Below are 72,089 nucleotides of genomic sequence, written 5' to 3' on the forward strand. Positions count from 1 at the left end.
TCATGGTATTACTTTCAATAGCAAAATAATATACATCTTAAGGAAGAACGAACAAAAGAAAGTCTCACTTCTATCACTCTTTAAAGTTTTGGTTTGGGTCATTGTAAATGCTCAGTCTCGTTATGAGCTGATCTTCATTTCTCTGTGTTGGTGGAATAAAGCAGGCGAATCAGCCGCACCAATTTATGAGCAGACAGAGCAGGATTCTCATGATGACCACCGGCGCAATTCCGCTCTTTGTTATGAGCCGTAGTTTCAGTGTAAACTTAGTAAAGGTGAGTTTCTTTGGCGATGATGTGTACAGTGTTAGATTTTATATTTAGCGGACATTTGCGCTGAACACGCGGTGAATGCAACGCATCGAGATTCAGGCACCTTCTCCGAAAACACTCGATTGATCTCAGCTGGTGGATCAACATTTACCTCATGTCATGATCGCTGTCATCTGCGCCATTATTATTATTATAACTTTAGGTGAGGTTTGCAAACCTGTGCACTTTTCACTCTTCAGCCGTTTGCATTTCCTGCAGTAACAAAAGCTCCCTGTTATCTGACAGCGGGAAGCGTTGAGTGACTGACAGCTAATATGAACCAATACAGCAGCAGGGTAGAGCGATTCAGCAAGTTTTTAGAGAAAATCAAATCAGATTGCACTACAACCATTATATTCAGACACACAAATGCTCCCAAATATATTATGAGGGCGCATAGATTACATTTCGGGCGCTCATGCGACCAAAATGGTTGCAATTTCGAGCCCTGTAGTATAAGGACATGTATTCAGACCACAACTGAACGTTTGAAGAAAATTGAATGCCTTATTATTTAGAATTAGCTATTATTGATGTCAATGCAGCCGTTCAAGGCGCATAATTGATTTATTACGGTATTGACGGTATTAGAAAATCCATGTCGTGGCGCAATGTCACACCGGTGATGACTATGACACCGGTGTACCGCCCACCCCTAATTCGGATCCAAACTGTTTTATTTCAGACATATTGAGTTAAAGGTGTCATAAAGTGCATTCATTCAATATGCTATTTTGTGTTTGCTTCTCATCTTTCAGTTTCTACTGTACACCCTAAACACTCTTGGGAGAGGGAATAGGGTATTTAGAGGGAAGTATGCTAAAGGACTTTTAATTTGTCAGTTACCTGGGTTAAGTGTTTCCGGTGAACTGTATGCCATTGCAAGATCGGCACGTTTAAGGTCTGTTTTCTTTAAAAAAAACAGCGATCTCCACTGGCTGAGTGATATCTGATATAAAGTAGGTCTCAGATTGTACGTGTCTGAATGATGTGTTTAAAATATGAGCATTTATTTTACCCCAGTATATTCAATGGAGCTTCTACACTAGCCTTGCCGATTCTGACGGGCGCGTTCGAGTAAACGGATTTTTGTCTCGTTTTACTCCTGAGCAACTAAATGAATGCCAAAGTCTGTTTAACTGATTGTATTTTAATTACATTACAACATCGATGCTGTAAAAGGAACTATATAAAATGGAAAAAAGCCACGTTAAACATTCACCGGAAGTTAATCAGTATGGAGGAGGGATTGAGTCGGATTCACTCTTACTCTATAAATGTAAGACTACAGCTCATACAATTTAAAGTTATGCATAGATTACACCAGTGTTTCCCAACCCTGCTCCTGGAGGCACACCAACAGTTCATGTTTTGGATGTCTCCCTCATCTGACCCATTAACTTCAGGTTTTGGAGTCTCTTCTAATGTTCTGATGAGTTGTTTCAGGTGTGTTCAATTAGGGAGAGGCTGAAAATGTGTACAGTTGGCGTGCCTTCAGGAACAGGGTTGGGAAACTCTGCATTAGAAGAGACTCCAAAACTTGAAGTTAATAAACCAATCGGACAACCTGGGGTGTGCATATTAATGCAACAGTTGTTTTTTGGCCTGTTCTTCATAGAGATTTTACATTCACAGGATTTACATTAGAACGGGGAATGGTGTTTGAGACTCACAGTATATAATTTCCATGTACTGTAATATTATTAATCAGCTATGCCAAGATTTTCATCCTATGCCACCTTTAAATGTATCTGAGCTCAATGCAATTCACTATAAAACAATTAAAAAATGAAGAGTTTAGACAAAAACCTCTAAATGCCGTTTGATTTAATTGTATTTGTTCAAAATTTATCATTTTTCTCTGACTCTTGTGTGTATGCTCAGACATTTTACTTTTATAGTGACGAATAAGTTCTTTTCATTGCCTTTAAATCGAAATACTCGAACATAAATCTTGGAGGCTGATAAAAATGCTAATTTTAGGAGAACATTTCAGATGGCATTTAGTGGTTTTTGCATCTCAACTCTTCAAATACACTCTGAATGTACAGGGTTTCATATACAAAAACACACCAATAACCAATATGTATTGTATAAATAAACACACAGCCAGTTGCATTTGCACATGCATCAATTTATCAAAATGTGAATGTTGCTGTGTGTTATATAAGGTGTTTGATACATCAAGAAGCTGTGAAGACCCTCTGAAGGAAGGAAATCATTTGTGTTGAAGATTCAAGCTGCATTGATAAGAATTTGCATCTGTCAAAGTAAGTCAACACATGCTTTTGGGAATTATTTCTGATAATTATAAACAGATTATGTTCATAATTATAATCACAAATAGATTATGAATACATTCATAAACATAACAAATATGACATGTTGGCATCGCCTTTTGACCCATGCGTTCTTTGACCTATGATGTACTAACAACAAACATGAAAACAATTAACTTCAGTGTAGTTAATCAAACAACTTTAATTACTCATACTGTTTGACCATCTAGTGCACTTGGAAAGAGTTACTCAGCAAGTCAGACATCCAAAATATGTTGCTTCATGAATACATTATAGGGAAGTGTTCACATTTGGACATAGTCAATAATTTAATTTGTTTTTCCCATCCTCATTTTAGATTTGCATTCGATGAGATCAACGAGATCTGACATGACTGAGCCCTATTTCAACAACTGATAATGGAAAGGGGCGGCGGATCGCCACAGCGGAATGAAATCAGGGTTTGCCACAGCGGAATGAACCGCCAACTAATCCAGCATATGTTTTACGCTTGGTATGCCCTTCTAGCTCCAACCTGTTACTGGGAAACACCCATACACTCTTGACTTCACACACATACACCACCTATAGCGTGTGTGTTTGAACTGTAGGGGAAACCGGAGCACCCGGAGGAAACCCACGTGAACACGGAGAGAACATGCAAACTCCACACAGAAATGCCAACACAATCTCACGGCAATTCGTAACTTTTTTATTTAGTGGCTAATTCGTACGATCTAATTTGTACAATTTAGTACGATTTGCTCATCCGCCAATGACGGTTGGGTTTAGGGGTGGGGTTAGGTGCCACACCTCCTTTTTAAAATCGTACAATTTCGTACGACTGAACTCGTACGAAATCGTACGAATTAGCCACTAAACTGTCAAAACGTAAAATACTTACGTTTTCTCGTGAGATCAGGCTGGAAATGCAGGGGCGTAGCAACCGGGGGGGACGGGGGGATCCGCCCCCCTCACTTTTAGAGACAGACCATTTAGAAACAGGTGATTAATAATTATATGAACATATGATCTCATACAGCCACCCCCCCCCCCACTTTTAAAATGTCCGCTATGCCCCTGCAGAAATGCCAATTGCCCAGTCGGGACTCGAACCAGTGACCTTCTTGCTGTAAGCCGATCATACAACCCACTATGCCACAGTGATGCCCAGAGTTCAATATTATTATCATTTACTTTATCGTTTTTTTTCTGTTCCTCTGCTGTAAAAATTATTCTCGAACACACACGCACATGTGCTTGTACTTTATGGGGACTTCCAATAGATATACTGATGTTTCTACTGTAGACCCTGTTGAAAAATCCAGCTTAAACCAGCCTAGGCTTGTTGGCTGGTTTTTGCCTGTTGACCAGCCTGGTTTTAGAAGGGTTTTGGCCATTTCCAGGCTGGTTTCCAGCCATTTCCAGCCTGGTCCTAGCTGGTCAGGCTGGAAAATGACCAGCTAAATCCAGCTAAAACCAGCTTGACCAGCCTGGTTTAAGCTGGACATAGCTGGTTATGGCTGGGCTCCCAGCCTGGCTAGGTGATCAAGCTGGATTTAGCTGGTCATTTTCCAGCCTGACCAGCTAAGACCAGGCTGAAAATGGCTGGAAACCAGCCTGGAAGTGGCCAAAACCCCTCTAAAACCAGGCTGGTCAACCAGCTAAAACCAGCCAACCAGCCTAGGCTGGTTTAAGCTGTTTTTTTTCAGTAGGGGAGTGTTTATTCTGTCCTCTCAACCTTCACAGAAACCACTCTGCATTTTTACATTTCCAAAGTAAGTCATTCTGTTTCATTTTATGAACTGTTTTCCTCATGGGCACCAAGAAAACCAAATAAAAACATTCGTACAATGTTAAAATTTACTGGAAGCTCCATACTTTTGACATTTGGTCCCCATAGTGTGATGAAAACTAGACACGCACACACACAACCATCAGCACATCATTTGCAGAAGAGAAAGAACTTTAACTATGTACACGTGAAATAGTCTCAGCACTATTATATGTTTATATTAGCATATATAGAGGCAGGATATAATCATACTGCTATAAACTGTGTTGATGTCATAACCATAAAAGAATCAGTTATTTGGCCTATATGGCGATGGTGTTGAACCGCTGTACTTCCGCATGACATGGAGCCTGAAGTGACAGCGCTTTGGTATGTAGTGACTGTCAGGTCATTGACTCCATTAAATGTTTGTAAAGGGTGTAACTCCCTCCCAGCCATGTGGCTCGTACCAGAACCAGCAGGAAGTCAGGCATCACCTGAGCAGGAAGGGGGTGTGGCTCCACAAAAAGGTGGCCAATGTTTTGTTTACATTCTCTCAGCGTAAGTGTAGGAGAGGTGTGTTGGGACAGGCCCATTGCCGGCCTCCAGCATTGCTTACATAGCCGGCGTGATGAGCGCTGTGTTGGGAAAGTGAGTGGTGTGGTGTGTAGGTGTTATCGCTGGCTCTGTTTCAATGCATGAATGGCATTTGGAATGTGTGTTGAAGGAAAGGTGGAGAGCTCAGTGTCTCTTTCTTCAGGTAGCCTCAATGCGACACAATAAAAAGCGGACTTTAATCTTAACATAACGAGAGGTCAGGTTAATGGTTTGATTGACGCGTTCACCTTTGATACGTTCGCCAGAGTTCATTTGCGTTATTTCCAAGCAACTGGTCTGTTGCGTTGGAAATCCCCCTGTGTTTCTTGAGATGTTGTTTCCTGATGCTTTGCTTTGGAATGTTTCAGCAGGTCTGGACTTGCCCAGTTGTCAACTTTTTTTTTGCAGTATTTCTGGCAATAGGTCTGTCCACAGCAAAACACACACACAAGCACATGCTTACACAAAACTCACATTCTTGAAAATTATTAGCATACCGAAACCAGCATAATATGCCTCAGTCATGCAATGACCAGATTTTTGGGATTCTTTTGGTTCATTATTTTATTTTTTCTCCTGCAGCATTTATTAAAATATTTGTTTTATTTGTGGAAAATCTGCAGTTTGATATTCAGTGTGATGTGACTCTGGTGCAAGACTTACAAATTCAAAAATAATTATGAGAAACGGTCATACACTCAATTAAACCTGTAATCTTGCAGTAGAAACACTAAGGGCTCTATTTTAACGATCTAGGCGCAAAGTCTAAAGCGAATGGCGCAAAAACATTTAGGGCGTGTCCGAATCCACTTTTGTTATTTTAAGGACGGAAAAATACGCTCTGCACCCTGGCGCATGATCTAACAGTGTTATGTTTAAGCTATGGTCACACCGGGCTTTGTGTGTGCGAAATTCTGTCGTATGGCGCTGCGAAAAGGGGCGGGATTAAACAAGATAATTAGACATTTAAAAAAGCCAACGATTGCTCAATATTTTAAGTTTCTGTCCAGAGAGGTCGTGTTTTAAACCTCAATTGGTCTCACGCAATCAAGTGATGCGATTTCGCAGGTCAGAGTTCACCAAGCTTGAACTTTGCACCGCAGCGAACTGCGAAACGTAACGCATGACCCTGCGTTTCCGGTCTGACGCATTCGCGTGCGTATGAATGGAAGTCTATGGGAGGAAAAGCCCAGTGTGACCGCAGCTTCATTCTCTTAAAGAGTTCTGGGAGTGTTTTGAGCATAACGTGCATTAAACCAATCAGAGTCTCATCTCTGATTCCCTTTAAGAATCAGTTGCGTCACACCATGGCGCATTTGCTATTTACATGGCGGACTTTGTAAGTGGAAAACTGAACGCTTCACTAGTGAGAAAACAGTTAAACAGAGCAACTGCAGCGCGAGGATAAAGAACGAGCCTCCTCCATTCGGCCTCTTTACTTTACTTTTACTCTTTACTCCTTTACTTTTGTGGATAAGGAAATGATGTTGTACGCACTCCTCTGAAGACCCTACGTGGAGTTTATTTATAAACTAATTTCTAGAGAATCATGTGCTTATGATTGAACTCTGCTGGTCATGCATTAGCCAATTCATGAATCACCAATCAGACGATTCCTAAGCCACTATAAACACCCTAAGTTCCATATAACAGACATCTTCAATTTGAAGAATCCCCCCGTTCCACCACTACTCCTCCTTCTTTCCTAGATGGGTGGCCCAGTGGCTAGCACTGTCCCCTCACAGTAAGAACGTCACTGGTACTAGTCCTTACTAAGCCAGCTGATGTTTCTGTGTGGAGTTTACACGTTCTCTAAGTGAAGTTTAGTTATAAACAAATTTCGAGAGGATCACATGCTTATGATTGCTAGCGGCTGGATCCGCATTATCCAATTCTCAATGCACCAATCAGACGACTCCTAAGCTACTACAAATACCCTGGGTTACGTACCACCGCTATCTTCGTTTTGAGGAATCCCCCCATCCACCCCTACTCCTCCTTCTTCCTAGATGGGTGACACGGTGGCCCAGTGCTTAGCACTGTTGCCTCACAGCAAGAATGTCTCTGGTTCTAGGCTTTACCAAACCAGCAGACATTTCTGTGCAGAGTTTGCATTTTCTCCCCGTGCTCACGTGGGTTTCCCCCGGGTTTCCCGGTTTCCTCCCACCGTCCAAAAAACATGCAACATAAGTTAATTGACTAATCCAAACCGGCACTATAGACATGCTCCTAGTAAATGGTTATCTCTCAAGAGCAATCACTGGCTGTTCATTGGTTATTACAGCGGGGGAGTTCTCGAGATCTACCTGAGCTCAAATTCCCTTCTCACCTTGCAACGGGAGGGAGCCCCGGGCTCGAGGATCTTATGAGCTCAGGGCTCTCTCCCGGGACAGCATGCCAAACAAGCTTATAATTAAACATCAGCTAAGTGTGAACTCTTGAAATGCTCATGTGGGTTTCCACCGGGCCCCCTGGTTTCCTCCCACCATCCAAAAACACACAACTTAAGTCAATTGACTAATCCAAATTATATCATCTATAAAACCTCTCATAAGCTATGAACACTGTACCTGGCACGCGAGCGTTATGTGGGCACTTGACTTATCTTAATGAAGAATTCACACCCTTGACATCTGAGCATGGGAATGTGATCCTAACCTGTAGTAAAGGTCAGTCATGTCGAGAGCTGGACGAGTGTAGAGCTCTCATGTGAAGAGCACTAAAACATACCTTCCCGTAGTAAAATTGGGATCCCAGTGGATTATCAGCAAATTTATGGGGCTAAACAGTGCCGAGGTTTACACAGAGATTCTGTCCAGAGTAACAGCTGCTCTCTGCTGAATTACAGAGGCTCATGCTGGGATCTCCTTCTCACCCTCTGGTTCATATATCACTGCGAGACGAAGTCCCTCCGCACTTTTATTACATGTGCTACTAAACTTTTTTTCTAAGACTCTCAGGGGCATGCTGGGTAAGTGATAAAGTGGTAGAGAGCTTTATAACTCCTAGGTGTCCAACCAATGGCTGTATAAAATATATAATGTCCAACTCAGCATGGAAACCACTTTCAGCTTTTTAGAAAGGAAGAAGGTTCTGTGGCGAACGTTATAAATGGCATACGTCTATCTTATTTTGTTTTATTTGTTTATCTCCTTCAGTGATTAATTAATCGTTTTTTTTTTTTAAATGCCAAGACATTTCTTATGTAAAAATATGATATGGCTCCATTTATAGAACTGAAAATGTGGAAAATATGGAAAATCAGTCATTCATTCATTTTCCTTTGGCTTAATCCCTAACATATGCATTCCTGCATATGTTTTACACAGCAGATGCCCTTCTAGCCGCAACTCAGGTATTTATATATATATATATATATATATATATATATATATATATATATATATATATATATATACCCACTGGCCACTTTAATAGGTACACCTCACAAGTTCCGGGTTGGACCCCCTTCTGCCTTGAGAATTGCCTTAATCCTTTGTGGCATAGATTCAACAAGGCACTGGATATATTCCTCAGAGTTTTTAGGTCCATATTGACATGATAGCATCACGCAGTTGCTGCAGATTTGTCGGCTGCACATCCATGATGCGAATCTCCCGTCCCACCACATCCTAAAGGTACTCTATTGGATTGAGCTCTGGTGACTGTGGAGGCCATTTGAGTACAGTGGATAATTCACGCATTATGGCATGGTGCATTATCCTGCTGGAAGTAGCCATCAGAAGATGGTACACTTCATAAAGGGATGGACATGGTTAGCAACAATACTCAGGTAGGCTGTGGCGTTGACACGATGCTCAATTGGTACTAATGGGCCCAAAGTGTGCCAAGAAAATATCTCCCACACCATTTCACCACCACCAGTCTGAACCATTGATACAAGACAGGATGGATCTATGCTTTCATGTTGTTGACGCCAAATTCTGAACCTACCATTCGAAACTTGCAGCAAAACTCGAGACTCATGAGACCAGGCAACATTTTTGTTACCTTCTATTGTCCAATTTTGGTGAGCCTGTGTGAATTGTAGCCATGACCATGTCTATATGTCTAAATGTACTGAGTTGCTGCCATGTGATCAGACATTTGCGTTAATGAGCAGTTGGACAGGTGTACCTAATAAAGTGGCTGGTATGCATGTGTATATGTATTTTTATATACATACATACATGTATTTATATATATATATATATATATATATATATATATATATATATATATATATATATATATATATATATATATATATAATGTACTAAAAATTTCACATTTGATGATTTGCCCAATCCCATCCCATTTGACTGACAGTTTGAAAAACAGAGGGGGGTGTTCCATATATCTGTCTTATCTGCAGAGAAACAGACAGGTTTACATCAGTATCCCATTAGCCGCCACTCAACCCCCACATTATTCATGTGTGTTCCTTATCCACACAAAATGTAAATTACTTGTGTATGTGTGTGTATATTCCAGGCAGAAGATCAATCAGTGTGATTCCTCTCACGTGCTGCTCCACCAGTCCAAAAAATGAAACATATAGAGTATCGTATTTGTATTTAAAATGCAATATTTATATATTATTATGATTGATTATTAATGATAATAAAATAATGGAAGTTATTTGTCTGTTTAGAAGTTGTTTAAAAACTGTCTGGCTGCAAATATTAGCAGATTCTGAATCAAAATACAACTTGCAAACAGATCCGGAGATCCTAGACACATTCGTAGACTTGTCAGACACGAAGAAGGAGGCGTGAAATCACTGTTAACCTTCATTGTCTGCTACTGATATGTGATCTGGATCGAGTCCATCGTCTCCAGTCAGCGCTGGTCTGAACTGCCCTCCAGACAGGAAAATGTGACACCAGCATTGTTTGCTTAACACTCCAATAATTACTCAAGCATTTACAGTATCACGAGCTACGGTTACTCAACCCACTTCAAAGTATGATAAAAGGTGAAGGGGGAAATTTTTCTTTTACTGTATTATTCTTCCACTCCTAGGTTTTTTTTCTTAGAATACTTGTGGTTATTGTAGCTTGAGCATGTGAACGTTTTACAATTGAGCAAATGCTTTCATCCAAAGTATCTTATATTTTGTAGTGATGGCAAATTCGGATCATTTTACTCACTCGGACTTGCCAACGTTAAAACATTCATTCATTCATTTTCTTTTCAGCTTAGTCCCTTTATTAATCTGGGGTCGCCACAGCAGAATGAACCACCAACTTATCCAGCACATGTTTTATGCAGCGGATGCCCTTCCAGCTGCAACCCATCACTGGGAAACTCCCATAAACTCTCATTCACAAATATACACTACGGACAATTTTAGTTTACCCAATTCACCTGTAGCGCATGTGTTTGGACTTGTGGGGGAAACCGAAGCACCCAGAGGAAACCCATGCGAACACGGGGAGAACATCCAAACTCCACACAGAAATCCGAGGCTCGAACTGTGAGGCGACAGCACCACCTACTGTGCCACCGCGTCGCCCCGACATTAAAACATTATAATATTAATTAAAAGACAACTAGCCCAAACGTTGATCAATCTACAAACAAGTCATAACTAGAATGCAATAAGAGAGAGAAAATAATCGCTCATTGCTTACCTGCTGTTCTTCTGACGTCCTCAAATTAGAGTCGTTCGTTCATGTCATACAGATAGTCCCATGTAAGATTAGCCAATGCACACAGACTGAGCTGAAAGAGCCCATGATTAGTTCAGCTTTTGATTTTTGAGTCGTTCGTTCGTTCGTCAAGTTACAGCATGTAAAGAGATGACTTAAAACCGAGGACTCGAGAGATGAACGGATCAAATCTTTTATCTGCTCTAACTGCATATGATTGTCTTCTGTCTTTCACGTGAAGAACGAAAGACTCAAACCCTAAAGAAGACACAAAACAGGAACTAATATCTCCTCCAACTGCTCAAATGTGCCCATGCGAATCATACGAATCACTCCCTGAGAGGACTCATTGGTCTCGAGTCACATAAAAGATTTGTTCAAAATGAATGAATCATTCAAAACCCAGGCACATATGTTGTATTAGTGCTTGCTTTCTATGGGAATCAAACCCACAACCTTTGTATTGTTTTTTGCTAGATTAACATTGATGTTTTATACCATTTAATTGGTATTAATAATAATAATCTCTCGTCTCATTTTTCGTCCACTTTTCCGGGGCCGGGTCACGGCGGCAGCAGTCTTAGGAAATAACCCCAGACTTTCCTCTCCCCAGACACTTCCTCCAGCTCCTCAGGGGGGGATCTCGAGGCATTCCCAGGCCAGCTGAGAGACATAGTCCCTCTAGCTTGTCCTGGTTCTTCCCTTAGGCCTCCTCCCGGTGGGACATGCCTGAAACACCTCCCTAGGTAGGTGTCCAGGAGGCACCCGTAACAGATGCCCAAGCCACCTCAGCTGACTTCTCTCGATGTGGAGGAGCAGCGGCTCTACTCCGAGCTCCACCCGGGTGACAGAGCTCCACACCCTATCAATAAGGGTGCCACCTTGTGAAGGAAACTCATTTCGGCTGCTTGTATTCGAGATCTTGCCCTTTTGTCATGACCCAAAGCTTATGACCATAGGTGAGAGTAGGAGCGTAGATTGACCGGTAAATCGAGAGCTTTGCCTTTCGCCTCAGCTCCTTCTTTACCACAATGAACCAGTACTGCATTACTGCTGCTGCTGCACCGATCTGCCTGTCAATCTGACGTTCCATCCTTCCCTCACTCATGAACAAAACCCCAAGATTCTTTAACTCCACCTGGAGTAAGGACTTTCCAACCTGAGGTGGGTCATTTCGGCCACTTGTCTTTTCGGTCATGACGCAAATCTTATGACCATTGGTGACAGTAGGAAAGTAGGTTGAACAGTAAATTGAGAGCTTTGCCTTTCGGTTCCGCTACTTTTTTACCACAGTGGACCGATACATCAACTGCAGTACTGCTGGTGCTGCACCGATTCGCCAGTCAATCTCACATTTTATCCTTCCCTCACTTGCGAACAAAACCCCAAGATTCATTAACTCCTCCACCTGGAGTAAGGACTTTCCAACCTGAGGTGGGGGATCTCCTCATCTAGTGTGCAGCATCCACCTGGATGACACGATGGCAACCATATTGCGCCAGACCGCACACCAGCCGATTGGTGGAGAGGAGACAGAGTGATGAAGCCAATTATGATATGGGGATGGTTAGGAAGCCATGATGGAGAGAAGCTAGTGGGCAAAATTGGCCAGGATGCCAGGCCCCTACTCTTTTTCGAAGGACATCCTGGGATTTTTAACGACCACAGAGAGTTAGGACCTCGGTTTAACGTCTCATCCAAAAGACGTATTGATGTCCCCATCAATATACTGGGGTGTTAGGACCCACACAGACCATAGGTAAGCATCCCCTGCTGGTCTACCTAACACCACTTCCAGCGGCAACCTAGCTTTCCCATGTGGTCTCCCATCCAGGTACTGACCGTGTGCAGCCCTGCTTGGCTTCAGTGGGCAACTCTGTGAGAGTTGCTGAGAGCTAGCTGCCAGTAATGGATGTGTGGAGTAGTTCAACTTCTATTTGAACTACTTCTTCTATCAGAGATGCGATTGAGTGTGGTACACTGTAAAGGAAATGACTGTTAGGTTGGGGTTAGGGTTAGAGTAAGTTGACATGTACTTGCAGTTTCTTATAGTCAGTTAAATGTGTGTTGAAGGAGCAGTATCAGCAGATATTAAGCAGACAGTCTACTACTAGTACACAAATGAGAAGTAATTGGCATGTAGTTGCAATGCGACTTTTAGTCAACAAAATGGGCAATAGGGACCATCAAAATAAAGTCTTACCAAGAACTGTGTTGTTTCAACTCATTTTAAATAAGAATTTTAAACAGAATTTTTTTTTCAGTGTATGTGAACATGCACCCTATACTGACACTGAGGAGAAACTGTTGAATGACGTCAATATTTTAGTGTGCACAAAAGTATTCTGTTCGCTTGATTATATGCTGATTAAACCACTGAGGAAACTTGGACTGCTTTGTGGATATTTTTCAGGACTTTGAAAGACTCAGGAACCTTGCAGTCTGTGGAGGAAAAGAGAGCACAGATTTCAAGCTTTAGGATATATTTCTTATGTCTGTGAAGCAAGTATTCTCTGAGATTCCAGTGTGTTTGTTAAACACAAACTGGCATGAAAACACATTTGGTCCGAGCTACTCTTTCGGAGAATCATGAGTCTATAGCGATCGATGATTGGCTCCTGTTGTAATAGGCGGTGCTTCAGTCGCCACCTTTCCCCATTTAAAACTCTATGGCTGTTTCTCAATTCCAAGAACGGACTTGCGTTTATTGCGTCTTGCCAGGCGTCCTCGGAAGAACGAACTCAGAAGACCACGAGAACAGAGAAGACGTCCTGTGAAAAATGAGATGCTGCATTCTTCCTGATGGTCACATGACCTTCATGCATTTAATGGCAAATTATTTCAACATTACAGCATTCATACAACAATATATTGCTTTTCCCCTTTTCAAAATATATACTACGCATACAAACATAAATATACGTTGCACAATATAAACAAAACAGATTTTAATACAAATTTTGATGTGTTTATTCCTTTATTAAGATTTTCCTTGTAATGTTTACTTACACTGTTTCATTTAGGGAAACTCCTGAGATAAATAAGTTATCTCTCTAAACTTCAATAATAAATCTATATTAAATGCCGCGCTTCCCACCTCCATTCATAATGACTTCTGGGACTTCTCGAGTGAGTTCGCTGCTCAAGTCTGCATCGGTGCATCCTCGGTATCAGGAACACATCCGGGAAGTTTCACGCGTCCTCCGTTCTTGCGGTCTTTAGTATTGGAACTGAACTTTGGCAGTTGATCATGACGTTACACGAGAACAGGAGGACACAAGACTGCTGAAGAACGCATATTGAGAAACAGCCTATGAGTGACATGTTTTGTTAATAATATAGTCTTTGCTGCAGTTCACTGATCAGCCACCGGTGTCACTATAAGAACACTGTCTTAATTCATTCATTCATTTTCTTTTGGCTTATTCTTTTATATATCAGAGGTCGCCACAGCGGAATGAACCGCCAACTATTCCGACATATGTTTTACACAGCGGATGTTCTTCCCAGTACTGGGAAAGTAGTCTGAATTCTACACAAGTTAACTGTAATATTTTAATGTATGAAATGTATTTAAGTGCATTTATTATCCAAGATCGAAAAACACTAAAGGAAAAGCACTCCTCCCCCGTCTGTGTTCTGCTCCAGATCTAGATGTCAGATGACTTGTTATATTTCCTTGGCTAAATATAGGTCGGTCCTGCTCAGCATGAGAGAACAGTTTCTCTTTCCCTCTCACACACACACACACACTAGCAGTGGTTTGCGGAGCAGGTGACTGGATGACGTACATTGGATCCCTGCGAGGGCAGTTTCCACAGCAGAATACCTGATCGCAGGCACGTTGCTCCGGTGACGTGTGAACTGGGAACAGCTCTTAAAGCGACACCTTTAAACTCACTCGCTACACATTCAACCTCTAGTTGAAAAATAAGCCATTTTCTGGATTTATATGGCTGGCTTCTGTTTTAGACATTGCTTGGGGTGTAAGGTTCATGGTTACAACAGACAGGTTTACACAAGGGCCGTTCAGGGAGCATTTAATCTCTCACCCATCAGCAGCTCATGGCCTCCAGAGACCTAACTGTTACAACTTCACATTGCAAGTATGCAGTGCTTTCTAAACAGCAAACCTTTGTCTGTCTGTACAAAGTACATTACAGTTCCTCTGGTGTTTTAATGCATTAGTTGCTGAATCAGTGGCCGCACTGGACATTTTGTGTAACCTGGGCATAAGAGAAGGACATTTTCATCTCTAATAACTGATTTATTTTATCTTTGCCATGATGACAGTAAATAATATTTGGCTAGATATTTTTCAAGATACTAGTATGCAGCTTAAAGTGACATTTAAAGGCTTAACTAGGTTAATTAGGCAAGCTAGAGTAATTAGGCAAATTATTGTATAACAATAGTTTGTTCTGTAGACAATCGAATATAAATATTGCTAAAAATATTAAATTAAAATTAACTTTAAATGTTTTTTTTGTTGTTATTTGTTATTTTAACCTGCTTTTGTTCTAGCCAAAATAAAATATAACCTGAAATGTTATATATAAAATATTATTTAATATATAATATATAAATTATTTTCGCTCTTTTAAACATCATTCAGAAAAATAGTTATATTTATAATATTATTTATATATATATATATATATATATATATATATATATATATATATATATATATATATATATATATATATATATATATATATATATATGGGGGGGGGGGGGGGTATAAGTATTCAACACCACTATTTTTCTCAGAAAACATATTATATATAGAAAATATCTAAAGTTGCTGTTCACTTGAAATTTTCTCCAGATGTTGGTAACAACCAAAGAAATCCATATATGCAAAGAAAACGAATCTAATGAGTTTACAAATGAAGTTCTGTGTAATAAAATAAAAAGAAACAGGGAAAAAAGCATTGAACACATGAAGAAAGGGGGCTGTAGAAAGGCAGGGAACGCCCAGACAGCAGCTGAAATCTCTCAATAATTATTCAGCAAGCCTCTGCTCTTCCTCATTGTAAATGAATATCAGCTGCTTCAGTCCAACATCTACATTAGCAGGAGGATGAAGATGAAACCAGGGTGGACATTTAAGCAAGACAATGATCCAAAACACAGCCGAGGAAACTCTCAAATGGTAATTATATATTTAAATCATGCTCAGTCACAAATCTACAGAACAATTAAATAAATTTAAATAAAGTGCAGCTGTTGTTTTTTCGCTTTTCTGTAGTGTGTAATATAGCTGTCGGTGCATGTAAATGATTTACAAATGTACAAAGCACACATTCTCTTATGTATAGTCCTGCCATTATTTCCACGACTAATGTTTACACCATAACAGTGATTTAAAAACAGAAATGATTTCATTTCACTTGCAAAAAGCTACAGCCATATCACCCTGCAGCCCAAGACCGGTTGCTCACTGAAGCGAAGCAGGGCTGAGACCACATGCGAAAACTAGGTTGCTGTTGAAAGTGGTGTTAGAGAGGCCAGCAGCCTCTGTATGAGTCCTAATGCCCCAGTATAGTGAAGTGGACACTATAATGACAGTGGGTGCTGTCTTTCAGATGAGACGTTAAACTCTCTGACTCTCTGTGGTCTTTAAAAATCCCACGGCAATATCGTAAAGAGCAGGGGTGTAACCCTGGTGTCCTAGCCAAATTCCCTTCATCAGCATTTATGGCCTCCACATCATCCTTATCCACCGAATTGGCTCTATCACCGTCTCTCCACTCCACCAATAGTTGTTGGAGCCGTTTTCCTGTAGCTGCCGTCACATCATCCAAGTGAATGGTGCACATGGGTGGTGGTGTGGAGAGACCCCCCTCATGATTATGAAGTGCTTTATGGCTGCCATGTGATTGGCTGATTAGAAATTTGCCCTACTGAGCACTTAGACAGGTGTACCTAATAAAGTGGCCGGTGAGTGTATATTGCATACATTATATTTGCATATAGCGTGGGATTTAAGATCAGAATCATATCCGTTTAGCAGAGATGCATTCATGTGGTCAAATGTAAATGGAACCGTCTTCAGAAATCAATATCCAATAAGAAAACAAAACAGAGTGACCAGGTGTAAACAGGCCCTAAGGCGTTCCATGTAGGATAAAAGGACAAGTGATGACAGTGAAGGATGAGCATGTGCAGCGTTTGACAGTTCCTGTCATCTTCTTCCCTTGAGTGCAGGAATGTACAAACTCGTTACTGAAGGGCCACTTTCCAGGAGATTGTAGCTCCAACTTCAATTAACACACCTGGAGCATCTAGTTAAGGTCTTACTGGTTATAATTAAAGCTTTCAGGAAGTGTTTTCAAAGGTATCGGGTTCGCTACTGCCATTTTAAAACATCCATTTGGTCCTTAAATATTTGGACATCGACATGATTCTAACATTTTTTGGCTCTATAGACCAACACAATAGATTTGAAATGAAACGAACAAGATGCTTTAATTTGAGGGTATTTACTTTACGTCTAAATCAGGTCAATGGTGTAGGAATTACAACAGTTTGCGTATGTGCCTCCCACTTGTTAAGGGTCCAAAAGTAATTGGACAGAATAATAATCGTAAATCAAACTTTCACTTTTTAATATTTGGTAGCAAATCCTTTGCCGTCAATTACAGCCTGAAGTCTGGAATGTATAGACATCACCAGATGCTGAGTTTCATTCCTGGTGGTGCTCTGCCAGACCTCTACAGCAACGGTCTTCAGTTCCTGCTTGTTCAGTTTTGTCTTCAGCAAATGAAATGCATGCACTCAATCGGTTTCAGTTCAGGTGATTGACTTGACCATTACATAACATTCTTCTTTCCCTTAAAAACTCTTTGGTTGCTTCTGCAGTATGCTTTGGTCATTCTTCATCTGCACTGTGAAGCACCGTCCAATGAGTTCTGAAGTATTTGGCTGAATATGAGCAGAATTCATCCTGCTGCTTTTGTTAGCAGTCACATCATCAATAAATACAAGAGAACCAGTTCCACTGACAGCCATACATGCCCACGCCATGTCACTACAACCACCATATTTCACTGCTTAGGATCATGAGCAGTTCCTTTCCTTCTCCATACTCTTCTCTTCCCATCACTCTGGCACAAGTTGATCTTGGTCACATCTGTTCATAGGATGTTGTTCCAGCACTGTGAACGCTTTTTAGAACTCTAATCTGGCCTTCCTGTTTTTAAGGCACAACGATGGTTTACATCTTGTGGTGAACCCTCTGTATTCACTCTGGTGTAGTCTTTCCTTGATTGTTGACTCTGACGCACATACACCTACCTCCTGAGCAAGCAGCAAAAAAAAACAAAATGTTTTGAGTAATATAGCCTTTTCACTTACCAATGTATATCATATGTCCTTTAAGTACATTAAAATCTGTTCTTTTAAAGCCAATCTTCAATCATGAAACTCAAATTTTGAAAAAAAGATTTGTGCTCCCAACACAAAGCTATCCGAGAACTCAGAATGTAGGACACAAGTTGTCCTGTATGGACTATATTTTTATGGTGTTTTGTTGTCCTTCCACTGCTATAAATCATGATGCACTTTCCCTGTGTGGTAAAGAGAGGCTTTGACATTCTGCCAGACCAAAAAAAATAATGCATTCGTTTTGAACAAATCATTTAAAAGTAGAAAGCTCTCTAAGGATGAGCAGATTGGTTTGAATGCTCTTTTTAGAGTGCTGTTATTCATTTTATTCATGCAACAAAAGCAAAGGTTGAGGAAATGAAGCACTGTTTATAATCGGTACAGATTTCGAATAAATCACATGGTGTAAGAGGTGCTGTAATCTTTATCAGCAACCTTCGTAAGGGTGTTTCATAAGTAAATGGTTCCTGTAAGTATTGTTATCTAATAGACCCAAATGCAATCTGTGCATGCAAATCTATGCAAATATATACAGTTGATGTCTAAATTATTTGCTCTCTTTTTTAAAAATATTTTCCTTATTATATTTAACAGAACAAGGAATTTTTCACAGTATTTCCTATAACATTTTTTCTTCTGGAAAAAAAAAAGTCTTATTTGTTTTATTTTGTCTAGAAAAAAAACAGGTACCGTTCATCACTAAGCTAATACCATCCATACAGTGAAGCATGGTGGTGGCAGCATCATGCTATGGGGATATTTTTCAGCAGCAGGAACCGGAAGACTTGTCAGGATAGAGGGAAAGATGAATGCAGCATGTACAGAGACATCCTGAATGAAAACCTGCTTAAGAGTGCTCTTGACCTCAGACTGGGGCGACGGTTCATCTTCCAGCAGGACAATGACTCAAAGCACACCGCCAAAATATCAATGGAGTGGCTTCACAACAACTCAGGGAATGTCCTTGAGTGGCCCAGACAGAGCCCAGACCTAAATCCTATTGAACATCTCTGGAGAGATCTGAAAATGGCTGTGCACCGTGGCTTCCCATCCAACCTGATAGAACTTGAGAGGTACTCTAAAGAGTAATGGGCAAAAATTCCCAAAGACAGGTGTGCCAAGCTTGTGGCATCATATTCAAAGTCTTGAGGCTGTAATCGCTGCCAAAGGTGCATCAACAAAGTATTGAGCAGAGGCTGTGAATACTGATGTACATGTGATCTTTCAGCTTTTTTATTTTTAATAAATTTGCAACAATTTAAAAAACTCTTTTTTCTCATTGCCATTATGGGGGATTGTGTGTAGAATGTTGAGGAAATCAATGAATGCAATCCATTTTGGAATAAGGCTGTAACAAAAAATGTGGAAAAAGTGAAGCACTATAAATAAATACTTTCCGGATGTACTGTATATGCTATGAAATTAAGATTAATGAGGTTTATATATAATAACTTATATTATTTGGTTGTAATGCAATAATGCACACCCTCAGTTGAAACTAAAATTATTGTAAAAAGCGCCATACAAATAATCTTGAATTGAAAATGTAATACAAGCTTGCAATAAATACTATATTATTCCAATATATGGGAACATGCTGTACTTTTTAGTTGTTTTTAGACCTTGACAGCATAAATAACAACCCATGCTGTAGTTGTATGGGAAAGAGAAGCTAATTTTCAAAGAAGAACGAAAATAACAGTGTCAGAATGACATGAGGGAGTGTAAATGATGGTAATTCTCCACAGAGCTGTGATGGGGGAAAAAAATCAATCATGCTGGGAGCAGAAAGTCATGTTTTTTTTTATGCGATCGCCATGTATTTTTCATCTAAACGTCCTAAGAGAAAGGGTTTTGTTTATACTCTGTAAAACCCAACAATCAACTTTATCAAATGAAATGTAGTTGTGTAGTTAACTCAAAATGTACTGAAAGTTAATTCTACTCATTTGAAAAGTTTTGAACTCAGTGTTGAAGGTAATGAGTTAATTAAATACCTCATTACTTAAATGGAGTAAGTTCACAGTACTCATATAAATGTGTTTTGTAACTCAAATGGTTTGTAGCAACTGGTTTCCTCAAACGGTTTGAGTTGCCTTAACTTATTGGGTTTAACTGTGCACAAATTGCTTCGTTTACTCAAATGGATTAAGTTCACAGTACTCATTAGGATTAGTTTTTGAACTTAACTTGTTGCAATCGGTTTCCTCAAATGGTTTGAGTTACCATCACTTTTTTCGGTTTTACAGTGTACATCTGGTTTGTCTATGTTCATAAATCATGTATTGTATTTAATGTGTCTTTATCTGTGTGTGAAATGCAGTGGTGGAAAGAGTACTGAAAAAGTAAAAGTACCATCACTTGCCTAAAAATCTAGTGCAAGTAGAGTAAAATTATCTGTAGGAGTAAAGTAGGAGTAAAAAGTAGCCCTTTTAAAAATACTCAAGAGTAGTGATTATTACACTGTTAAAAGCTGATGCGTTTACATGCAGTTTGTGCATGTGTGTGCAAACGTAACATTCTGTAGTGCATTTAGTTATTGCCCAGCAGGCATACAACGCCCTAAGATGTTAATTTTAAGTTAGATTTAGGTTGTGATGTCAGGTGACCAAAATTCAACGTCTAGCCAGCGTCTAAGGACATTATTTTGATGACCAATAATGACGTCAATTGACGATGGTATTTGGTCGATTTTAGGTTGTGTTAGAAACTGGCCAAAATCCATTGTTGAGTCAACATCTTAAACCAACGTCATATTAACGTCAAATACTGACATTTATTCGTCAGGTATGGCAACCAAAATCCAACATCTGATAGACGTCATAGTGGTAAACCTCCACACAACGTCATTAGACATTGATATTTGGTTGGTTTTAGGTTGGATATTCGACATTGATGTCGGCCTTCTTACGTCAATCCGATTTTCATTTCCAAACAAAACGTAACGTCCCCATAACGTTAGGGTACAACGTCAATCTCACGTCATGTTGACGTCTTAAGCCTGCTGGGTGTTTAAAGCCATTTTGGTCATTATACAGTAAACCTCAGTCATCTTATCATCAGTGACATGCACGTAAATAGTCTCTGGGTCAATACATGTAAAGATTTTGGACCTCTTGGACACTTTTAATGCTTCCAAACAGTTTACTGCAATTATAATACGCACATGTCTTGAAGTACTTCATTATGATGCGATTTACTGCAGGTTGAAGGATAGTACTGGAGTTAAAGTACCGATACTGCACTAAAAATGTACTCAAGGGAAAGTAAAAGTACACATTTTTTAAAATGACTTAGTAAATTACAATTCCTGAGAAAAACTACTCAATTACAGTAATTTGAGTATTTGTAATTAGTTGCTTTACATCACTGGTGAAATGTTAATTAAGTTCTATTCCTTTGTAAAACTGCCATCATTTAAACTCAGCATGCACCTTGTACAAAAAAAAAACCACCATCACACTCGCCAAATTGAAATTCATTTCTGCTTTAATACAAAATAATATTATTTAAAAAATAAATATGCGGAATAATAATAAACTAAAAACGCACACAAAAAAAAAAAGATGTTAACAGCACCATTAAATATATTACTCTGAAAATGTGGCACACAAAGAGAATGTTTGCTTGTCATCCCGAAACTTCTCCACAGATGTGATCACTGATATAAACAAACTAAAAAAGGCGCTTTTCAGGAATGTTTTTGTCTCTCGTTTGTCTGTTTATAAAAAGCAGTCCACAGTTTTTCAGATTCATGAAACAATAACAATAACTCGATATAAATAGACAAATTAAATAGACAGAATACTGTTCTAACATTTTAAATTAGGTGCAGCGAACTACACAAAGGGATATTAGAAATGTATATACAGATGTCGTGTGGTAATAAACAGTTCCTAAAATTGTGTGCAATGTTCTCTTTCTTTGGAAAAATAAAAAAATGAACCTTTTATGAATACCACGTACTAACAGAACGACTTCGTTCCTTCACACATTACAAAATACTCTAGTCAATTCTATAGTGTCGTTTTTGGAATACACTCTAGTAAAGTACTTGATATTATAAGATACACTGTAAAATAAATGCTGGCTTCCAAACTATTTCTTTATGTTGTCCCAACACAAATCAATTAGGTCAACTTAATTTATAAATTTAAGTTGGTGGATTGAACATAAAACAGTTAAGTTGTCCCTAAAATAAATTAAGAATTGTGTTGTTTCAACTTAATTTTAAATAAGTAGTTTGAACAAGCAGCAAAGAAAGTCAGTATAATACACTTTACCATAGTATGGTTCAAAAACACTACGTACTATAGTATTTTTAATGTGGAATGTCAAACGTCACTGATTTGAGTGTGTTTTTTTTTTGTCATATATACATACACGTAATATCCCTTTAGTATTATCACACCAAGTCCTATTGGATGTTAGTCAGTCTAGGAGTCTTTTCGACTACGAATTCACCCTAGCAAGTGACATCACAGAAAAAGAGAGTTCCGCATTCGCGTTCCGTTCCTGGACCCACTGTTCCGAAGATTCCGGAAAAGAATCTTTAATTGTGTCACTTCCTGTCCTTTGATTGACAGTCTGGTACTGTTCGTAAAGGAAGGTTCGGAGGTTGTCGGCTCTCAGTGAAGTCTGAGTCTTTAATTATGCATCCCTCGCTGTGTTTCGTCCAATCACAGGCCTCAGAAGTAGTAACACTGCAATATATCCCATTCACACGCGAAAAAGCAGCGTCTTCGTTGACTTATTTGTAGGTGATAGCAGCGACACACATTGTCATTTAATATATATATATAATATTCTATATATTAACATCTTAAAAATATACAATGGGATGATTTCTCCTCTAGTGTTCCGTTCAGGATAGTGTTTGCAGTTTGTCCAAGGAATGTTCTTCCTCAGGTTTTGAAAGTGCTGTGCCGTTTAAAAAGTTTTTAATTAAGTTCCTTCCTTCATGCAGTGTTCTGCCCGGCGTTCGCTCGCTCGCTCATCATCTTGGCTTTTCACATCTGAAAGAGAACAATTGGATTGGTTAGAAATCTGCCATGTTGGTATATGTTAAGGACTTGTTGCTAGAAGGGATACAGCTGCAGTCAGAAGTTATTATTTATATTAATTATAACATCTATCCCAACCCCAACCCTAAAAGTAATGTAATAATATGAATTATTGATGTACAGTGTGACAAAAATTATGCTATACTATGATGTGAGTATCCGCAGCTGTATCCCTTCTAATCTTAACACACTTAAGGAAATCCAAGGCACTTATTGATGCGACTCCACCCACTCGACTCCATGTAGCCAATCAGAGTTAAGCCTGTTTACTCACTCAACTATTTCCCAAAGGAATACTCAAACTCCGAAGGTTTAATGGTTGGGTTTAGGGTTAGGTTTACTTTTGAAACCTTTATGTCATTACTTGTGATTACACATTCGTCATAATGCACAGTTTAGACCAGGGGTGTCCAAACTCGGTCCTGGAGGGCCGGTGTCCTGCAGATTTTAGCTCCAACTTGCCTCAACACACCTGCACGGATGTTTCTAGAAAGCCTAGTAAGTGCTTGATTAGCTAGCCCAGGTGTGTCTGATTGGGGTTGGAACTAAACTTTGCAGGACACCGGCCCTCCAGGACCGAGCTTGGACATGCCTGGTTTAGACAGTTTAAACGTCATATTGAAGAACAGATGTTACACTTTTGGATGGAGTTATAACTTAGTTTGGCTGGAATCACCAATCAAAATATGTTATCATTTGCATTGAATATAACAGTAACACATATAGAGTAAGCCTGATTTATACTTTCACCTGGCACCGTTTCTCGGACCTCTGCTGACTGCGTGCGTACCTCACGAAACGGATGAGGCTTTTATACTTGACACGTTCGCCGTTGTGATATTCTTTAAAGCGACAGAGGGCGATCAAAAGAAACTGACTGTAAAATCAGACGGATAAACAGACAAGTAGGAATTTTCCGGAACTACATCATATTAAAATTGATTTTTAAACATATTATTTTTATATATTATTCTAATGATTATAAAGATTTTTATAAGCGTTCAAGATTTTTTTAATCAAACTTTGATGCATCACTTGCTTTTGTTCATATCTCTGACAGATTTACCTATTAAAGTTTATTAAAATATTAATGACAACACAACATGAGTTGCTCTACAAATATATTTTTTATTATGGCAAGAATAAAAGCAAATAAGTACACTTACTAAAAAATACTGATGTATATTTAGATTTAGCCCGCTCCACAATTCACACATTGCTGTCTGGCTAGTTTCTGTCCTCTACTGATATGCTAAAAAGACAATAATGGTCCAACATTCCTGACCATTATCACCAATAAAGCCTAGAAAAACAGGCCATCAGTATATTGTAGGTTCAAATATTCCTTTCCAGTTTTCAAAGAAATCATTTGTTCCTTAAATATAGTTTTGCCACTATTAAATTGTTTTAAATTCAAAATAGTAATATTTACATCAGTGTAAAACCTATGAATGGTGAAAAATTATATTTCTGTAATTGTGTAGCTGGGTCTCCACTTTTGCCATGGCCTCTTTTGGCTTTAACTAATCCCTCAGGTTTTTCCAAACGTTTACAAAACCTTTCCTCCTTTCCCATGGCTGTTGCAATTTCTAGCCAAGAATTATTGTTCCTCCGGTTATCCCTATGATCACGCATGGAAGGATCATAAAGATGTCAGTACAGTCGAACCGTTTCAGACTAAATCTCCTCAGTGATTCATATTCAACTCAAATCAAAGGCGGCGCCGTGTGAACTATTCGCTCGATTCTCAAAAAAAATTGTGTGCTCCGCCAGCCGAAATCATGTCGCGTGCACCCAAAGCTTAACAAACATCACGATGACGTCACATTCACCACGCGCGCTCGAGCGAACTAGCGGATGCGTCGAGTATAAACCAGGCTTTAACAGTGCTGGGAAAGTTACTTTTAAAAAAAGTAGTGCATTACAATATTGAGTTACTTCCCAAAAATGTAACTAGTTACGTTACTTAGTTACTTTTTTATGGTAAGTAATGCGTTACGTTACTTTTGAGTTACTTTTGCGTTACTTTTTATTACCTTGCAGCTCTGCAATTAACAACACACTGTATAATCTACATTTATCTTTAAAAAAACATATCAAAACATAATATTTTAGGATAATGTTATCTGAGAACGTCCTGACTCCAGAGCTATACACGCTGTATATATAGCTTATTAAAAGTTTAAAGCAATTTGTTTCCTACTTTTGTATTATTTGTCTTAAGTAAAATCACTTTTCCTCGTCTTAGATGCGTTCAAAATAATGAACACATTCTCTCATTGACGGCGAGATTCACTGTGACTACTTAAATTTTAATTCAGCAATTTATTTATTAATTTAAAAGCTAATTACTTAAACTTAAAAGTAACTCAAACATTATTACTTATTTCTTAAAACTAAAGCGTTACTTTACTCGTTATTTAGAAAAGTATTATTATTACTTAACTTGTGTTACTTGTAATGCGATAGCCCCAACACTGTAGAGTAAAGACTGTTACCACATAAGATCACACACTAGTGGGACATTTGATGAGAAGCGAACCACATGGACACACTGATATTCACATATTACTTCAACACTAAAATCCGAAAAATGCTGTGATTTTGCACTTTATGGCAGCGAATTAAGGTCTGAACACAAAACGATGAGGAATAAACGATAAGATGAGGGTTCCACTTCACAAACACACACATATGCACTTTCCCTGCTTACTGGAAATCACCAAATCATATCCTTGTTGACAAAATACCTCATTAACATCACGTAAACACTTCATTATAATATCAAATCCACAATGTTGACACTACACAACATGTAGGTGACGTCAGTGCAAGGCAGGGATGTGCTAGATTTGGACATCAACGGTTGTGTCTTACAACATTATTCCAAACAAAAACACACACACACACACACATACTGTACACGCAAAGTCCACCTGAACATGCAGATACATCATTCTGGATACATCCGAAAATGCTCATTTTGTTCGAATGTACAGTTGAAGTTACAATTATTAGCCCTATTTTTTGCAAATATTTCTCAAACGATGTTTAAAAGAGCAAGGAATTTTTCACAGTATTTCCTATAATATTTTTTCTTCTGGAGAAAGTCTTATTTGTTTTATTTCGGGCGGAATAAAAGCAGTTTTTAATTTTTTTCGAAACATTTTAAGGTCAATATTAGCCCCCTTAAGCAATATTGTTTTTCGATTGGCTATAGAAGAAACTATTATGTTCAGAAATGTGTTAAATAAAAATCTTCTTTCCGATAATAAAATAAAAATATACAGGGGGGCTAATAATTCAGATTTCAACTGCAAATAAAATCAGAAATATTTTTTCTTGTACTTGTGTATATAGTGTTACTATTTTTTTGAGAAAAGCATTTCTGCTTAAAAACAAACAAACAAATTAGAATCGTAGCTTTATTTATTCATTTTTTTACATTTAATTTTGGAATTAACTAATAATTTTGGAATAATTCTGGATTTAAAGTCAGATTTTGGCAGGGATAGACATGGAACGATAACCGTTTATCGTTTACAAGGTTTACTTCAGTTTGGAAAAGTCAAGGTTTTAAAACCGCTAGAACTTTCTGTTATACCGTGACTAAGGTATATGTAAGGGGGTTTATTATATGTGTTGTAAAGAAATATGTTTTTGAAACTAATGAAGACAGCAGAAAAAAAAACTTATTTTAGAGCAGTAATCACAATACCGGGATACTGCAAAACTGATATTTTTATTCAAGGATATCATACTGTCTGAAGCCAGGAATATGAATTATTATGGGCTTGACTGTATATAAAATAGAGTTGAATAATAATTAACATTTGTTTATTCTTTTATCAAATATTATATATAAGCGCTGTTTAACTGAGCAAAAAAAAAAAACCTGTTTAAACAAAATAGTTATAATAACTAATTTCTAAACACTTATTTGTTTTTGTCTTTGCTATTATTACCATCAAAATTATGATAGATTTGCCTTTATACAAGGTAAATTAAGTGCCAGTGAGGTATATTATAGAAAATATTGCTGAAATTCAGTCAGTATAACAAAATAGTTAAATCAAATGAGCTTTTCTAGTCATCTCAATTTACATAAATCAAAATGATCAAATTGTTAAACTTTGTATAACTTCAAAATGTGCACTGTAAAAAGCGATTAGTAGACTTGAGATTAGAGTAAACACTGCCAGAAAATGATTAAGTAAATAAACTGTGCATAATTATAAAAATTAAGTTGAGTGAACTTAATAGCTCTAAGTTGAAACAGAAATACTTTTTGAAGCAAAATCAACTCGTCACTTTTAAGGCAATGTCTTTACTCAGTTTTTTTAAGTAATTGCTTTTTACAGTGTAGTTGAAACCTGATTAACTTGAGTTAAAGCTTCTTGTGATAATTTTTTTCAAGTCTAATTTCAAACAGTAAGTTACATTGTTTAATTTATGTCTCATTTAATTTTGACATGCTATTTTTAAACAACAAAACAATACACACAAATTATATACATATATATATATATATATATATATATATATATATATATATATATATATATATATATATATATATATATAATTTATTTATCTTTTACTTGTCTAGCGTTCTGATTTAAGATATTTGGAGAATATATTTCTAGAAACATAAGACCAAAAACATTAAGTAAAAAAAAAAACATTGTATCACAGCATAGTATTTAGCTTAAAGTGCAGTTTAAAGGCCTAATTATGTTAATTATAAAAGTTAATAAGACAAGTCATTGGAAAGTGTTTTTTCACAGAGAAAAAAAAATGAAGGTGGCTATTAATAGTATTATTAATAATATATTATTATTTAATAACCTTAAAAATTGTCTTTAAAATGTGAAAAAATGCTTTATTCAAGCCAAAGTGAAAGAAATAAGACTTTCTCCACACAAAAAAATTATAGAAATACTGTTAAAAATTTCCTTGCTCTGTTAAACATCAATATTTAAAAAAGAATATAAAATTGATAATATAATATAATATAATATAATATAATATAATTTATTATAATATAATATAATATAATATAATATAATATAATATAATATAATATAATATAATATAATATAATATAATATAATATAATATCAGCGAGAGCATCTTCAAAAAAACTCAGTTTGTTGCATGCAGGACAAAATGCAGCTAAATGCAGATGAAAGGCAAACATTTCTCCATGTATCCAGACTAATGCAGACGCAGCCTATAAGATAATGCAACAAGCAGAATCATGCACGTTTCAGCAAGGAGAAAGAGTTTTCAGAAGAGACCGGAAGACAAGATGCATGTTGCACATGGTGACAGTTCATAAACAAACCTGCAAGTTCTTTCGTTTAACTCAAGTTGTCTGGACTTGCATTGCATTTGTGTGAATTTGCAGGAGCATTTACAGGTGAGGGGGTCCTGCACATACAAGCGCTTCCTTCTCTCTGAGCAAGGCTCACAGTGGCTGCAAGAGAAGCAGAAGGAGAGACAGAGAGACAACTAAGCACTAGTGATCTGGGAAGAGCGCTGGACACACACATACACACACACTGCAAAAAATGCAGTTCTTACTTAAGCTACTTCTAGTCCAAATATCAAAAATTCTTAAGTCAAACAGCATTTTCTTTACTAGTAATAATAAATTGCTTTATGATTTCATATTTTTTTTATATTTGGACTAGAAACCAGGCAAAACCTCTAAGCAAGAATAGCAGTTTCCACAGTGCACGCACACACACACTCATGCGCCTCACCATCACACACAACCTCACCGCATCAAGCGCTACAGATTTAGCTTTTTTCAGATTTAGCATGAATAGTGGAAGGAAAGCTGGGCTTGTGTGTGATGCGAGCGAATCATGAACTCGTTCGTCCATCAAACATTCAGACATGAGAAATGATGATTAGTGACAACAGCGAAATCAGAAACACAGACAACACAGACGACTGCGTTTACAAACACACACACACAGACAGATTCACATATATGCCATGGAAAGCAGTATGAAGCGAAAGCAGTGTTTGCAAAAATGGCTTGTTCGACCACAGGTGACACAGTTTAGCAACACAGTTTTTTAAATTATAATAAAAATAAATAAATAAAAACAAGTTGCTTTTAAAATGATTAGTTGACTTTTTAAAAAGTTTGAAAGTGATTGGTTGACTGATTCAATTTTTTAGGAGTAAAACTGTTGCTTTTAAAGCGATTAGTTGATTTTACTTTAAAAAGGTGGGTAAAACCTATACTTTTAAAGTGATTAGTTGACTTTACTTTAAAAAAGTGAGTACAACTGTTGCTTTTAATGTAATTAGTTGATGTTCCTTTAAAAAATAATAGTGAGTAAAACCAATGCTTTTAAAGCGATTAGTTGACTTTACTTTAAAAGAATTGAGTAAAAAACAATGCTTTTAAAGTGATTAGTTGACTTAACTTTAAAAAATAATAGTGAGTAAAACTGATGCTTTTAAAGCGATTAGTTGACTTATCTTTAAAAGAATTGAGTAAAAAACAATGCTTTTAAAGCGATTAGTTGACTTTACTTTAAAAGAATTGAGTAAAAAACAATGCTTTTAAAGTGATTAGTTGACTTTACTTTAAAAAAATAGTGAGTAAAACCGATGCTTTTAAAGCGATTAGTTGACTTTACTTTAAAAAAAATAGTGAGTAAAACCGATGCTTTTAAAGCGATTAGTTGACTTTACTTTAAAAAAATTGTGAGTAAAACCGATGCTTTTAAAGCGATTAGTTGACTTTACTTTAAAAAAAATTGTGAGTAAAACCGATGCTTTTAAAGTGATTAGTTGATTATACTTCAAAGGAATTGAGTAAAAACCGATGCTTTTAAAGTGATTAGTTGACTTTGCTTTTAAAAAATAGTGAGTAAAACCGATGCTTTAAGCGATTAGTTGACTATACTTTAAAAAAAAGTGAGTAAAACTGATGCTTTTGAAGCGATTAGTTGACTTTACTTTTAAAAAAAGTGAGTAAAACTGATGCTTTTAAAGCAATTAGTCGATTATACTTTAAAAGAATTGAGTAAAAACCGATGCTTTTAAAGCGATTAGTCGATTATACTTTAAAAGAATTGAGTAAAAAACGATGCTTTTAAAGCGATTAGTTGACTATAAAAAAGTAAGTAAAACCATTGTTTTTAAAGTAAAAAAGCAAAAAACAAACAAACAAAAAAAAAAGATTCAAACCAGAAATGATTAATTTTGGATTTATTGAAAACATGCCATTTGGGTTATTTTATATAAATGAGAAAATCTATTTTAAATTAAGAAGAAATGCCATCAGTAATTCACAAAATAAGACAGAATTATGTAGTAAAGTAAATAAATAAACTGATTAAAATGAGTTTTCCTATGATGATTAATACGTATTAACACACTCAAACGAAATCATTTTGACTGAAGCTCTTCAAATAAAGTCCCATGTGTACAGTGGAGCAGCTGTTGTCAGAAACACTACAGTAATGCAGGTGTGCAGAGCCTCATCCCAGCTGTACATTAGTTAATGACAGAGACAGTCATGCAGCCGCTGTTTATTCACCTTTGGTTGCTTTCCTCTTTGCGGGCCGTGGGCCAACAGTGTGAATATGAGTCAAAATAAATGCAGACTGAGTGAGATTACAAAGAGCAAACAAGCTGGCCATAAATAAAGCCAATGACTGAGAGTAAAGTACTGCTTGAGCGCAGGTGAGCCGAGGCGCTGAGACCGCCTGAATCTCCCTCTCTCGCTCTCTTTGGGTTTTTAACCCTCCTCACTTTGGGCTTTCTGCAAAACAGGAGAATAACGCAGGAATAGGACATCTAAGAGAAGCAGCGCCACGATCTCAAAAGCACTAAGTATATTTAAAGAAAAAACACAGCTTTATTTTTTGTTTGTCATTTCCGCCTAATGTTAAAATACTTAGTAAAAAGTTGTATACATATCAAAAATTGTTAATATTTGGGTTCTATAAAGTTCTGATCACATTTCTTCTACATTTCAAATAAAATACTGTCTTTTTTTCTCAGAAAAAAGTAATTAGTCACACAATATATATATATATATATATATATATATATATATATATATATATATATATATATATATATATATATATATATATATATATATATATATATAGATAGATAGATAGATATTAGCTGAGAATGGTAATTGAAAATTGGGAATATTTGACTCAACATTGATTTCTTAATTCTTCTTCTCTTTTGTTAATTTAAATGAGGCAAAAACAAAACAAAACAAACAAAAAACAACATTGACATCATTTTAATTTTAAAGTAATGCCTTCAGTACTTCACAAAATAAAGCAAAAATATTTTTTATTCAAACACATAAGTATTGTAAGTCCAGATAAACAGAATTTCCAAGTGCGCTCTTAATTTTTCCATACTTGTGTATTTGTATATTATAAATACAAATACTATTTGGTAATATTAAATAGCACTAGACTAAATAAAGTGAGCTTTTTTGAGCATAAAAGACTGAAAATCTGACCAAGAACCACAAAATCAATCATAAGTGTTAATTTTTGGAAAAAGGCATTTAGACACAACCATAAATAAGTTCTGCATTGACAAATTTGTTTAGATAGAAGAATATTTGGATATTTTATAAATTAAATATTTAAAAATCTGGAATTTGTGTGTTAAAAATAATGTAAATATTAGGAAAATCTCAACCCACGCTTGCTGAAACTATCTACCTGGGTTACAGCTTGCCGTTTTTTTTCACTAGTCCACTAGAGGGCGCCTTGTACATTTTTGACAATCTCAAATACGTTCCTGGGGCACGTTTTCTAATCCAATCCATTTTTCATAAACCCACCAGAGGCTGGTTTTTGTTACCGTCCTTCACCAGACTACAACCACTTGTCTCTGCATCCAAAGTCCAACACCGTACGTAGGGCAACCAAGCTAATCAGTCACACAAGAAAATATGTCTATAAGGAGGCAAGCAGTCATCTGTACCACCCTGTCGCATTCATTTTACACCCAAAATACATCAATATATGTATCCACAAGCACATACTTCTCAGTTCTCAAAAATCTAGCCCTGGGCACATATTCCCTGTTGTAAAATCTTCTTCAAAATTGTCCAAATGTTCTTAGCAATACATAAAACCCAATAAAAAGTTACGTTTTCACATGCTTACAGTAACAAACTTACTAAATATCTTCATGAAGCATAATATATACTTAATATTCCAATGATTTTTTGGCATAAAATAAAAATCTTTTGACCCATACAATGCATCTTTGGCTATTGTATGTATTTTTAGCACAAAATTGATTGGTGTATGGGTCAACATAAAGGAATTGAGTAAACTTGTTGGTTTTAGCTCACCTTAAGTTGTCCCTGAAGAATTGTGTTGTTTCAGCTCATTTAAAATAAGCAGTTTGACAAATGTAATTGTTTTGAGTGTACGATTTTGTGGTCTAGGGTCACCAAAAATGTAAATATAGTACAAAAGCCACTGTTTTGAACTCCTTTTGCTAATATTTATATTAATATATACATATATCTGTAGTATACATATTCATTATTGAGTTTTGCTGAGGTATCTTTGCTCCTGTGGAACCTGAAACTGCACTGACTTCAGTGTTGCTTGTTGAAATGTTGCTATTGTGACAACCTTAATGAGCAGTAATTAAATCGAGGAGCAGCGCGTCATGAACAGGCCTCATGAGGAAACACAGTGACTCTACAGTCCACCTAAGCAGCTGAAGGGATTGAGTGTGTATATATGTGTATGTGTGTGTGTTTGAGGAGCTTAGACGTGAGGATCGAAGTACAAGCAGCTGAACTTGAGCTTGTGAATCAGCGAACGCTTGCCTACGTGCGGAGAGAGACGCCGCTGAAACCCATGAGGATTTCTCTGAGCCTTTCTGACCCAACTCATCTCTGAACACTTCACCTGAACATACACGCACTGCTGAACTTGAACCCTCCAGATCATAATTCAAGCTTACAGCCACAACCCAGTACTGGGAAACACCCATACACACTCACACTTGCACACTATGGACAATTTTGATTATGCAATTCACCTATACCACGTGACTTGGGGGAAACCGGAGCACCCGAAGAAAACCCACACGAACATGCGGAGAACATGCAACCAAGGTGACAGTGCTAACCACCGAGCCACTGTGCTGCCATATATTCAACCATTAATATAGGGTAAATAGGGTAAAAATAGCTCTTTAAGGAACACAGACACACAGTTATTGAACCAAACTGAATCAACATTTGAATGACCTCAGTTATATTTCATAAAGCAACATCATGACTGATTTAAATGTGGAAATACTTGAATATTTTGGTTATTAATACAAAGCTCCTTTTATACTGTGTTTGAATTAAATAATGCGGTTGAAGCACATTACTGTTTATAAGTGACTTTTTAGTGGGCATATGTGAGTTACAGAAAAAACACACACATATTAGCATTATATAACCCCATGACATTCACATGTAGCGTCAGATATATTAGCGGTCAATGTATAATCGGACACAAAGCTTAAGACACAATGGAAGTAAAGAGGGTTTGTGGAGTAGCTCTCGGTAACCAACAATAACCTGTGTCTCGAGATCACCTACTATTTAGAAGGCTAAAAATAAAAGTGGGTTAACGGCACTTGTTACTATGATTAGTACGGAGGAAGCATTAAGGGTCAGTGTTGAGCAAGTGTGAGCAGCGGCGGGTGGTCTTCACTTCACAGCTGCCAGAAAAACCCAAACAAATCCCATAAAACTGCCGGTTATTGGCAGGTCAGAGCATCAGTCCAGGCTTTAACACTGAAACCTCAAGTCTAAGAGCTCCACACACTACAACCTCTATGATAATGATGGCTCTGAAGGGATATTCTTTTACATATTACATATTGCTAGCAACATCTTATGCTATTAAGGTAATTATTAAAAGTTATTTTAAAATGAATGTTCAAAGGGGCGTCACGGTGGCGCAGTGGGTAGCATGATCGCCTCACAGCAAGAAGGTCGCTGGTTCATACATTATTTTAAAGTTCTGGGTTATAATATATGGTGAAAATTTACAATAACATTCCATTCATTCATTTTCTTTCAGCTTAATTCCTTTATTCATCAGGGATTGCCACAGCGGAATGAACCGCCAACTCTTCCAGAATGTTTTACACAGCTGATGGTCTTTCAGCTGCAACCCATTACTGAGAAACACCCATAAACACTCATTCACACACACACAGCCATTTTAGCTTATTCAGTTCACCTATAGCGCATGTCTTTGGACTTCTAGGGGATACCGGAGCACCCGGAGGAAACCCACGCCAACATGGGGAGAACATGAAAACTCCACACTGAAGTGCCAACTGACCTAGCCGGGATTCAATTGATCCAAACAGCATCCTCCACGAGAACTTTAACGGTCCATATCAGCCTTTCATTCAATAGATCTAGCATAATGACTAACGTTTGATTGTTCAGCGGATTGCATTATAAGAGTCTTGTCTTTTTATAGCTGTTGCATGTCTATTTCTGGCAGACGTCTAAAAGAAATCAATGAAAGGAAGAGCAGGTTTAGTTTTTGGGTGTTGTGTCGTGAGTAAGTCCCGGTGAGTTTGCGCCTGAGGAGTAGGAGGGATTGGGATGTTGTAACACTGAGTGGATTTTGATTTCACTGTTTGGGTGTGAGAACAGTCAAGCGTTTCATTTCGCTTTGTTGTGGTCGAACGGGAGCTGAAGGCGTGTCGAGGTGTGCTCTGAGAGTCACGATGACTTTGATGGACAGTATAACTGAATAAATTTGGATCGAAATTCAGGGAATAATAGCATGCTTTTAAATGCACGTCATTTGTGGCATTGAATATGCGCTCAGAGTTCACTCTGTTACGTTGATAATTGTTTTATTGAGCATTTACAATTTATTTTTATACTTTTATAATGCCAAGATGACATCAGTGAGCTTTTATACTTTGTGGCGATAGTAATACAGTAGAGAAAGGTGATGGACTGTTATTTTATCGTGATTTGATTCTTATTTTGAATTATATTTCATTTCTTATACTTTCTGATTTCGTTTTAATAACGTTGTTGTGTGTTGTGTAGAATTTTCTGCATCTTTTGAAACTTTAAAGAATTGAAATCATGAAATGTGATAAATATAAGTGAAAACAAAGTAAACCCAGAGTCCTGGTACTATAGAAATTATCTTGAGTTATGTTTCATGTTTAATACTTTCTATTATCCTTTTAATAATGTTGTTGTGTGTTGGTGCTATTTTTATTACTATTATCTGCATGTTTTAAAACTTCAAAGAAGAATCACAATCAAAGCTGTTCATATTTTAGTGTCTTTTTAAATAACCGTTCGTTTTAAATTAGAATATTTGGTAACACTTTATTTTGATGCTCCATTTGAGTATTAGTAGACTGTCTGCTTAATATCTGTTGATACTGCTCTGTACGTAATGTAAGTAACTTAAATTCAACAAACGAACCATCAAAATAAAGTGACTGAATCTTTTGGCCAGATGTGATTTTCTGCAGACACTTCCTCAAGGACGTATTTCTTTTAGCCATTATTTTATTACTAAAGCCAGTGGCAAGAAGGGGTGGACCTCCTGGAACTTTAGAGTTGGAATATATAAGTGAATATAAAGTAAACCCAGAGTCCTGTGTTACTTTAGCATTGTTTAGAAATCATTTTGAATTTCATTTATCATTTAAATAATGTTGTTGTTGTCATATTTCGGATTATTTTTATCATTTTTGAAACTTTAAAGAAGAATTTGAAATCAAAATAAGTTTAAGTTGTTTATATTTTAATGTCTTTCAAATAGCTGTATGCTTTAAATGTGAATATTTTGTTTAGATGTGATATTCTTCAAATGGTCACTTGTTTTTTTAGTAGCTGTAAATAATATTATGAAAACATTATTAAAGAACAAACATTCTATTAATGTTACTGGAAGAATGTAAATTGAGTAAACTTGTTAGTTTTAACTAATTTAAGTGAACTGAACGTAAAACAATTAAGTTGTCCTCCAAAAAAGCTTAAAAATGTCAAATTTTTTAGGTGCATCATTGAGAAAATCTTAACCAAACTGAATTTGCAGACAAATTGTTCACTTTCTTGTTGCATTTTTTTATGAATCTTTGATTAATTTGATGAATTTTTATACTTCATTAAGGATGCATTGCTTTTAGCCGTTATTTTATTACTAAAGTCAGTGGGAAGAAGGGGTGGACTTCCTGAAACTTTAGAGTTGGAATGAAATATAATTGAAAATAGAAAGAGTCCTGTGTTACTTTAGCATTGTTTAGAAATGATTTTGAATTACAATTCATTTTTAATACTTTCTGATTTAATTTTAGTAATGTTGTTGTTTGATATTTTCTTCTTTTTTTTATTTATTTTTTTACAATTTTCTTCATTTTTTAAGCTTTAAAGAAGAATTTGAAATCAAAATAAGTTTAATTTGTTTATATTTTAGTGTCTTTCAAATAACCGCACATTTTAAATATGAATATTTTGTCAAGATGTGATATTCTACAAGTGGTCAATTTTTCTGTAGCTATAAATAATATTTTGAAAACATTAATAAAGCACAAACATTCAACAAAAATTGAGTAAACTAGCTGGTTTTAACAAATTTAAGTGGAGTGAACAAGAAACAATTAAGTTGTCCCATCAAAAAACTCAAAAAGTGTGTCGTTTCAGCTCATTTTAAACAAATAGTTTGAGCAATCAACAAATGTCATATTTTTGAGTGTGTTGTTGAGTAAATCTTAACGAAATTTTGGTCTTAAGCAAACCAAACTGAATTTGCAGACAAATTGTTCACTTTCTTCTTGCATTTTTGATGAATCTTTGATTAATTTGATCAAATTCTGCTGATACTTCCTCAAGGATGTATTTCATTTAGCTATTATTTTATTACTAAAGTCAGTGGCAAGAAGGGGTGGACTTCCTGGAACTTTAGAGTTGGAAAGAAATATAAGTGAATATAAAGTAAACCCAGAGTCCTGTGTGTTTACAAAGTGAACTGCACTGACGCTGTGGACATCTGAGTTCATTTAGAGTGTTTTCATACTAGGCAAAACCGCCTTATAAGTACTAATAGAATAATAGGCAAATGGAATGCACCATTTATGACAATGCAAGCAGCGTGAGTCTGGAAATGATGAATAAATGCACGCTTGGATTTCTCACCCACATCACCTCAGCTGCCTCAGACATTCTCTCCACTCATACAGACTGCTGAGGCTGAGTCATTTACATTAGATAAACACCAACCCACTGACGAGGCAAGTCATTTTCGTCTAGCTCCTACAGGAATTCACTGCTTATGCTTCTATGTGATTGGTCAATCTAGGCAAACAGTTAGAGATAAACTGCATCTTGCTGGTGAGTGTTAGCTGCTAGCACAGTGTCCAGCTGGCTGCTTCTCATTGCCGGTCAATCATCCCAATCATTGCACATTTTTAGCTGCATGTTTAGAAACGCCCTGCGCCATCTACGTGTAAATCAGTCCAAACGGTCAACAAACAAATCCTAAGCAATTCCCAAAATGCCCCGTAGGAAAAACAGAATATATAGACATCTATAATTATAAAATCACCCAAAAAGCTTGACATAGGAAATAATCTTTCATGAGATGAACTGAAAACTCAACTTACTTTTCTTTCTTTGCTTTGACTTCTGCCTTTGGCCTGAAAAAGAAGATTTAAGAGGATTAATTCACAAAAATGACTCAAAGGATTCATTCACTCAGACTACAAGAATTTTTAAAGAATATTTCAGCAGCGAGACATCTTTTAAGACTGCGTGATGAATCTAAATTAAATCGCAAATTAGCAAAAGCTGTGATAATAATGAACATCTTGTCAGAAAAGCACGGCTCTGTGATCAGTAGTAAACCTCTATGAAAGCCAGAGGGCGCTCTAGAGGAGTCAACAGGAAATAAAGGATTTAATTACCTTTTTTGATTAAACGTGAGTCGACTATGAAATCATCTCACAAATTTCAGACACACGATTGAAGTTATAAAGTGAGTTTGGAGTCAAAACATGTTACTAAATGTGGCATTTTCACATACTTTCTGATGTAGCAGCAATACAGAGCCGTAGATCACTGAGAAGGCACGCAAACACGAAGAATGATTATCTTTGATTTCAGAATCACACTAATTAAATTGTTGTCAGTGATCTATGGCTCTGTGTAGTAAATGCTGCTCCATCTGAAAGCAGGTGCTGAAGATTTACTACTGATTACAGAACTGGCTTTACTAACAAAATGCGCACGATAATTGACATTGATTAATTTTGCAGCTCTGTTATTGTTCCAATATTAGAAAATCAAGTAGCAGAATAAGTGAGCAGAATCTGAATCGAAACATTTTTTATTTGTTACATTTAATCCTAGTTTAAATTCTGCATGAACCGGATGTTTTGTTAAGTTTGTTGATGCACTTCCAACTGGAACTGAATATTGAGCATGGGACGGGGATATCTTTTTGCGCACCATTCAGTCTTAGCAAACTAACAGTAAGAGGGGCATGGCTAAGAATATTGTGGCTGAAACCATCAAAGTGACATTACCAGAAAAGAACCGCCGGAAATAGAAAAAAATGGTCAGACATTGATCAATACAATTGTGCTGTAGTTTAAAAGCGCAGTTGTAATTGGTAATTTACAGTGTACTTGAAGATTTTGCCCATAATATTGTAAAAATTGCTAGTAATACTGTAAAATTTACAAACGCACTGTAAATTAACAATTCCAATTATGCTGTAGTTTAAAAACGCAGTTGTAATCGGTAATTTACAGTGTGCTTGTAAATTTTGCCCGTGATATTGTAAAAATTGCTAGTAATACTGTAAAATTTACAAGCGCACTGTAAATTAACAATTCCAATTGTGCTGTAGTTTAAAAACGCAGTTGTAATCGGTAATTTACAGTGTGCTGGTAAATTTTGCCCGTGATATTGTAAAAATTGCTAGTAATACTGTAAAATTTACAAACGCACTGTAAATTAACAATTACAATTGTGCTGTAGTTTTACAACGAAGTTGTAATTGTTGATTTACGGTGATCTTGTAAATTTTGACAGTAATTCAGTAAAAATTTTCAGTAATACTGTAAAAATGGCCAGCAATACTGTAGAATTTACAAGCACATGGTAAATTAACAATTACAATTGTCCTGTAGTTTTGCAGTGCAGTTGTAATTGTTAATCTACAGAACGCTTGTAAATTTCGCCAGTAATACTGTAAAAATTGCCAGTAATATTGTAAAATTTACAAGCGCATTGTACATTTAATAATTACAATTGGGCTGTAAAACTTTTTGTTAATGTACACTGCACTAGTTAATTTTATAGTATTACAGGCAACCAAAATTGCCAGTAATGCTGTAAACTTTACAGCCATTTTTTTACAGTGTAAAAAAAACAATGTGAGCTAAAATCAAGTAAACAGTGCCTGTTTTAATTTCACATAGACTTTAACAGACATACCTGCATTCACACTTGGTGTGTTCTGTGAAACTCAGCTGAAAATTATGCTGCGATACGCGTTGCTTGACCCGCAGAACCTAGACGGACACGTAAAAAAAGCACATTAATTGTATATTTGCACATTTATGACTGTAATATATGAGATTTCGAAGAGAAGATGATGTTCTAACCACAGTTTAATGAATTCAAGTTAACAGATACTTGAATAAATAGCAAGACCAGGCCTCAGCTATGGCCAAGAGCAGTTTAAACCACATAAACACAGTGTGCAGCGGTAAACAACATAGCTGACATGCCAGTTCACAGCGCCTCATGGTCCCCCTGTTGGGCGAGCATAGTAGTCATAGGAAGCAGGCCGAAGGCTGTCCTTTTTCCCCATTATTACTATTGTTATCATTTTTATTATCATCATCACTGCACGTCATTATTAGAATTATTGCTGTTATTACCTTCATTATTATTGATATCACTGTTACCCTCATCACAGAATATTAATTTCATCATTAACAACTTTAGTATTATTATTAATATTAGTTGTATTATTAGTATTATTAATGTTCAATTGACAATTTTAACAAATCATTAACAAAGACTGTAAGATTAATAAACTACTAATTAGCTGCTTATTAATAGTTAGTAAGGTAGTAGCTGGGTTTAGGTATTGGGCAGGATTAGGGATGCAGATTACGATCATACTTTGATCTTATAGTGCTTATAGACAGTAAATATCTTAAGAACAGGGAAGTATTAAGTCAGTTATAAATGGTGTGAATTGTTACTTAAACTAAAGTGTTACATTATTATCATTATTATGTCTATGAATGCTAAGTGCTATTTAAATATTACCAATTTATTTTTTTATATTAATAAACAGTCAATATCTTAATAATAACCAGGTAATTAACCACTAGTTATTAGTGAGAATTGGTCCCCATACTGAAGTGTTACCAAACATTGTTATACAATGACTTGCCTAATTACCCTAACTTGCCTAATTAACCTAATTAAACCTTTAAATGTCACTTTAAGCTGAATACTAGTATCTTAAAAAATATCTAGTCAAATATTATGTGCTGTCATCATGGCAAAAAGAAAATAAATCAGTTATTAAAACTATTATGTTTAGAAATGTGTTAAATAAAATCTTTTCATTTCAACAGAAATTGGGGAAAAATATACAGAAGGGCCAACAATTCTGACATCAATTGTATATATATATATATATATATATATATATATATATATATATATATATATACACACACACACACGCTGGATTAAAGCAGTCCCACCTCCATAGTGACATTTCGTGTCTCTGTCGGGACGCATTCGAGCGCCTCATCATTACAGCAGCCTGCACAGCGCATGAGAACCACACAGGACGGGATGTAAGTGTGCTCGATCTCATCGGGATACTCCTGGATGATGTCTACCAGCAGCTCTCGCGTCTTGCACGCACTCTTTTTATACACATCCATGAAGGGAATCACTGAGGAGGAAGCAAAGCGAGAGTGTTCAGTTACTATCACACCGTTCTCCCATTCAAGTAAAGTTATCTCAATATTAACTTACCTTTGTGTCATTCCAAACCTGTCTGCTGTTATTTATTTTTTTCTTCTGTTAAACACAAAAAGAGAGTTTTACAGCGACTCTTTTCCATGCATGACTGTTTATTCATAATTAACCATGACTGAGTCTGTCACTGCTTCAAAAAGTCTTTACCCTTGTGGAAAAAATATGTGCTTAAAGGGGCAGTTCATCCAAAAATGAACATTTACTCACTATTTACTCGACCTCAAGTGGGTTTAAACAATTTATGAGCTTCTTGTGTTGAACACAAAAGAAGATATTTTGAAGGAGGATGAAAACCTGTAACCATTGACTTACATAATAGGAAAAGCACATACAATGTAAGTCAATGGTTACCGTTTTTCAGAGTTCCTTAAAATGTTTTCTTTTGTGTTTAACAGAAGGAAAAGCTTTGAAACAAGTGCAGGGTTAGTATATAATCACAGAACTTTCATTCTTGGATGAACTATCCCTTTAACTGAATTCTCATAATATCGCATCAGTGAAATAGAAGGCTATTTAATTGCATTAAAAGAGAGTACACTTGACAATATGTCTATGAAACGGCATCATTAGAAAGGTGTAATAACAAATATATTACTCATTTATATAGTATATGGCATAAAAGTTTTAAAAGTATGTCATTTTACCTTTAAAGCTTGGCTTGTTATGTTTAATAGTTTAGTTTAACTATAATTACTTAGTAATTTTGAATTTAGAGATGTATTTAAAGGGATAGTTCACACAAAAATTAAAATGTCATTATTTATTCATCCTCGACTTGTTCCAAACCTGTTTGAGTGCTTTCTGTTGAACACAAAGGGAGATATACTGATTTTTTTGTTCTTATATGAATGTCAAACACTGCTTTATTCCAACATTCTTCTGAATATCTTATTTTGTGTTCAACAGATGAAAGAATTTCATACAATTTTAGAACCACTTACTGGTGAACAATCCATTCACATTCGCCTACTGTAAGATTTAACATCAAGCTTGTTTATGTTTTAAATTCATTTCACGCTTAGGTGTACATCTTTTTTTCACAAGGGAAAATATATAACACAAGTACTCTTTTTTTAGTTCCCTGTCCTTTTTATAGCCAACAGTCATGGTGAATATGAAAAGAGTGGCGTGAAGATTCATCCTTTGTGTTTTACAATCAAAATAACAGCATACAGGTTTGAATCAACACTCAAAAAAAAGATTTGCTGCTTGTTCAAACTACTTATTTACAGTAAAATGAGCTGAATCAACACAATTCTTGGGTTTTATTTTATTATAACAATTAGGGCTGCACAATATATAATTTCACAATGTGATCATTCGTAATAATAAATTCATAATATACCTTAATTACAGAAATGCACTGCAAATAGCACAACAAAAATGTTTCAGGGGACACCAAAAAGTTTATAGATACTTTATTATAGGGGTGAGCAGTACACCGGTGTCATAGTCATCACCGGTGTGACATTGCGCCACGACATGGATTTTCTAATACCGTCAATACCGTAATAAATCAATTATGTGCCTTGAACAGCTGCATTTACATCAATAATAGCTAATTCTAAATAATAAGGCATTCAATTTTCTTCAAACGTTCAGTTGTGGTCTGAATACATGTCCTTATACTACAGGGCTCGAAATTGCAACCATTTTGTTCGCATGAGCACCCGAAATTTAATCTGCGCCCTCATAATATATTTGGGAGCATTTGTGTGTCTGAATATAATGGTTGTAGTGCAATCTGATTTGATTTTCTCTAAAAACTTGCTGAATCGCTCTACCCTGCTGCTGTATTGGTTCATATTAGCTGTCAGTCACTCAACGCTTCCCGCTGTCAGATAACAGGGAGCTTTTGTTACTGCAGGAAATGCAAACGGCTGAAGAGTGAAAAGTGCACAGGTTTGCAAACCTCACCTAAAGTTATAATAATAATAATGGCGCAGATGACAGCGATCATAACATGAGGTAAATGTTGATCCGCCAGCTGAGATCAATCGAGTGTTTTCGGACAAGGTGCCCGAATCTCGATGCGTTGCATTCACCGCGTGTTCAGCGCAAATGTCCGCTAAATATAAAATCTAACACTGTACACATCATCGCCAAAGAAACTCACCTTTACTAAGTTTACACTGAAACTACGGCTCATAACAAAGAGGGGTATTGCGCTGGTGGTCATCATGAGAATCCTGCTCTGTCTGCTCATAAATTGGTGCGGCTGACTCGCCTGCTTTATTCCACCAACACAGAGAAATGAAGATCAGCTCATAACAAGACTGAGCATTTACAATGACCCAAACCAAAACTTTTAAAGAGTGATAGAAGTGAGACTTTCTTTTGTCCGTTCTTCCTTGAGATGTATATTATTTTGCTATTGAAAGTAATACCATGATATTATACCGTCACCGTTCAAAAGATGAAAAATACCGTGATATTAATTTTAGGTCATATCGCCCACCCCTACTTTATTAGATTGTATGGAGATGCACTCCCACTGCAGAATCATCTAACATTGCTAAATAGAGATATTAAGATATTAACTCTTTTGAATTTGTATTCATATCGCAATATATATCGCAAAATAAAAAAAATAGACATTTTTCCAATATCTTGAAGCCATAACAATTGTTGTATGTTCAATCCACTTAAAAATAACTTAATCAATTTGTGTTGGGACAACATGAAGGAACTGTGTGGAACCCAGCAAAACTAGTCACATTTAATGCCTCTCACAGGCCGCAATGGGGACTTCACTATGCCAAGTGCGCAAAAAACCAGAAACGTCACACATGTTGAGGCACACACAGCAGCACATGTGCCTCACTTGCACGCCCACCCTAATCTGTACACCTCCTTAAACTGGCTCGCCATCATTCATTCTGACCCCAGAGCCTCCTGACCTGCAGGCTGCCAGGGAAAAGCATGACCTCAGGCAGTGCGGCGCCAGGTTTCATGGCAGACACCTGACCTCTACCAGAAGCCCACCCTGCGTGAGCTCCTGCCACCCATGAATCTGTCACAGCCCCAAAGCCATGTGAAAAAAGCCCAAGTGCAACCCTATTTATGATGCTGATAAAGACGCGGCCAATAACTGCTGGTTTTGTTGGTGGCACCAGCTACATTTCACCCAATGCCCTATCATTCTTCATTTATGGCCATATGTTTGTATCCCATATCTTTATTTGGTAAACTCTCACGTGGTCGGCTTTGATTCGGTAGCTCTTAAAGGGATAGTTCACACACAATTTCTGTCATTATTTACTCAACTTGCTCAAAGGTTGAGGTTTTCTTCGGTTGAACACAAAGGAAGATACGCTGTAAAGAAATGCTGGGTTCCACTTAAAGTGTTGGGACAACATCAAGGAATTAAGTTAACTTAGTAGTTTGTACAAATTTAAGTAGGTTGAACATAAAACAATTAAGTTATCGCCCAAGGAAAAAAAAGTAGTTTGAACACACAGCAAAAGTCATATTTTTGACAACATATTTATACATCGATTATAGCTATCAATGGCTACTTTTTCCCCTCAGAATATCTTGTTTTGAGTTATTAATAAGTTTGATTAAATGTTGAGGAAATTAGATTTTTTTGTGTGAACTATCCCTTTACCCAATAAGGCTCGGTTTCTGTTATGATGCAAATGTGCTTTTAATACTAAGCAAAATCCTCAAGCAGATGTTGTGGGAAAGTGAATGCGAATGGAAGCAGATGGGGAATGATGTAAAAATAACAATACGCGTTCCCTCAGAAACGTAACAGGGACTCTATACAAACAACCAGGTCCACTGCTAACAAATAATTGTGACCTTGAGGACAAATCAGGAATAAATCATACAGTGTCTCTGTTAATAAACAAACACGGCCATGGTCAATGACTCCACACAAGGTTGCTTGCGGGCAGAATGAATTATTCACTTTGACGATCCTTTGCACAGCCTAATGAGGGTGGGAAATTTCCACGGGCTCCTAATCTTGAGTGTCTAAGCAAATATTTATGAATGTTTAGTTTCAGCGTGATATTAGGTGGAATGAGTGTTGCGTAACAAAAGCACACACACTGCGTTGGACGATTACCTGCCTTTTAAGTGACAGAACTGAGATAAAAGCGAGAGTATAATTACAAACACGTCCTCTAGGTGGTGCTCCATGTGCTGGTCTCTTTTCAGAGACTTTTCATTTCATGAAAACTTCACATAATCATCTATGAAGAGATTTAAGCACATTTAAAGTGACTTACCATCATTTTTGCTCTTTCCCCCTTCTTTGGGTATGTGGGCAGCCTGTCAGGATAGAGAAATGAGAAATTACATATAACAGAACACACAATAAAAGATATAGTTTGTTAGTTATAATCATGTAATTACATTTGACAATGTGGTAATTATTACTTTAAAACTTTCTTTTATCACTTAAACTATGCTATAACTTTCAGAAATTATTAGATGTTTCATGTTTTATTTGGGAAATGTGCATTGGATCGTTGACTCTAAATCCTCCCATTGGTCAAAATAATAATCGCAGAAGGCATTATAGGACATTTCCTCTGGAAATGTTTGTTTTCTTTGGTTTTAATTAACATAAACTTGCAGTCTTGTCAGGTAATAAACAACAGATTCCTCTAGCTTGAGGAACTGCATGTTCTTCAATAAAATTAACATCTGTTAATGGACTAAACACAAGAAAGAAGTGGGATGTCGGTTTATATGGAGTGTCAGAAAAAGAAATGTGTGAAACTTGAACGTTTAGAGATACAACAGCTTGTCACTAATGTAGTACTATCCCTTGCACTGTTTTATTTATATATAGCTTATTATCTGAGCACATACTGTAGCCTGTGTGACACTGGACCACAAAACCAGTGTTAAGCTGAAAACAGGGGTGCCCAAACTCTGCTCTAGGGGGCCAGTGTCCTGCATATTTTAGTTTCAACCCTAATTAAACCCATCAGAAACAGCTAATCAAGCTCTTTCTAGGTATACTAAAACTTCCAGGCAAGTGTGTTGAAGGACATTGGAGCGAAACTATGCAGGACACCAGCCCTCCAGGACCGAGTTTGGACACCCCTGGTCTAAAACATGGGTCAAAATGATAATTTTTTTCTTTTATGACAAAAATCATTACAACATTAAGTAAAGATCTAGTTCCATGAAGACATTTAGCAAATGTAGTACCATAAATATATAAAAACTGCATTTTTGATTAGTAATATCGTAATATTGATTGTTGAATTTTAATTTGTATGACTTTAAAGATGATTTTCTCAATATTTGTATTAGTTTTCATCTTAAATTTTAGTATCTGAGCTAAATATTCTCCCAACAAAGTGTACATCAATGAAATTATATTTAGCTTTCAGATAATGCATAAATCTCAATTTCCAAAAATTGACACGAACGGTTTTGTTGTCCTGGGTGGTCATATGTTAGTATTTTAATGCATATTTAACTTAAACACACATACAACATTCATTATACATATTTCAAATGATTTTATGTCATGGTGGTCCCTTTAAAAAAACTTAAAGGGGCTTTTAGAATCTTTAATGCAACTAAATGATTTATTTTAAAACAGAGAAACCTTCTATAATCTTCATAAGGGACCTCATTTGTTATTTAAAGAGGCTGCAAAGAGCCAATCATCTTCCAGCTACGATTCAGACTATTATTCTTTCCCGCCTACAGATTAGTCTCGCCATGGTGTGTGTGTGGTGACCGGTTGCTGGTTGCTCGCGTTACTGCAGGTGGTGGACTGGCGCAACAACTCTCGGTGTTGCGTGAGAATCTCGCCGGTTTGCCTCTCTGACCATCTGCTACATATCTAAGCAGACATCTCTTATTTTGTCATTCTCTGCGCCCAACATTGGGACAACGACGACTGCCCGCCAAACAATCAAACGGCGGTAAAAAAAATTACCTCAGGCGAATGTGTTTCTTGACACCAGACATGCTACGTGCATTCTCGTGCCACTATTCAAGTAAATGAATTAATTAGGCGGGAGACAAAGAAAAGCAGGATTTCAGGTAATATCTTGTCATTATTCTGGTCAAAATAGCATCGGGTGACGGTATTTTAAGTCTTGAAGCATCGCGAGCACCAACGAAACGCCGAAAGTCGTTTTGTATCTCTATTGATAGCATTACTAGTAAGAAATAACCTCCTGGTTGATTCAGCACCCGGATGACACGTTACAGCACGTAACATTTCACATATAGTGATATCTCACCAAATCCTTTACTTAATTGAGATTAAACCCTAGGATAGCAACAGTCCCATACTATTGTTAGCCTATAAATATTCCTGTCACAAAACAGATCTCACGACAGTGGAACAGAAGGACCATTTCTGATTTTAAGTGAAAACTTATTTAAAGAAGCATGTTAATATCCACACTATGAATCACATTTTGTTGAATAGGAAGACTTTTAAAGGTCATCCAGAGATGACAATAAAAAGAGAGACACTTACTTTTTATTTTGAGTAACGTTAGGTTATTCGTTTTGATAAAAATTAAGTAAATTCAAACTTTATGTAACTTACTGCAGCATATACATGGTGTAGGCTAATGCATTTCGTCTTTAAGACCAGCTCACGTTACACATTAATAATAAAAACCCCAATGCACATCTCAGAATTTCTCTCATTTCATACTGACCCCCCTAAGCCCTTACCTTTACAGCAGACAGATGGAGGAGAGCCGCAAAAAATAACTGTATCAAATAAACAACAAAGTTCATGATTGTAATTCCAGTGGAGTGTTGCGGTGAGTCTTTGGCTCTCAAAACAATTAAGAAAGCGAAGCTGCTGAATATGAATGAATCGTGTGTGATATCGTGGGTCAAAGTAACACATCCATTCTGCCCTTCAGATCCGAAGCACCTGCGTCGAATCCGCTAAAATTAACTTCTTGAACGCCCCCGCTCCTCCAGAAAAATGAGTTAAATAAGAATAACAATAATAATAACAAAAAGAAAAGTGGAAATCCACACTATCTTGGTCCTCCGGTTATCTTAAAATTAAAATCCACAGTATAACGTTTAATGCCTCAGAATCCAAAACGTCAGAGGCAAAACAAACAAACAAACAAACAAAAAGTTTCGTCCACTTCCAAGCGCAACCTCCAGTGTGCACGCGCGTCTATAGGGCCAGAGGACGGCTTCTGCGCATATGATTATCATCAAGAGCAAAGGCTTGGTGTAAAGTGATCCAGTGGCAATCCCTGGTTTGACCGCAGCACACGCGTCCGTCCTTTCCTCGTCTTATTTCCGTGACTGTTTTGGCTCGCGCTGGTTCGTATAGCTGTGGATGTGAACACGCGTACGGGGAGGTCTTGTCACTTCTGCTGCTCGGTGCGGCAGGTCTTGAATCTACACAAGGCGGCGTGAGCCTGATTGGCCAGTAGGAGGTGACGTAGATGATGATGCTCCGCGAAGAGTTTGACTCTCTTATGAGGACTTATTTTATGAAGGTATGAAAAAAAAACCTACGCATAATTCCCATTGCGTGTTGGATATTCAGCTTCATAGACAGCAAATAGATGTACATTTACGAAATCTTTTGGATTGGATGAAATCCTCAGGATGTCTCAGATAATCGGAATCTTTTTCCCATTTGACTCTTTATTATTAACATTATAAAATATTAAACATGAAGAGCTCAAATGCCAAAGCCTCTAAATGCCATCTGAATTTTCTTCTATAATGAGCATTTCTCGCAAACTGCTGTGTGTTGGTTCAGTAATGGATAAATATAAAGGTTATTTGCTTTTAAAGTGAAATAACTAAAAATAATATATATTTACATAAGATGAGAGAAATATATATATATATATATATATATATATATATATATATATATATATATATATATATATATATATATATATATATATATATATATATATATATATATATATACAGTAAAATCTGAATTATTAAACCCCCTTTGAATATTTTTTCTTTTTTAATAAATATGTTTATCAGAGCAAGGAAATTTTCACAGTATGTCTGATAATATTTTTTTCTTCTAGTGAAAGTCATATTTGTTTATTTGGGCTAGATTAAAAGCAGTTTTTATTTTAAATTCAAAATTATTAGCCCCTTTAAGCTATTTTTTTCCCCCGATTGCCTACAGAACAAACCATCGATATACAATAAATTGCCTAATTACCCTAACCTGCCTAGTTAACCTATTTAACCTATAGTTAAGCCTTTAAATATAATTTTAAGCTGTATAGAAATCTTGAAAAATATGTAGTCAAATATTATGTGCTGTCATCATAGCAAAGATAAAAGAAATCAGTTATTAGAAATATGTTACTAAAACTTATGTTTAGAAAAAAAAATCTCTCCGTTAAACAGAAATTGGGGAAAAATAAACGGGGCTAATAATTCAGAGGGTTTAATAATTCTGACTGTATATATGTATATATATATATATATATATATATATATATATATATATATATATATATATATATATATATATATATATATATATAATTAGTAGATATAAGGTCTGCATCTGTCAATAATAACAATGGTTATAAATATGATGACAAATGTATTGTTCAGTAAATAATATAAACAAACACATTTTTCATTTTAATTATGTGCAAGTAAATGTGCAGGGAATGTTAAACAACAATAGCATGCTTATGAAGTATGTTTAATTGTCATTTCATGTTGACTAATAGTTAACTAGTGCTAACAAGTATTTCATTAAAACGTAACAAACAAGACCTTTGGTGTGGGTGGAAGAGTACAGAAACATTCACGCATACTGCGGTCAGCGTTTGAAGGGCATCACAAACTTTTATCAAAGTTGTCCTTAAACTATTCAACAACACCCATTTTTGTCTTAGGGTTTCAATTAAAAAAATATTGTCCACTATATATAGCTCACTTTCCCAAGCAATGATTGTACAGTTACAGAAAACATTTGGTAACTGTAAAGGCATCACACTGGAATCTCTGTGACGAACATAACATATCACAATAATATTGACAGACTTCTAAAATGACACATTCACATGCTCATGAACGACGCCCAGATTACGTGTGATCTCATAAATATCTGTGCAAACATGAAATTGTTTTTAATTTACACAAGTGTGCCTGTCAGTCATGTCCTCAGCGGTCACAGATACCTGTCCTTGGCAGTCTTGCATATTTGAAACCTGCAGGGAAAGAAAAAAAAAATCAATCCCAGAGTATGTGGATGAATGACAATCTGAGCTGATGTTTACTCCCTCGCGGGCATGTAGGAAGTGGCAGGGGGTAAAACTGGGGCTTCCAAGTTCCCATGAGTGCAAGCTGCTGAGAAAATCTAATTCAGTCAGATGGTATATGTGAAGACTCAGGGATGGCGCCCCGGCAGAAAGACGGGAGATTTAGACAGAGCTTAATTTCCCTTCAAAATCACCATGACCTCTTTCTCTCACACACACACACACTGTATTTTCAGCCTGATCTCACGAGAAAACGTAAGAATTTTAAGTTTTGACAGTTTAGTGGCTAATTCGTACGAATTCGTACGAGTTCAGTCGTACAAAATTGTACGATTTTAAAAAGGAGGCGTGGCACTTAATCCCACCCCTAAACACAACCGTCATTGGCGGATAAGCAAATCGTACTAAATTGTACGAATTAGATCGTACGAATTCGTACGAATTAGCCACTAAATTAAAAAGTTATGAATTGCCGTGAGATTGTGTTGGTATTTTATATTGTAAAAAGGCTTATAGAGGCTCGACGCTACCCCTAAACTCAACCTGAATGTGAAAAAATGTTTTAAAACTTTTTTTAAAATCACGAGGATAAGGCTTGTCCTCATAAACTACCTCAACATTGTAACAACTACAGTAGATCATGCCTAAGTCATCATACAAATTTGTGTTCACATAAACCACATAAACAAGCACACACACACACACACACAAACACTTGTACATATAATTTACGAGGACAGTAGGCTTAATATATTTTTATATTGTAAAAAAAAACACTTATTATATGGCTTTACGCTACCCCCACTCTTAAACCCCACCCTCACAGGAAACAAGTTTAAAGCAAATTTTAAATGTGAAAAAACCTGTTTAAGTACTACGAGGACTCATATCATGTCCTCATAAACCACTTTAACACTGTGTCCTAATTATATACGTGATGAGGCAGCTCAATAAAATGCAATAAAAGCTACCTTTTCCATGTTAAAAGGTGTTTTTGTCCTAACCACCTCCAACTGCGATGTGCAAAATTCCTATTTTAGAAATGCTTTCTTTTCCACGACGTCACGGGTGAACATCAGCATAAACAACTATTACATTGATCAGCCTCAGGTACTGATTATGTGCTTTATTCAGTGTTAATTGCTTCCAATGTGAGTTTAAATACCATTTTACGTAAAATGTACTGCCATACAATTAAAAGCAGCAGCAGATAGTTCACTTCGTATCCTAAATATAAGATAACTAGCAAAAAATGAAAGAAATTCAGTGCGAGCCAACAACAGCAGTCACCCAGTAGCCTTTTAATAATGGTTTAATATGTATAAATTCGTTTTTTTTCCTAACAATCTCCAACTGCGATGTGCAAAATGCCTATTTTAAAAATGCTTTCTATTTCCACAACATCACTGATGAACAACAGCATAAACAACTATGACAATGATCAACCTCAGGTACTGATTATGTGCTTTATTCAGTGTTACATGCTACCAATGTGAGTTTAAATACCATTTTACGTAACATGTATTACCATACAACTGAAAGCAGCAGCAGATAGTTCACTTCAGATTTGAATATAAGATAACTAGCAGAAAATGAAAGTGATTCAGTGCGAACCAACAACAGCAGTCACACAGTAGCCTATTTATAATAGTTTAATATGTATTAATTCGTTTTTCTCCTAACCATCTCCAACTGCGATGTGCAAAATTCCTATTTTAGAAATGCTTTCTTTTCCACAATGTCACCGTTGAACAACAGCATAAACAACTATGACAATGATCAGCCTCAGGTACTGATTATGTGCTTTATTCAGTGTTACATGCTACCACTATGAGTTTAAATACCATTTTACGTAACATGCATTACAATACAACAGAAAGCAGCAGCAGATAGTTCACTTCGTATCCTAAATATAAGATAACTAGCAGAAAATGAAAGTGATTCAGTGCGAACCAACAACAGCAGTCACACAGTAGCCTATTTATAATAGTTTAATATGTATTAATTCGTTTTTCTCCTAACCATCTGCGATGTGCAAAATTCCTATTTTAGAAATGCTTTCTTTTCCACAATGTCACCGTTGAACAACAGCATAAACTACTATGACAATGATTAACCTCAGGTACTGATTATGTGCTTTATTCAGTGTTGCATGCTACCAATGTGATTTTAAATACCATTTTACATAAGATGTATTGCCATACAACTGAAAACCGTAGCAAATAGTTCAGATCTTCATTATAAGATAACTAGCAGAAAATGAAAGTGATTCAGTACGAACCAACAACAGCAGTCACCCAATAGCCTATTAATAATGATTTAATATGTGTTAATTATTTTTTGGCCTTTACCATTTCGTTGGGAGTGTAGTGGCTGGTATTTAAATGTTACTGTGGTGTTGCGTCGTGTTTGGTGCAGACAGACAAATTGTCACTAAAATCTTGTCGTTAGAACTAGGTCATAGCCATGTCATACAATTTTGTGTCCTTATAAACCACATAAACAAGTACACACACAAAGAGAATATAATCATTCCCCGTGTTCCCTGACACAGAGACGGGTCACGGCCTTTTCTCCCACTGCGCTGCAAGTCAGGCACTTTACCCTGTTACTATGGTTACCAGCCACCACTTCAAATCTCCTTCTCTTTATACCCCGTCCTCATCCTCGCTAACATTACCCTTAAGTGACAGGCGCGTTTCTCACCGTGGAACTTTTAAGATAGTAGATAACATATGTTAAACTTGTACAAAAGACGTGATTTGGCACAATAACAGCGCTGGGTATTCATTGATTAATGTCAACCTGGAGCAAAACAGATTTCATATAATGAATTAGCTTTAAGTAAAACTTTAAAAGCAGAATTCACCCTCAAGAAAAGACAATTCTGTCACAATTTACTTACTTGTTCTAAACCGGTTTGAGTTACTGTCATCTGTTGAACACAAAAGAAGACCTTTTGAAAAATGCTGGTACTCATTGACTTCCATAGTATTTATTTTCCTATCATGGAACTCAGTGAGTGCCAGCAACCAGCATTCTTCAAAATATCTTCTTTTAGTGTTCAACAGAGGAAAGAAAATCACAACAGTTTAAAACCCACACACAAAGGAGAGTACATGATGAAGTGATAGCAATTTTATGTGAACTATCCCTTTAATTGTTTGAGGGGGGTTATTTATGGATTATCTAAAGAGTGATCCATCAAAAAAACAATATACTTCCAATGTTTTTTTTTTTAAGTCATGCTAGTGAAAAAAGTGAAAAGGCTTGTGTCTGTATATCATTTGTGAGCAGAACAGGTTCATTCTACATTGTCCATTTATTTGGTTTCACCCATAGAGGGCACTGTGTAGACAAGAAAATGTCAAAAAATGTATTTGATAATAGACATTGATAAAAGTGTTTGATAATAAGAGCAAATAGGAGATATTCTAAATCTTTATTTTCATTCGCTTTATGTTAAATGCTCTTGATGTGCCTCATAGTAAAAATAATCACCTAAATGATTTCCCAATCTAATGTTTGAATTAAAGTAATGGTTTTATCTTTGCTAAATTCACAGTTATGGCTAGATATATTTCCACAGTTGTTTTAACTCGGTTAAAGTGTACAGAATCTGTTTAAAGTCACTCCAGATTAGTTTGGATTAAGGTTGCGTCTTTAACTGTGTCATTCAAGGACGTTAATCTTACTGTCCTTAAACCACTGCTTAGTTTGGTGGTGTGATTCCACCATCCAAAATGTTTTAAGAAAGCTGTTTCTCTCAGTCCCAGTTACATACATTGCCCCAACAAGATTTCATGTCTTTTCATTTCACCAGTGTTGGGTGTTACTGTTAACTAGTTACTGTAAATAAATTACGTATCCACTGAAAAAAATAACTATAAGGGATTACTTTTCATTTTAGGGACATTTAATTAATATACTTGCATTAAATGCTGTAAATAAATTAATTCAACAGCTTAAATCAATTCAGAAAAGCAGAGTAATTATATGCTTTTTAAAAATAAAAATATAATTTTCAGAAAAATAATATATTTTTAATAAAGATGCTTAAATTTATAAAGACTGCACATGCTTAAGAAACTTGAGTGGAAAATATATATATTGTTATTATTTTATAACTTAAGTATTACATTTTTATTAAATCTATATGAGTACTGTGAACTTACTCCATTTAAGTTGAAGTAATGAGGTATTTAAGTAACTATTAAGTCATTTGAATTATTTTCAAATGAGTAGATTTAACTTTCAGTCAATTTTGAGTTAACTACACTCATTTCATTTGATAAAGTTGACTGTTGGGGTTTACAGTGTACCATGAACTGAGAATGAACAATACTTATACACCATTTACTAATCATAATTCAACATTTACTAATGCATTATTAAAATCCAAAGTTATTCTTGTTAACATTAGTTAATGTTTTGTGAGTTCACAAACTAATGATGAATAATGACTTTCATTAACTAACGATAACAAGAAGAATACATGTTATAATAATAAATGTATTCATGGTTTGTTCATTGTTAGAAGAGACATCACCAGTAATGGTAACATATTGTGAAGTGTTAACGCAATTTAGGGCTGGGTGATTTGGCCTAAAATCAAAATCTTAAAAAACATTTTAACTTGATTACCATTAATGAATGATTATATATATATATCCTTCATACTTTACTGACAAGTTTTGAACAGTAAATACAGTATGCACACATATTACAAGTCAGAGATTTTTGAATGAAGGGTGCATTACTTGATTTTAAAATAATTGAAGGAAACACATCTATCTGTGATTATTTATTGAACATTAACGTTGAACAACTGAAATTAAAACACACTTTGTCTAAAACAAACACTCACTTTTTTGAAAATCAATATATTTTCTAAATAAAATAACTCTTGTTTATCCTGTAAATAATATTTTAAACTGCATTTTTTGCATCTTCTGTAAACAAATATTTTAACATAAATAATTTAATTGTAATGGAAAATGTGCCGTCTCAAGGCATCTCTGGCGCAGTTTACAATCACACCGACAATTTAGTGCAAAGTAAGGTTCAAGAAGTGTCCATCATCTTACTTAACCAGAGATCATGTGGCTGCAAAGTGGCAGCAGAAGAATAAATCAGCCTCAGACTTTAAAGGCTGATTTATACATGTGCAGAGTGTAGCCATGCGTTGGTATACTTCAGCGCGCTGTTTGTATTGCTCTGCAATAACACTTCCGAAACGCTAGCTGGCAGCGGGTTTTTATGTTCCTCTGTGTCGAGTTTCTTCACGGGGTTTGGCTTTTTCTGAATGCTACCTTAATGTACAAGAAGCTAAAACTTGCTCATTCAGAGGCGGGAACCGGCAGGCATGCACAACTTTAATCATAAGGTAAACACAAAACAGCTCCTCCACGGGACTCCACACCTAAACACTTGCTCCAGCTGGCTCTCTGCTGTCCCGCGGCTTTCCGCACCGACCACACATGTCAACGCTACCAATCCAACCAATCACAGAGCTTACATGTCTTCAGAACATATAGTTACATCTTTTAAAAGCTGCGTGGGTATGCGACCGCGCAAAGACTGCGCTGGACCATACACAGTAGGGAAATGAATCAATAAAATGGACCTGGGAAAATTTGATGGATTATCTGAATTTTGATTTCGATTATTTTTCGATTAATCGCCCAGCCCTACTGCAATTTCTAGTAAATTTCTCATTTCTATTACAACAAACAACTTAATGTCATATACTTTGTTATTTCAGTCGTAAAGTGTCATTGCTTGTCCCCATATCCCCATTGATCTCTATTAACATAGTACATATAGCCATAAACAGGGCACTTTTACATTATTTTGCTGAACCTCTGAAATGAACACTTCAGAGTTTATAAAGTTGTTTTACCGTATATAGTTGAATGCAATGGACAGATTTATTTGGAAATGTAAGCTTTTGTTTGTTAGCTATATTTAACATTAGAAAGCCATTAACATTGTTTTTCCACATGTATAATATGATTGAAATCAAGTTATCTAAAAATATTACTGTTCCATGATGCGAGTTAACGTGAGCACAAATGAATAAAGATTGCAACACATATTTTGTTTATTGTTGGTCAACATTAGCTAATGCCTTAAAGGGACAGTTCACCCAAAACTGTAAATTCTGTCATAATCTACTCTTCCTCCTCTTTCTTTCTTCCTTCTGTTGAACACAAAAGGTAATCTGAAGTATGCTAGATAACTGTAACCATTGAATTCAATTAGTTTTTCCTACTGTACCATGAAAGTCAATAGTTACAGGTTCTCAGCTTTCTCCAAAATATCTTCTTTAGTGTTGAATTGAAGAAAGAAACTCATAAATGTTTGAAACCACATGAGGGTAAGCTAATAGTGAGCTGTTTTTCATTTTGGGGTGAACTATATCTTTAAATAATTATACTTTATTGTGAAATGATCACCATTTTTTTTTCTGTGGTGTGCGTGTGTATCTGTCTGAAGTGCATTGAGATCTTCTTTTCATCAAGGTCTGTCCCCCAGGTTTATCTGTCACCTTGTCCACTAGTCTAACTCGGAGTGTATTATTATGTCTGTGTAAAAGGCCTGATAGTTTGTTACTCCAAGCGGAGGCCACACTTACTGTAGATAATTCACACCATGAGTATCTCCAAGCTTTCCTCTCACAGCTGCACATAAAAATCCAACCTGTAAAATATTGTGCCTGGCAGACATCCAAACCTGTGCACTGGATGCACCCAATGCACCATCTCCTGATCCTGCCAGAATGAGGTTAACCAATCCTTTAAAGGTCCCGTGAAATGTTTTTAGGATATATATTATCTAGTGTGCTCCAAAACAGTGACAAAATTTATGTTTATAAAATATAAAACCAATATAAACATATAAAGTTTGTCACTTCCGTCTAAATGGATCAAGGCTTTTTTTCACATCACCTCATACTTCAGTTTTTCATAAAATCTTGACCAATCAAATGCTTTCTAGTGTCTGACATGCCCCGCCCCCTTCAATACGCTAGTCATTTGCTTTTCATTTGATGCACTTGATGTCAACTTCTCTTGCTGGCAAAGCTGTGTTAAAACAAAATGCCATTGGCTGTTTTTTTTAAATAGGAGGAGCTACTATATGCCCCACCCTTTCTTCATGTTTCAGTTGAGATCATACCTGCCAACACTCCCGTTTTTCCCGGGAGTCTCCAGTATTTCAGACCCATCTTCCGCCACCATCCCGTTTTGGTATTTCTGCCGGAAAACTCCCGTAATTTCAACCTCCTACCCAGTTCTCAGCATTTTGGTACAGTCTGTGAAATCCCCGGGTCGCCAACTTTGGTATAGGATCCGATCACAGCGGCCGCCCGAAACACGCTTCATAGTACAGTTACTAACACAACAGTACACAGTACCCGGTTCTCAACAGTGAGTACGTTTACATGGACACCAATAAATCCATTTTAATGCGATTAAGACAATACTCTGATTAAGAGTTAACCATGTAAACAGCGATTTTTGTTTAATCAGATTAAGGTCATAAGCGAACTAAAGAGAAATCCAACTAAGACATGTGGAGTATGCCGATTTTAGTCGTGAACAAGCACGTAAACACCTTAATCGAACTATTACCGTCATGTAGGACTTTTCGCTGCGTTTTGCGACAGGATAGTCCACACATACACACACACACACAGCTGTTTGACACTCTTTGCACCTACCAAGTCAATGCAGGCCACAGACACCTGCATCGTGAAATGCTGAGGTTTTTTTTCTTCCATTTAGCATGCGGTATGAACTTCCATTAAAACAACACTTCCAGCAGTTCATAGTTGCATTTAATATCTCGTTTGTAACGGAGGGTATGCATGGAATATTCATGAATGAAAGTGAAAGTGCCAAACTGCAGTTAAAGTCTGCAAATTAAAAATGAAACACCCGAAATTGCATGAAACTCCGGAGGAAATGTGGAATGTGACGCAATGATGTTAATCAAATTATGTGCTATAACATGTAAAACAGGATCATGAAAGTAACACTCAAAAAGCAACTCATGTAAACACCTTAGTCTTCTTATTCTCTTAATTAAAGCAAATAATTTGATTACTGATGTCCATGTAAACGTAGTCACTGTTATTCAGACACCTAACCCCCGGGTCTCCCGGATTTTCAGGGACAAATGTTGGCAGGTGTGGTGGAGATTACGTCAAACATCGAATCAAAAATGCATTTTAAAGCACTTCATGGAACATTTAAAGGGCTTGTTCACCCAAAAATTAAAATTCTGTTATTAATTACTCAGCCTCGTTTGTTTCAATCAACTGGGACCTTCATTCATCTTCAGAACACAAATTAAGAAATTTATATAAATTCTGAGAGCTCTCTCATCCTCCATATGTAGAAAGCAAGAACTCTGAGAAATCCAGAAGTCCAGAAAAGCAACCAAAAACTTTGTCAAAACATACCTTGTGACTTCAGAGGTATATATCTAAAAAAATCTGTATATATGACTCTATTTGCTTATGTATATATTCTCTCCTGCGTCAAGTTGTCAGGACATTTACTGGCAGTACGATATATTGCCAGTGGAATCAGCTGTAGTAAAGGCAGACCTAGTTTTTCATGATTTAGTTTGTGGTGGTAATGCCCTGAAATATGCTGACAATTATGCGATTAAAAAAAAATTATATATATTTATTTATATTTAACCATATTAGGTAGCCTACTATCTTAAGTGTGCAATCTGACACAGTGACAATGACACAAATCATAAAAATTAAGCTTTTTTGGGTCTCTTGTCAAGACAAGATCTAAAACAGTAGGGATTAAGCCAAAGGAAGGTTGTATAACTCTTATTTTTATCCACGATCTTACTTTCTCTCCCTCAGATTTCACTCACTTGCGCATCTGACATGTACCTCACTGTACCTGTACCTGACATGCGTTTGGGCAGGGGTCACCAATCTTGTTCCTGGAGGGCCGGTGTCCTGCAGATTTTAGCCCCAACCCCAATCAAACACACCTGCACAAGCTAATCAAGGTCCTACTAGGTATATTTGAAACACCCAGGCAGCTGTGTTAAGGCAAGTTGGAGCTAAACCTTGCAGGTACACCAGCCCTCCTGGACCGAGATTGGTGACCCCTGCCTTAGGGGGCTAAAACACGGTAATACACCTAAATAAAACACGGTTTGCCGTAAAACTCGTCAATGGCAGCAAAGTGTTTTCTCTCGTCATCAGCAGGGAAAGAGTACGAAAACATTTAGCGATTTTACTTAATACCAGCCATACATGTAAATCACAAATAATGTCCTTCCACATCCATCCAGCTGTTCTGTCTGTTCCACTGCTTCGTTTGTTAGATGTTTCCCTCTTTCTTTTGCAGTCTGAAGCACGTCAATAATTGAGAGTTTTCAGTAATATACAGTTTCTTCAGTGTCATTACGTGTATCAATTTAATCTGTACCAAACGTGTTACCCAATCTGTATTTATGCATATTAAACTGTATTTATGCATCTTAAAATGTAAAATAAAGACATGAATAAAAAGTCAGCAGCGCAACACGCAAGCTTCATATTACCAATAGTAAACGTAATCTGTATTACCAATTACCAAATGTAATTATATTACCAATAGTAAACCTGATCTGATGGAGAAGACATGGGTGAACAATGCAATTTTACTGTTTTTTGGTGCACAAATGTGTTTATGGAGCTTGATTTTGATGATGTTTTTGGTTGCTTTTCTGAATTTTTTAAAAATGTAAGTACCCTTTCTCTTATGGAGTAGGAGAGAGCTCCAGGATTTCCTCTAAAATGTTTTCATTTGTGTTCTGACCAAAGTTCTCGTGGGATTCACACCACATCAGGGTGAGTAATTAATTCCATAATTTAAAATTTTTGCGTTAATTAACCCTTTAACTATCAACCAACCCACTTAAACCCTGCTCCTTAATCCTAAAGGCCAGTCGCAGTTCTTTAAGACGTCTCACATGCTTTCTGTGAAAATATTTAGTCTGGGCCCCATGTCCAAGGGAGTCACAATGATAACATGAGCTGCCGCAGATCAAGACAGAGCTTGCTAGCGCGTTGCATAATAACAGAGAGAGCTACACTGAGGATGACAGGGTCGGCGAGGAACTGAGGGATGCTGGATTGGGGAAGTTCCTGAAATGACGTGAGCAGGGAGACGTGGTGAACTCCTGCTGCAGCATTTCTCACAGAGATTTAATTGAAGAACAACATGCAGGTTCATCCGCGGTGTTTAAGCCTCCCTAGCTTTTGCCGATGTTAAGAACATTTAAACATAACAGACAGAGAAACTTAATGAGTCCCGTCAGCATCAACCCCCACACTAAACACACACAGGCCTGCTTGAAGACATTGTTGAGCTGCACATGTGGCATGAATACACAAATGTAACACACACTCAAAAAAGGATGTTTGCTCTTTGTTCAGCCCACTTATTTAAAAGGAGCTGAAATAACAAAATTCTTGTGCTCTGATTTCCCCCACAAGTCCAAACACATGCGCTATTAGTGAATTGGATAAGATAAATTGGATGAGTGTGTATGGGTGTTTCCCAGTGACAGGTTGCAGCTGGAAGGGCATCTGCTGCGTAAAACGTGCTGGATAAGTTGGCAGTTCATTCCACTGTGGCGACCCCTGATTAATAAAGACAATAAGCCGAAAAGAAAATGAATGAAATTGGCCATAGTGTATGAGTGTGTACACAAAAGTGTATGGGTGTTTCCCAGGGATGCGTTTACAAAAAACCCTTGTTAGCTAACTAAGGTCACAAGTTCCATCATTACAAACATAGTTAGTTGATTTGGCGTTTCCCCAAATCTGTCAGTCCAACGAACATTCGCAAACTGCATCGCAAACTTGTACGCTTGCAACTACACCTCTAGAGCTGTAGTTAGAAGCATAGTTCCTGGTTATGTTATATTCCCAGTTATCCCCCCTATGCCTATAAATAAGTAGTAGAACGTTCTAACATTTAAACTTGGAATTATTAAAAAAAAACATTAAAGTCATCTCTCTTAGGTGTAATTTGCTTTCAAAGTATTTTTACAGTTCAGTTTTAGCGATCTTCATATTGACAATTGCGTTCCCTTCATAGTGCACTTTAAAATCTTTCACACGAAGTTCACACTTCGATAATGCTCAACTATAATAGCAGGTTTGGCATGCTGTCATGGGAGAGAACCCTGAGCTCGGAGATAGATGAGCCCAAGGTTCCCGCCTGGTTAATGAGCATTAGGAGGGAGACAAGATCAGGTGTTTCTCGAATGTCTCCTGCTTCTGGCTAATGGGTGATACTGGTTGGTTAGGTATGTATACGCTGGGTGCTTGTGACTGTATTCTGATTCACTTATATACATGTTTTTGAACTGAGGGAGGAAACCGGAGGACCCGGAGAAATCCCACGCAAACACAGGGAGAACATGCAAACTCTGCGCAGGAAGTGCCAACTGGTTCGAATGGGCCTTGAACCAGTGGCCCTCTTGCTGCGAGGCAACAGTGCTAATCACTGAGCTACCGTGTTGCCCGATCAAAGAGGAGGAGGGATAAGGGAAGGATAGGGGGGTTGGGAGGGGGGTTCCGAAAACAGAGATAGGGAATGAAGTTTAGCTAGAATATATTTAGTAGTTTTGGAGTGCTCCAGTAGGCTAGCTAACGATTAGCGATGAGGATCAGCTGAAGTTGATCATATCACCTGTTCCTCTCGAAACTAGTTTATGAAACTTCCCTTATGCCATTTTGAACACAGCCGTGGCTCATGACGAAAGCTATAGGTGACCTATTATTTAAAAGCAGAATTTATGTCCAAAAGCTTATCTCCAAAGCTTGTGAAAACAAAAATATAGCATACGATAATTGTTTTAATTTGTATGTATTAAGAAATGTATCTGCACTGTATATGACATGGGCTGTTGGTTAGAACATTTCTACAGAATGTGTCAAATTGTAAAGTAGAAAAAAAATTCACAAAAATGTAATAAACAAACTATATCCTACTTTTTTTATTTCTTTATAAGTAGCCTACTGTAAATTAGGCCTACAACCATTAACGATTTATATGATTTATATATGAGATTAGAATATGTGGTAGCTAAGTGATTTTATATGGAATATTCTCAATATTTGTAAAGGAAACATATATGCGTCCTATATGTGTCGTTTGCATATATTTCAATTAATGTAAATCGAGGGCATGTTTTTACCAAAACTAATATTGGATTTTTTTAAATGTGTGTCTGTGAAACAATATAATTTGCACAAAAAAATGATTGGGTTTTTCTCTAAAGAAGTTGTTACTCCCGCTTACAGCGTCAATATGGACATTTTAGGTTGTAACAAACGTGGTTCAAACGATGGGTCTGCAACAGAGAAACTACGGGTTTTGGGAAACACTCGTCACTACAACGTTCTTCTCCCAAACAATGCATCGTACAATGATAGTTTAGCCGCGCGTTACGTCGCTGTTTGGGAAATGCACCCCAGTACTGTTTTATTTGGAGAAATAAAACAGCTGATGAAACACAGACAGTCATGAAATGGCCTCCACAGGGTCCAGATCTAAATATTATAAAGGCTGTGTGAGATCACCTGGAAAGAAAAGGAAAGATATGACACTCTAAACTTAAAGATGAACTCTGGAAAGTGCTTAAAGAAGCCTGATATTATACAGCTCATTATTTCAGAATATGCCGGACAACTAGACCAAAACAGATCAAGCTGTGCTTGGTGCCAAGGGAAACCACATTAAACAAAGACTCTTGCTTGAAGAGGAAATGTGCTGTTTTTTGTACATATTTCCTACACTGTAAAACTGAATAAGTTAAGGTAACTCAAACCGTTTCAGGAAACCAATTGCAACAAACTATTTAAGTTCAAAAACTAATGCTAATGAGTACTGTGAACTTAATCTATTTGAGTAAATGAGGCAATTTGAGCACAGTTAAACACAATAAATGAAGAGAACTTAAACCAACTGAGTACTGTAAAACCCAACAAGTTAAGGCAACTCAAACAATTTGAGGAAACCGATTGCTACAAACCATTTGAGTTAAAAAACAAATCTATATGAGTACTGTGAACTTACTCCATTTAAGTTGAAGTAATGAGGTATTTAACTCATTACCTTCAACACTTATTTCAAAACTCTTTTCAATTGAGTAGAATTAACTTTCAGTCAATTTTGAGTTAACTACACTCATTTTATTTGATAAAGTTGACTGTTGGGTTTTACAGTGTATGTTTTCTGTTTGTTTCAATAAAGAGACTGATTGATTATATATTGTGCAAACATATTTGATCAACAAAGCTGGTATAGTGCTTAGGACTTTTGCACAGTACTGTACATAGGAAGCAATATGCTGTTGAAGTAGTGAACATTGCAGAATGCTTTTGCTTCTGCTTGTGTTTACTGAAGCTGCATTGAGTAGGGATTAAACCGGTGCAAATGTGCTAATGTGTGAACTTTTTATGTGCAGGATTTGGGAAAACTGCTTAGAAATGTTGTAAAACAAAGATTTGATTCTTGAAACCCGTGGCCAGCTGAGAGATTTGTCGAGTGGTGAGGATTTGACGCAAGTTCATGCTGTTGAGAACTCTTCATAGTTCAAGTTGAGCAGCTTTGGAAAAAGTCCTAGTCAGAAGTGAGGCGGGAATAAAACCAGGCCCAGATCAGTGGAATGATGGGACTGTTAATGTTTCAGATACTATTGCAAGTGCTGATTTACGCTTGTTTAAGAAGGTTGCAAGTTGAGTTGAAACAGGTGGAGTGACGTGAAATTGATTTGTTGAAGTAAATATTATGTAGAAATCCTAATGAAACAGTAGGTTTTCTTTATAAAGATTGTGAAATCAGAAAACAAACTGAAAACAGAAGGCATGCAGTACATTGGTAACACTAGTGTCCATGTTGCACATGTAAGCAAAATTCTGCACAACCTCAAAAATCTAAATAACTCGGCGGAGTGGGGAGGCAAATGTTTCCGTCACACATTGACCATTGTTAATGCCATGCTAACAGTGTTAGAACTGAGAGACTTCTTAATTTAAGGTGTCACATGATGATTCAGTAAATCACATGATCAATCCAGAGAGAAAGAGAGAGAGAAAATAAAATAATGAGAGAAAAATATATATAATGAAAAAAATCATCTGGTTGCTTACATGCACAGTAACATGATGCTAACAATTATACTATTAACAGATTATACTAACTGTTATTACGTAACCAGGTCTACATTTCTGGGGACAGCGAAATATGTAACAGCGAGGTATGTCTATTCGCAGTTGTTTATCTTGCGCGTCATCTTCTCACGTAAATCCACAAGAGGGTGCAATATAGGCTTCAACCAACCAGGCCTGTTTGCTGTCGACCAACTGACTGGCCAACTGACCTTCCCTATACCCAACTGATAGTGTTTTCAAAAGCAATCTAGAAAAAAAAGCCATCACGGCTGCACGATTTCTCCACGTTTTCAGTCTGTCGTTTGTATATAAATTTTTTACTTTACCTGCAGGGTGTCCACTAGGTCTTAAAAAGTCATAATTTTCAAAACCTTAATTTTAGGCCTTAAAAAGTCCTAAATTGACTGATATTTGTGTTGTAGGTCTTAAAATGTTTTAAAAAGATTTTAATTTTGCTTTGTCCAAGTTAAGCTACTCAATTTGGGCCAACATCCATCCAATGACCAACAGTACATCTCAATAAAAACTCATACAATTTATTTATAGCAAATTGTAACAATTGTACATTTTTAGCCCCCCTCCCCCACCCCCCATGATACTCATGATAATACTGGGCCATTAGAAATTTTTTTTTGAGCCCTGTTTAAGTCTAAAATTTCATTCTTAATAGTATTAAAAAGTCTTAAATTTGACTTGAAGAAATATGCAGAAACCCTGTATCTGGTTTCTGGAACCATTCTTCACTAGACTTGAACCCTGTCGCCGTGGTCAACAACTTTCCGCATCCTATGTCCATCGGCAAATGCGGCAAGCTACTGGGCAATCTGGTAACAATGGAAAAGCCGTTTGTACGGAGCAAAGTGGTCAGCTGGTACCTTGAAAAGTAACAGAAGTCAGTGGCATCATACCACCACATAGCATTCGTTTTAAAGACGAAAAACGTACCTCTGGCTACATAATGTACGCTCTCTAGAAATGTAGATGGGTACATATTCACAATGAGCCTCAAAGACAACATTTGTTGTTTGCTCAAACTACTTATTTCATGAGTTCTTCCAAAACGAAGATGAGGCAGTAGGGTAAAGCTGGTGTATTTATTATATGCTTGGATCACTCTGATTGTATTATTACTGATAGCGGATGAAACCAGCCATGCTCAATCATATCAGTGCTCCTCTCGAAATTAGTTTGCGAAACTTCATTTAAAACAAGTTGAAACGTCACAATTTGTGAGTCTTTTTGGGACAACTTAATTGTTTTATGTTCCATCCACTTTAAATTTAAAAAAAACTATATTATATATATATATATAGCATATATATATATATATATATATATATATATATATATATATATATATATATATATATATATATATATATATATATATATATATTACTATATTAATTTCTATATTATAATTCATTCATCTTGACCCAACACAAATTGATTGTGTGGAATCCAGCATTTTTTACAGGGATGATGCTTTATTTATTGATTTTTAATATGATTATAATTTAAGATGCCGCATTTCACAACACTTGCATTTGGAAAGGGCCAGTGCATTTTAAGAGTGAGCCAATATATCTTCTCAGTAATTTGGAAAAATTATAATCCCAAACTGCACTCCAAAAATATTTTGGCTGCTTGTTCAAATTATTTATTTAAAATGAATTGAAACAACACAACTCATGAGTTTTTTGAGGGGACAACTTAATTGTGTTATGTTCAGTCAACTTAAAAAAACAACAACATTAATTTACCTTAATCAATGTGTGTTGGGACAACATGAAGGGATTGTGTGAATCCGAGCAGTTTTGGACTGCAGGACTTAACATTACCAAGTGCCCTCTTTGATTTTAAACTAACACCGAGTTATATCTATACAAACACTGTGTCTGTATATACTATAAAGCTGAGACCTAAACAGAGCAAATGTAATGAAGACACCTAACAGCTGCACCGTTACTTATGTGTGTTACTTATTAGTTATACATTCACATGTCACGTGTTCCCCGGTGTACTCTTCTGCAGTATGTTTTAATTAATGGCCACATAAAGCAGCGCAAAATAATTGTGAGCAAATGTTCTGCCTTCAAATGGCTTGAAATGTTTAACCGTGATTGCAAATTTACAAAAGTATGAAATATAAAAAAAATAAATAAACATATATTGCTCTCTCGGTGTGGATATTTAATAAATGCTGATTTTATTAAGCTAGGACAAAGCTAATATGCTGGTGGGAGTGATTTAGGTTCATCTCAAACATATGGAACAGAAATCCAAAGGAATTTGTTTCATAAAACTAAAAAAGTCCCGTTGACCCCCCCAGTATAAGGTCTAACAGCAGTCATAAATTCAGTACTGTAAGCCAGATCAGGGCAAGTTCCCAGCGGTCCGAGCCAAGAGCGCAGATGCTTTCACTGTATATACCAAGTGCACAGTGGTGCTCAGACATGCCTCTTCCTTCCCACCAAACCACATGAAAACCTCAAAACATTATGCAATTCTGAGTGTGCCTCACACAGGTGAGTGGGCTTGACAAACCACCTGTAAAAATACACTCTGTCACTTGAACCATTTTCCGCATTTGACCAGACACTTTCTCCCGAATCACTCCATATCTTTAGATAAAAACATTATGCATTTCTGAGTGTTCCTCATACAGGTGAGTGGGCTTGACAAACCACCTGTAAAAATACACTCTGACACATTTAAACTGTCACTTGAAGCATTTTTCCGCATTTGACCAGACACTTTATCCCGGATCATCCATATCTTTAGATAAAAACATGCATTTCTGAGTGTGCCTTATACAGGTGGGCTTGACAAACCACCTGTAGAAACATACAAAAGGCTAATGGTTGATTTTAATGTGTTTGCGGTCTGGATCTTATTTCTCGTTCACAATGTAATTTTCAAGAGATGTCAAAGATGCAAAATTTAAAAAGTAAGAACTTTTATTATGTATATTTTGTGCTAGAACTTACTAAATATCAGCTTTAGGAATTTCTCACACACAAAATAAGGATCACCTCCCAAAAATAATCCCTGTATGTTGGGAAAACATCAATTTCAGTGTATTAAAATAGATTTCTAAATGTATTTCAGTAGAATATGGATGATATTTTAATAATTTGTTATATACATACATTTACTAGTTCATTTTCTTTTTGGCTAAATCCCTTTATTGATCTGGGGTCGGCACAGCTGAATGAACCGCCAACTTATCCAGCATATGTTTTACGCAGCGGATGCCCTTCCAGCTGCAACCCATCACTGGGAAACATCCATACACTCTCATTCACACACCTACACTACGGACAACTTAGCTTACCCAATTCACCTATAGCACATGTCTTTGGACTTGGGAAACCGGAGCATACGGAGGAAACCCACGTGAACACGCGAACAGGAGCTGTTAATTACGATTATATATAAAAAGAAGAATTACACCCACAAATGTGTTATAATAAAAGGAATACATCTTATGTACACAACATCAACAACATACACTCACTGGCCACTTTATTAGGTACACCTGTCCAACTGCTTGTTAACGCTCTTATGAATTTCTAATCAGCCAATCACATGGCAGCAATTCATTGCATTTAGGCATTTTCTTGGCACACAGCCTACCTGAGTATTGTTGCTGACCATGTCTATCCTTTTATGACCACAGTGTACCATCTTCTGATGGCTACTTCCAGCAGGATTATGCGCCATGTCATAAAGCGTGAATCCTCTCAGACTGGTTTCTTGAACATGACAATGAGTTCACTGTACTCAAATGGCCTACACAGTCACCATCACTCAATCCAATAGAGCACCTTTGGGATGTGGTGGAATGGGAGATTCACATCATGGATGTGCAGCCAACAAATCTGCAGCAACTGAGTGATGCTATCATGTCAATATGGAGCAAAATCTCTAAGGAATATTTCTAGTACCTTGTTGAATCTATGCCACAAAGGATTAAGGCAGTTCTGAAGGCAAAAGGGGGTCAGTACTAGTAAGGTGTACCTAATAAAGTGGCCGGTGAGTGTGCACAAAAACAAAAGTGCATATATAATAAATAAGGTCATCACAGAAATGTTAAAATTTGTTTCTTTCACTGTACTTGTTCAAAACAATGTAATATAAACCACAGCACATCAAAACAGGCTTATTTAAAGTTCATGCAAAACCATTGGCTCTTTAATCAATCACAGACATGGAATTTCTCATTTAGCAAGGTCCTGTTGATATATTGTCACTGAACTTTTGCCCGATACACCAGACCACACAGTTGTGGAATACTACGAACACTATCTTGAAATATGAATTATTTAATCATAATACAACAAACACAAGACAAAACAACAGCCGATTCGATAGAGCAGCTCAGACACAACAGGATAACAAATAATAGACCATTTCCTCCCTCTACTGTATATAATCAGCTGTTCCTTGATATTGAGTTTTATAGTGAAGTGCACTGTAAAAAATTATTCAGCATTTTATTTTCTTCAACATGATTTGTAAATTGAGTCAACAAATAATTTTTTACAGTGTGGCAAAATTGCACAAAAACGTTTATAGTGATAGGAAGAATTTAACCAACCTAGGTTCATTCTGAAAACTTACCGCTATATACATTTCTGGAGAGCGCCAAATGTGTCCCAGGAGCTACGTGTTTTTGCGAATCCACTAGAGGTCGCTGTGTACGCTTTTTGAGATATCAAATTTCTCTTGCGAGTGCCATTCGTGCCTGCTGTTCTCACGTAAATCCACCAGAGGCCGCTGTCGCATAACTGAACGATTGACTGACCAACCTTCTTCCTTCCCTAAACCCAGGGCTTAATTTGTGCCTGAACAAGCCTCCTTTTACCAATCCCTGTGACACACACCCGGCCCCTCATGCTCTTCACTTTCGTCCATGACAACTACCACACCCCCCACCCCAAAAACCCCAAGTTCTTCACTTTACTAGGCAAAACCCCTTTGTCCTCTGGTAACATGCTAGATCCGTTACCGCAATCTGTTCCAGGACCTCTCAATTTACAAATTAAGCACTGCCTAAACCCAACCAATAGTGTTTTCAAAAACACAGATTGACCCATAGTCAACTCCGCTCTGCATCTCAAATCCGCCAACGTACATGGCAAGCTAACTAGACAAACTGGTAACTACGAGAAAGTCATCCATACGGAGGTAAACAGTCAGCTGGTAAGCAGTAAAAGGAACACAGTCATACTGCCCCATAGCGTTTGTTTTAAAGACATAATGCAGCCGTACATACCTCTGGCTACATAATTTGTGATCTCCAGAAATATATAGGGCTATTTTTTCAGAATGAATCTATGTTGAAATAAACCCTGTACATGATCATGTACTTCTTGATTTGTTTACACTGAGAAGTGTTTTTCTATGTTATCGAGAAATACTGTCGATTGACTGACCCACTCCTTCCCTAAACCCAACCAATAGTGTTTTCAAAAGCACAGACTGACCAGCCTCCAGCCACTTCCCTAAACCCAACCGACAGTGTTTTAAATAGCAATCCAGAAAAAGAAAAGCCCTCGCCTGGTTTTTACCACGTTTTCAGATTTTACTACATTCTCATCCTGTTATTTACTTGTTTACTTTATTTTTTGGCTTTTGCTTTTGTCTTACGTGCTTTCTGGAACCGTTCTCCGTCAGACTCAAACCCCATCATCATGGTCAAATCCACCGATGTACATGGTGAGCTAACTGAACAAACTGGTAACAGCAGGAAAGTTGTCCATACGGAGGTAAAAGGTCTGGTAAGCAATGAATGGCGTCAGGGCAGTATAGCGTTTGTTTTAAAGACATAATGCAGCCATACATACTTCTGGCTACATAATTTGCGATCTCCAGAAATTTATAGGTCTATGTTTTCAGAGCCTATGTTGAATTAAACCCTGTACGTGATCATGAATTTCTTGATTCGATTACTTTGGGAAGTGTTGCCATGTTTTTGAGAAATACCGTCGACCAACTGACTGACCGATTGACTGACCCACCCTCCACCTTTCCTAAACCCAACCAATAGTGTTTTCAAAAGCACCGATTGACCCGCCCACCCACTTCCCTAAATCCAACTGACAGTGTTTTCAAAAGCAATCCAGAAAAAGAAAAGCCCTCGCGGCCTCATGATTTTTACCATGTTTTCAGATTTTACCACATTCTCACCCTGTTATTTACTTATTTTATTTTTTTTAACCTTTTTTTTTTGTCTTACCTGCTTTCTAGAACCATTTGTCACAGGACTCAAACCCGGTCATCATGGTCAACTCTCTGCATCTCAAATCCGCCGACGTACATAGTGAGACACTGGACAAACTGGTAACAGCAGGAAAGCGGTCAGCTGGTAAGCAGTTTGTTTTAAAGACATAATGCAGCCATACGTACTTCAGGCTACATAATTTGTGATCTCCAGGAATATATATATAGGGCTATGATTTCAGAATGAGTCTATGTTGAATTACACCCTGTACGTGATCATGTGTTTCTTGATCCGTTTACATAGATAAGTGTTGTTCAATGTTTTTGAGAAATACTGGATAGCCTGTCCATGTATTCTTCTGTCTGATTTGGGAAGCTTCTAACAAGAAACTGAGAAAAGTACCAAAATGCAATAACATTAAAGTAAAGATTGGATATCAGCAACAAAAACAGGGGGGGGGGGTGTTTTTGCTATAAGAACAAACTTGCAATTCAATTGTAGATTGCAGTTTACCAGCTGGGAGCCACTAGTGTAAATAAATAGTACTGAAATGCAATCAGTAATTTACTGGCTTTACTGTATTCATTATGGTTTTGCAATCCCTACTGTTACAGTCTCAGAAGCTTTAACAAGAGAAATTACCCCAAAATGACAGCTCTGGCACCATTTACTCACCCTCACAATATATTAAGAGTTTTGTTGAAGTTTAAGATGACTTACTGTATACTACTGTAGCTTAAGGGGCGTGGTTAGGAATATTGTGGTTGACGTGTAAAAAACGAGACACTCCGAATGCAGAAGCAGATCAGACTTTTCAATTCAATTCACAGGTTGGATGCGATCGGATACTATCCATTTGTTAAGTCGTGACGTATTGGTGACGTATGAAATACTGTTTACGTGTCCAAGCCACTACTTATTTGAACAGAGAAAATATTTGTTTATGGCCACTTTTTAGTCCTATCATACAATAGTGTGGATTTTATATACAATCATAGTGTACACAACAGTCTCTGGGCTTGCTGCATCACAAATACAAATATTTTAACAATTTATAAAAAGTTAATAATTTTCTGGCCATCGGATATTAGGCATGGATATATATATTGCGGTCGTGATTTTCGAAACTATTACAGCACCTTGTAGACGTTTAATATTACCATTTGATGAATCTCCATACAGTTTGATAGAGCGCTTTGTACCCGGAAGCCGCTTCACGTGACGTCACACTTAACAAGCGGACACCAAAGTAGGCGA

General features: G+C 36.7%; 1 protein-coding gene across 4 annotated transcripts; it reads right to left on the minus strand.

The window, feature by feature from the left end:
- Positions 1 to 21,478: 21,478 nt before the first annotated feature.
- Positions 21,479 to 48,509, minus strand: vegfaa (vascular endothelial growth factor Aa). 4 transcript variants are annotated; one of them, XM_056475240.1, is made up of 7 exons: positions 47,837 to 48,509; positions 45,406 to 45,448; positions 40,885 to 41,081; positions 39,593 to 39,669; positions 37,756 to 37,788; positions 28,418 to 28,549; positions 21,479 to 23,022 (listed from the first exon to the last, which is right to left on the minus strand). In XM_056475240.1, the coding sequence occupies exons 1-7, from the start codon at positions 47,900 to 47,902 to the stop codon at positions 23,004 to 23,006; spliced, it is 567 nt and encodes a 188-aa protein (XP_056331215.1). In that variant the 5' UTR covers positions 47,903 to 48,509; the 3' UTR covers positions 21,479 to 23,003. The 4 variants fall into 4 exon arrangements, 3 of the variants coding, with proteins under 3 accessions (XP_056331215.1, XP_056331216.1, XP_056331217.1); XM_056475242.1 differs by lacking the exon at positions 21,479 to 23,022 and adding an exon at positions 30,771 to 30,862 and having other exon boundaries at positions 28,434 to 28,549; XR_008839123.1 differs by lacking the exon at positions 21,479 to 23,022 and adding an exon at positions 30,638 to 30,862 and having other exon boundaries at positions 28,461 to 28,549.
- Positions 48,510 to 72,089: the final 23,580 nt, after the last annotated feature.

The sequence above is a fragment of the Danio aesculapii genome, chromosome 16, assembly GCF_903798145.1.
Source record: "Danio aesculapii chromosome 16, fDanAes4.1, whole genome shotgun sequence".
NCBI classification, from domain to species: Eukaryota; Metazoa; Chordata; class Actinopteri; order Cypriniformes; family Danionidae; genus Danio; species Danio aesculapii.

Coding starts and splice junctions, on each gene's coding strand:
- vegfaa (XM_056475242.1), bottom strand. CDS start 47,902: ATGAACTTTGTTGTTTATTTGATACAGTTATTTTTTGCGGCTCTCCTC. Junction 37,789..39,592: donor CACACCAAGTGTGAATGCAG/GTATGTCTGTTA, acceptor CTTCTTTTTCAG/GCCAAAGGCAGAAGTCAAAG. Junction 30,863..37,755: donor GTCAAAGCAAAGAAAGAAAA/GTAAGTTGAGTT, acceptor CCTGTTTTGCAG/AAAGCCCAAAGTGAGGAGGG.